Raw genomic sequence first — 63,158 nt, forward strand, 5'->3', positions numbered from 1 at the left:
TACAAACTAACGATGGGGTCTGTGAAGATGGAAACAAGGAGGGATTTAAGTTAAACAAAAAAAAAGGAGAAATTTAAATGAGGAGAAAATGAGGAATGGTGAAAACTCTGAGACAAAGGGCAAAAGGCAAGAGAGTGATTCTGGTCACTTTGTGAAGTCACTGAATGAAGAAGCAACAGTTTAAACCTCCAGAGAGGAAATTAATTTAACTATTTTTTAAAAAGAGACAAAAAAAAGCATCAACTCTGTAACAAGCATTTCTTAAAAAGAAAAAAAAAAGTGAAGAAAAAACAATGGCCAGCGATTCGACAGGACAACACCAGAGTTAGGTCCCACAGAGGTCTGAGTTCTCTCTGAACTCTTAAATGTCTGTTCTCCTGTGTGGATTAAGAGCAATGGTGTAACTTACAATGTGCGTGCTAGTAAATGGACATTATGTATGACATCAGAAGGAGAGCTCAACACCCAACCAGGCTTCAGGCGTTCTGTTAGCAGCAGATTTGGTCACTGCAGTTTGCACATCTTAGATTGAGAGGCTGTTTTGTTTTTTCCTTTTTTCTCGTATTTAATTCTTTTGGCATGGTGTTGTAAATGAAGGATGCAGATATTTGCTGACACAGTGCTGGCTGTCTTCAGGTTAACGGCTCGGTTGGAGAGCTAGAGAAAGTTTCGCCTGCTCACTGCTAGGACAGATAAGACGCGGAGGTGCGAGAGAGGATCTAGACGTGGTACAGACGCCACAGCAAGAGGGTCCAGAGCTAAGGCTTGAGTTAAGACAGTCGGGGAGTGGCATTAGTGTTTGGTGTATGAGAGTGCATGTGTGTGTGTATGAGCATCCAGTGTAGGTGTGAGGGTGTGTAAATCACAGCAGTGCTTTGACCAGGTACAGCTTCTCCCCATGTTCGCTGGTGAAGATGGGAGCTTTCTTGTAATGCTCCACAAGTTCATCCATGGAGTTAAACCTGCGCTGGCCAATACAGTACACTCCGTCTGACAGCTGCACTTTAAAGTGCTTATTCTTACCCACCGCCTTCAGAGACACGGAGAAGTCACTGGGCTGAAAAACAAAAATGCAGACAGTTGTTACGGTTAGAAATGTGAGAGAATGACTGGGGGAAAAATGTGGAAATAAATTCAAAAGCAGACTGTGTTACAACCAGCAGGTGGCAGCATACGCCTAAACTTAAAGAGCTTGAACTACATTCATCCAACTGCAACATGTGAAATTCTGGTGTTCCGTGAGGAAAATAAATAAATAAAATGAATAATCCCATATACCATCCAACCCCACGTAGAAAGGTGTTTTAATGCATGTCATTGCTCTTCTTAGATGTTCAGTCCGTGCAGAGTTTTACTCTTAACGCTTCAATTTCCACTGCTGTAAGTGGGACGTTTTTTCTGAGGTTACCTAAAATCCGAATTTAAAGTGTGACCGCATGCAAGCTGTATTTATGACATCAAAAACGTACTGAAGAAATCTGAAACCCTGCGCCAAGACACAACCTAATCTTTTTTAGATGCACTTAAAATAAAAAAAAGAAGAAATTCACTTCATAACAGCTGACATCAGATGGCTGCAGTGCAATGACAGAGGTGATCTACAGCAACAAATAATATACAATTCAATTTAACAGTCACCGTGAATTGTCCTTTTCATTAAAAAGAAAAACTTTTTTTAATCTAATAAACTCTGTCCTGCATGGAATCTCCTTTATTCCTCATAACACAAAGATGCATTTCAAAGCGGTTGGTTTGTAACCATTTTCAGCCAGTAATGAAGCCACAAAGGCTTTTGCTCCAAACCAGATTTATGCCTTCCTTAATCAGCAGCTTTTCAGCCATGCTTGCATAACTGAAGATATTTCAAGACAAGCTTGTTAACAATATTATGTGGTGTAGGTACTTTATTAGGTTATACAATGTCACTGGACCACAAAAAATGGTGGTTATGGAGAGAGCACTGTGCAGGCTATGCCAGCATACACTCACTGGCAAATTCATGTTCAGGTGCTCGTCAATAAAAATATCTAATCAGCCAATCATATGGCAGCAATTTAATGCATTCAGGCATGTAGACGTGGTCAAGATGACTTCCTGAAGTTCAAATTGAAAACCAGAATGGGAAAGGAAGGTGACTAAACATTAGGGGTGGGGGAAAAAAATCGATACTGTGTAGTATCGTGATATTTTGTTTGCTAATAACGTATCGATACAGGGACAGCAGAAATCGATCTTTTGTTACAAAAAAGGTTTTTGTGCTCTGACTTCAGAGCATGTTGATCCTTTTTCTGAGCAAGAATCCTGACATTCCTTCACTGTCCAAATGTGTTTAACTTTTTTTTTGGCAGCAATAAACATGACAGTTTACTTATTTTAATTTAAGACATGTTCTATTTTAATTAAGTTTAAAACTTTTTTATTTAATGTAAAATTATATTTTGTTTTATTTTACTTTCAAATTCTTCAGTTGCTGAAGGGGCTGCATAGTTTTCATAAATTGCATAGTTCAGAATAGCTATAATTGTACCAGATGGTTGCATTCAGTTAAGTTGGACTAGACTGTAATACAAACTGTTCAGTTTGTCAACAATAATACTGACTGAAAAGAGAAAGACTGAGTGTGAGACTTTGATATTAGATAAAATGAATATTGATAAAGTTTACCTTTATGTACAGAATCTGAATATCACAAAATATTTTAAAAAATTGCAATAATATCGTATCGTGCGTTAAGTATTGTGATAATATCGTATCGTGGGATGTATGGTGATTCCCACCTCTAGTAAACATGTGACTGAACTGGCACTGTCATTGGCACCAGACAGGCTGGTCTGAGTATTTCAGAAACTGATGTTCTACTGGGATTTACTACATAGCCACCTCTGATGTTTACAGAGAATGGACTGAAAAGGAGAAAATATCTGCTAAGTGGCAGTTCTCTGTGTGAAAACGTCTTGTTGATTTCAGAGGTTAGAGGAGAAGTGCCAGACTGCTTGGAGCTGACAGGAAGAGAACATTAACTTGAATAACTACTTGTTAAAACTTAGGTGCGCAGAAGAGCATCTCTGTATCCACAGCACGTTGAACCTTGAAAGAGATGTACTACAGCAGCTGAAGACCACACAACTTTTGTATGTGGATGAAGAGTTTCGCATCATATGCAGCTAGCAAATCTGCAGCAGCTGTGTGATGCCATCACTTCAACATGGACCAAAATCTCTGAAGAATATTTCAACACCTTGTTGAATCTGTGCCAAGAAGATTTAAGATAGTTCTGAAGACAAAAGGGGGTCTAACGTGGTGTAACTAATGAAATGGCACATACTGGAGTGTAATTATTACGAGCTTCAGCAGCAACGCATCACTGAAAAAACTTGAGGATTTGACCAGAAGCCTTTTGTTGTTATTAGTGTAAGCAACAGCAAAGGGTATATTCTGTACAGATTTAACACAGTTCTACAAATTAAGCTTCTAAGTAGTTAAAAAGATGGATGAAGAAAAAAAAGAACACAACAATCCTTGCTAGAAGTAATTTTCACTGAGAGTGTAATTACTGTAGCAGTTTCTGGTTAAATATTTCTCCGACCAGCTGCTTCTGCTCTAAGCATGTGAATGTGAAAAATCATGTGATTGCTTATCAGGTTGCGTCTAATGTTTGTGTTAAATAGGACTGATTACTAAAAAGGTCAAGATTTCATATACATCATGTCTTTAAGCTTTTAAAATACTTAAACGCAGGTCCTGACATGGAGAAACATGCGGACTATATTTCCAAACTGCTCTTTTTTTTCTACCAGGATTCATCCTCAGTTTCTCCCAGTATCCAAAATACTACTCTATCATGACTTCACCCAAGTGACTCACCGATGACTCGCTGTCTCGTATGAGGAAGTCACCCTCTTCGCCTTTCTCGTTGAGTATGCACTCAGCCTGGTGTCTGGTGATGTTGCCGTAGTACCAGTCCCTGCCAGCGAACCTCCCTGAGCGTGCCGGTGCCAGGAGGCGGTTCTGTGGGGAGCTCGACGTAGAGGAGGGCGGGCCAGGCCGCTCGTCCAGCATCGCCACATAGTTTTTAGGTACCAGGCCCACCATGCCACGTGAGTTTTTACACCTCCACCACTCTGGGTCGTTCTCGGGCTTCTCCACCACTTCCATGACTTCTCCCTTCTCAAAGTTTAGCTCCTCCTCTGTCACAGAGCTGAAGGGGTAGAGAGTCTGAACCAGGTGAAGAACTCCCCCACGGCCACCTGTGCGCCCGTTTGCCAACAAAGTTCCTTGAGAAGCTTCGAGGTATCCCTGCGAGGAATCGCCCTCCCCTCTATCATCTGACCCTCCGAGCTCCTCTTGGACGTAATTGGAGGGAAACCAGCCTACCCGCCCCGCCTGATTGCCCCGCCACCAGCCGTCACTGCACTTCTCCATCACGATCACTCTGGAGCCTTTCACCAGGGTCAGCTCATCATCCCTCTCTGCTGTGTAGGCAAACTTAACTGTAGCAGGGATATTGAGGTCATAGATTCTCTCTGCTGCTCCTACCCCAACTCCTCCACCCCCACTGCCATTGGAGGGGTACTCTGTGTCTGAGCTTGGTGTTGGGGAAGCATCTCGGGCACTCGTCTTCCTCTTAGTTTTTCCTAAACCTGTGCACATAAACAGAAGAGTAACGTTACACAGATGGTAGCAAACACACAATTTTTTCCCCACATTTCTACCAGATTAGTCATATCATAATTTGGTCTCCGCAATACCCCACTTTTCTTACCAGGTCAACACCAATTGTGTCTGTCTGGTGCTAGTTAACAAATCTCATATGTCCCCATAGCTTGTCTTATACATGTCAGTTCAAATAACTGGATAGATCGCTCGTTCTACTCTGCATGTACTTTCCTGGTCAGACTTGTTCCAAATTGTTGACTATGCCACTTTCCAGTAAAGAGTCAACATGGCAGACTTCTCTCACTTGCGTCATACTTTCACTTCATTTGTACAAACGGTCCTCTCACATACACCTAGTTGGTTTAGTGTGTTTAACCATGTCTGCCCAGCTTAATAACCTAGTTAATCTGCAAAGGTGCAGAATCCATTCTGCATCCAAACTTGCATTTAGAGATAAAGATGTGATCATTTTTAGGATGAAAAGGCTTTTGTGAAGCATTGAATAGTTTAGTTTTAAAATTTTGCTGTTACAAATTCTAATAAAGAGCACAAAGGGCACCCAATGATAAGTGGGAAATGTTATAAACAGCTGAAAAGTAGGAACTTTTTCAAATAGTCATGGACATTACTTTACTACCAACATCTAATGTTCCAGGTTGTTGGAGAAAGTCTATGCCCCACAGCTCTCTGATATATTTCTACACTACCCTTATTAAGAGAGCCTTCAGCAGCTGCACGTGTGCTTCTACATGAAGCTGCACTCATCGCAGAGCAGGAGGATGCAGGGGACTAACAAACTGGGTCTGCCAGTACTCTCTATGGCGAGTGGCAGAGAGGAGCAGTACATTCAGCTGATCAAACAATAGATAAAGATGCATAGCAGTGCATGGAGGGGAGAAAAAAAGAAGAAAAAAAAATTGCTACATTCAAGCTTTCAGTCATTGTGATCTTTTTATATGAATAGTGCTGTGAAAGCTTGAAAGTCCGTTTATTCCATTCTCTGTAGAGATGATTCCATACTCAGGTCCAGGCTCTGAGGAGGCTTGGTACATTTTTACTCCACCAACAGCATGTTTGGGATCACTGTCATGCTGAAAAATGAAGTTGTTGCCAATCAGAAACATTATAGATGATATTGCACGGGGATCAAAATCTGATGGTACTTTTCTATTTTGACAAGATCCCGAAAACCACTGGCTGAAATGCAGCCTCAAACCATGACAGAGTCATGCCTGTAAAAACTCTGTTGTACATCTCTCCTGAACTCCTCTGTATACACGGATGATCATTTACACCAAAAATTTCAGATTCTTTCCAGTTCTTGTGAAATTTTGCAGTAGCAGTTTCAATTTATCTCAGTCTTTTATAGTTCCCAGCTGTCATTTCTTTTGTCCTGCACTTGTCCAGTTAAAAAAATAAATAAGTACACTCTGGAGATATGCCTAGTTTTGTGCTAAAGCTCTTTCAATTCAATTTTATTCGTACAGTGTCAAATCACAGAACAGTTGCCTCAAGGCACTTTGTAAAACTGCCGTCTTTGGCATTTTTCATATATTCAACTAAAGAAATGGGAATACATTATGTGTTTTTGTGACAGGGTGCTATTAACAGACCGCCTAAGGTAAAAATTAGTTCTTTGCTATACTATTATGACACAACAATGGTTCATCCCTTGAGGCAGGTGCCTTTTTCTGCTTCAGTGACTCATAGGTGAATGTTAAGTTGCTTAACCAAAACAGCAGCAAACTGCAAAACAGCAACAAAAAAAACATTCCTGTGAAAATGGTCAGGTACTAGGATTGGACTGAAAACGAACTAAAAAGCAGCCACTGTCCAAAAAACATTGAAAGACCTTCAGAAAGCCTGGAGACGCATTCCTCAAGACTACATTTAAAGTAGAATAAAATCTGGTTGCTTGGAAGCCACATAAAGAAATGAGGGGAGCTCAGGATTTTTGCACAGTAATGTAAACACTGCTGGAATGACGGCAGCCGTTGTTGTTAACATGTGGGTATGGTGATTTTTTCAAAGAGTGGCTACAAAAATGTATTTTTACAGAGCAGAGCAGCACCTTGGAAACAGCTGTTTTGACTGCTGCTTAACATGGGCCGTACTTCTGTTATTTAAAACTCCTTCAGCTATATGATAATACAAACATGGGTAAATGAGAACGGCTTTTCTGGGATTTCTCCTGTCGTAAAATAAAGTGTATATGAAATTAGATAGTAGCAGATGAGCCAACAGATGCAACTAACTGACAAAAAGGCTGATAATAAATTGCACCGAATCACAAAATTTGCAAAAATCTGTATTAAATCAGTCGTCAAGTCTTTCACTGAATTACAGTTTAGTAGTTCTGACGTTCATACATATGGGCCCCATATTGTACCAACACTAAACATATAGAGATATTTCTGTTGTTGTGGGGAAATGGCATCAAAAATGAACCAAAACTGCTGGAAGGATGAAGCTTCTTGATCATCTCACATTTTGTGGGTCTTCAGACTCACTGGAGGGATGTTCATAAGCAATCAAAAACTGAATTTTGCATAATATGTTCCCTTAATCTTGTAAGAAATAACTAAACACTAATCAGTTCTTGTATATGAGCAGTAATGAAAGTTGCAATAACCTGAAGTAGATAACTGGAAGTAAGCAATAGTCAGAATGGCCTCGGCTGCTAGGGGAAAGGAGGCAGTTACAGTCACAAGAAAACTAATTGAGGCTGCAAGTTGTACTCATGGGCTGTTTGAAGCATTACAAGTGCAAAAAATACTTTAGATACAGGATATGCTATGAGAAACCTCAGAGGTAAAGGGCAGAGTGATACTCGCGATATTAGAATTAAGAAAGAGCTACTCCTCCACTCACACCGAGCACCCCCGCTACTCATAAGGATTGAAATGAAAGCTCATTATCTGCTTGGTATTCTGACGACATCATCTACAGGCCGTGCGCACATCTATTTAAATCAAAAGGCTGAAAATAGTTGGTGCTGACAGGGAATGAAAACTGGAGCAGCCACCATGGGCTTGATAATGACAGGCATATCTAGGATCAAAGTCAACTCCTGTCTTACCTGTCTCTGACTTTTTCATTCATGTACTTTCAAAGAGAAGTATTTAAAAACGCGCGTGCATTTCAGTGAGACCTCAAGTTAAAGTCTCTGAGCTGAACATAACCAAGGAGATCTCCTCTTTTCTCAAATTCATGTTAAAATAATAATGATATGCCACACGGCTGACAACATTTATACCATTTACTTGACAGTTGAGGCTTGTGTCATATGCTCATGTGTGCCACTAATGAGTGAAGTGAGCATCTTGACAGCTAATCACCCATTTGTGCCACAGAGCAAGCTGAAATGTCACTGCTGAATAGAACATTTACATTGTTTTGAAAATTGCAGGGTTCACACAGAGTACCATGAAACTTGTTGGCAGAGAGAGGGAGGAGAGAAGAAGTGGAGTGAAGAGAGACAAGGGGTCCCTTGGCAGCTGTTCCACACACACACATACACAAAACATGCAGGAGACCAGGCACATCAGAGGCCACAGCTGACAAAAATGCAAAGAAGAGGGATGAGATAGGAATAACAAACAGATCATGTTTATGGATGGCATATATCTGATAGCTGTGTGTGTGTATGAGTGTATGGGGGAATATTCTGTATCCAGTGACTGCAATCCAACTACTAGACTCTTGGGCCCATTTCAGGTGAACCTTTACGGATAATTAAACACACAGACATACACACACCACCGAAGTAAAGACACCTGACTGCATGGGGGTGGGTGTGTGTGTGGGTGTGTGTGTGTGTGTGGGGGGGGGGTTACTTGTCAAAGAGGCTAAATCATCCTTTGGCAAGTTAACACTGATACGCGCTATAAAGTGGGAAATGAATTCTACAGTGTTTCTCCCTCGTTCAAGTACATATATGGACCGAAGCCAAAAACGGCTCAGCTGTTCAGTCTGTACCTCACTAGTGTAGCGCCCAGTCAAAGATGCCAGGGTTAATTTCTTTCCTAGCGGAAATGTTGCTTTTATGTTAAAAGCTGTGGTGGCAATCGACTAGAGTCTCATTCAAACATGCACTGCACCACCGTATTTCTATAGGCATCAAATGGTCTTTAACCTGACAGATCTCTAGTATAATCCCTGAGTAATCACTAACTGTGCCCATTTAAGAACACCAGCAACAATTGTCTAATTCAGAGCAAACGAGTGGGCATCATGTGTCCTCCCTCCTGTATGTTCTAACCAGGCAGCTTCTCCAACTAAACCAGAGTACTTCCAGTACCAAGAACCTGCCCGACTATACCCTGCTGAGCACCATGTGTGAGAAAGCCCAGTTGTGAACAATGTCTATCGACACTGTATAGATTTTTCTCTGTGTGTTTTGTAATAACAGCTCAGTGAACTAAAAAGTTGATTCTGGCAATGCTTGTTGCCACACACCAAGAACTCTTGAGCACATGCGTGAAAAACCGATCATGGTCAGGGGTCTCTATTAAGTCATTAGGAACATTAATGTACAAGTGACCTATAACTGAATGATGCACTCAGGTGCACATTTTTCCCCCCTAGTCATTTCCACTTCAAGGCACTGGCCTACTGGTTTGAGCAGCAGCAGGCTTTATTCTCTCCTCCCACACATTCACTCCCAAAGTTCACCTACCTCTTCATCTTCTGAAAGAAGACTCTATTTTCAAGCCCAGAGGACTTCAACTCAGAGGGAAGTGAGTTGATGAAAGCCTCAGTGTCTGCATGTTGCAGCATATTGCTTCACTCTATAACTTAGAGTTGAGGACAGTTGAGGGGAAAGTTACTGTAATAAATAAGTCCACAAAATCCAACATTGCCCAGCAGCAAGTCTGTGCAACAATCAAAAAGCAATACCTGGTCCTGGAGGAAAGTATTGGCACTGACTCATCGAGTGGTATGATATAGGAGTAGTTGAAGTGAATCACATGTGAGCAATGCGTGTGTGTGTGTTTTTTTATAGCAGCGTTGCTCTGTTGATATGAGTACCATGGGAAGCAGCTATGGACACCAGTATACCACTAGTGAGCCATGAGCCAAAACATATTCAGTATAGTTGCTGGTAATCTGACTCTGTTGTAGGGATGTGCAATATGACAAAAAATCTCATATCCCGATATAAGACATTTATTGTCCTGACAACGATATAAATCACAAAAATGTAACATTTTCTGTGAATTCTGTGAATCTCGGGCAACTCGACTTGCGTGAAGTGTTTCCAGCTGGGTGTCCTTTACCTGGAGTCCATGAATGAAACTATACATTTTTAGACATAAGTTGTAACGGCCACCATTTTCTTTCAACGTTTGAGTCTAAGGTTTATTGTTTAGCACCTGACGGCTCTTTTTTGCTTCTCATCCGTAAACTCTCTGCATACTCTTTCACGTGATTCGGTTTATTTTGAAAAGTCTCAAAAGGATCTTGAGCTTTATTGTGAAAGGTTTACGTGGGAAAACAAACAAGCGGACAGCGGAGCCACGTGATGGTTTTACCATCATTGTTGCTAACGACAACACGTAAAAACAGGCTCTTGTCCATCCGTAGTGTGGTTATATTAAATATAAGAGAAAGAGAGAACTTTAAGAAATTAATATAGCCACTACAGTGACAATCAAAACGATGAAAAAACATTGCTTAGTTTATTTCACAACACCACAAAACAAACGGTAGCGTAATAGGAAACGATAGACATTTTTATATCGTCATTCGATATATATCATTATATCGAACAGCCCTACTCTGTTGTGTTAAAAAAGATGGGTGAACAGAAGTTGCTAGAACCCAAGACCTAGAGGACTAATAAAGTGTGCTTGAAATGGCTGCACATTCTTTTGAAGCTTGTATAGTTTAAGCAGGACACAGGTCTATTTAACGTAGCACTGACAATGACCATGTTTATTAAAAAGTGAAGTGAAATGGGCCATGGGTATGCCGCTTTTTAACCTGAGACAGGAAGAAGTAGGGCTGCTCAATTAATCGAATTTTAATCACGATTACGATCTGGGCTTTCAACGATCATTAAAAATGACTGAGCCGATTATTAGCCCCTCCCTAATTTATCCGCGACACCTTAAAGGCCGGTCCGTGAAAATATTGTCGGGCATAAACCGTCCGTGGCGCAAAAAAGGTTGGAGACCGCTGATTAAGAGGACCCGAGGGAAGCCCGGAAAGCTAAGCAGAAGTTATTTGGAGAGTGACTGCCGTTGGTTGAAAAGAGAGTTTAAAAAAAAAAAAACTTCAGTGGTGTTGCACACTATTTTATATTATTTTTTAAAGTCATTGTTAACCCTTTAAAGCCGGTCAGAGCAGCACGCTCCGTTTTGCGTAACTATTTTTAAATCCCTGTAGAACCTGAACCGTGTAAGCTAGCGCAATAATTTGTTTTGCATATGAAACCGGAGGAGTTGTACTTACATCTGATGCCATCAGCTTGTCCTCGGTCACGGTTTCCTTCCACATATAGCTTTGCAAAAATTGCATAAAAAGCGCTTGCAGGAACAAAAACATAATATTCCAGAAACACGCTTTGCCGATCCATCAGCTGTTCGTAACACTTCCCACAGTGAAATGATGCACATGCTGTTTTCTTTGCAAATTTGCATCATAGGATTGTTTTTTGTTTTTCCTGCAGTATATAAAAATTGCTGTATCTCCAAAATAAAACTATGAAGACACTCAAAATAAATTTCCTGTGGTGGGAAACTATTTTTTGCAACTTTATTGTATTTAAAGTTTTGAGGGATAAGCCTCTTAAATTTCTCCAAGTAGAAATATATGTAAACAAAACAAAAGCGATTTTCAATTTTTTTTGTAGTTTATTGCACTTTTTTGCAATTTATGTAATTACTATGGACTTAATGCATACATATTATTAAAATATGGGCTATAACAGTTGTATTGATGTATAGCAACTTGAAATGCTCCCACAAATGGCACTACAGCATGTAAAAAAATAATATAAGCTCTGGTGGACTCGGTTCTATAGTAGGTCTTAAAGGGTTAAATAAATATCGTCAAATAATCGTGATCTCAATTTCAGTGAAAATAATCGTGATTATCATTTTTGCCATAATCGAGCAGCCTAGGAAGAAGTGTTTTGCACAGCTCCATATTCACCCACGCACCATCACTCACTGATCGCAGCAGTACAAACAAACAAACAAACAGACAACAACAATAACAACAACAAAAAAAACAGGTGGACGGAAATCAAATTTTTCAATATGTTGCACATTGAGTACTGGCCCAGTTTCAGGATTAAGTAGGACTTTAGCTGAATTCTTTCAGTCATTACTGTTTTTATTTCCTGGGAGAGCAAAGTGGGGCACAAGGCAGCACGCAGCCATTTAGAGTTCAATTTTGCCTCGAGTGATGTTGATGATACAGCCACATTAAAGCACAGAAAATGAAAAGGAAAAGCTGAAGATAACAATAATTATAGACTACCAACATGCTGCATAAACACAATGGACTGACTGAAGAGATGAAAAATAGAAGAAAAAGGCCAGGCTGCTGAGAGGATGAAATAATCAAGCTCCCAGCCAATCAGATTCTCCATTTCAGTGTGTAAGTTCCATTAGCGGCTGACCTCACCTATTGCTCATCACTTCATCATGACAGCGTACTCGCCTATTGAATTTTCTCTGGCTTTTAACACTAAAGAGCTACTAGCTGGAAGCACGCTACTTAGACTGAAATGGAACTAGGCCATAATGATGTAGTCGATATGTAACTTAGTCAGGGGACAGAGGTAATCCATCATTCTCGCACAACCATTAGGCGGTTGATTTCTCCACTAATTAAACCACTGATCATAGAAAAGCAGAGACCTACAGTGACGGAGAAAAGAGCTGATGGGAACAATACTGAGGTGGGGGAGTGAGTGAGGGGATGCTATTGTCTCTGTACACAGTGAACTCTTATGAGGGTGACAGTGGCAGGCTGTGCCACGCTAGCCCACATGAGGCTACAGAGTTTCCCCGAGGGCTGGTAGCCACAGAGCTGAGAGTAATCAGAGCATTAGGCTAGACTCCTTTTAGCTCTTTCTCTATTCTCCACTTCACTGTCCTCCCCTCAAATCAAAATATGGGTGCCTTTCAGGGCCACACAGTTACTATTTTTATTCCAGTTGCGCATCTTGATCATCCCCCCGTTAAAATTTAACAGCAGGCATTTCTATTTTTTCCCCTTCTCACCATATCAGTCTCTTCTTCACAAAAAAAGGTATGTCATACTAAAAGTGTCAAAACAGATGAATTTCAGTGTTGCTCTGCCTCCGGCTCTTTTCCTGCTACAAAAAAAACAAGAGCAGGCTTATTTCTTGATGTCGGCTGTTTACCAGGACACACCACAAATCTGTAAGCGATCGGCCATCTCATTTGTGAAGGCTATTTTTCTCGGTGGTCACCTCTGTGGCATTTGTACTCCGGGGGGCAACTTCTCTCCAATCATTTTGTCACCCTACTCCTAAAGTCCAAAAGAAATATGTAAAAATAACTTAGATATCAAGTATTCGACTAGCGCGTGTTCTAACAGGACCCCATTGTGAGACTATTTGTCTTGCTACGAGTTATAATAAATTAAACAAATACCAGGATGCCTGACAGCCATCACAGATCATATTTTGGAGCCGTAGCTGAAAGCTCAGAAATAGATTCCACTGTGCAGCCGCACTAAGGAGCTCACCGTTAATTTAGGAATGTCTCAAAATACCAACATGCGCTACTGTACAAAAAGTTAAAGTCAATGCTCTCCGGCACGTGTGAAAGCCCTGTGTGCCACATATTCAGTCTATGCCACTTTAAGCTGCTGTATTATGCATGAGGTCACATGTAAACTCTACTATATCTCTGTTGATGTCTTGATTGCAAGACAGGCAAGCACATAAAAGAATTACACTTATTTTTCTTTTAAAAGTCTGTCAAACTTGATGCTAACAGACAAACTTTGCTGTCTTTCATCCATATTGTTTTTATAATTGGCTATTACAAAGAAAACCTCTATTTTTGATCAGGGTGCTTAAATGGTGAATGTTAAATGTATTTAATTCATTTAGCCATACTATATTCTCTGCAATCCCTGTCACAGGCTGACAGCTATGGCAACATGTAATTTCTAATATATTCAAGTCACGAATGGGGACTGAGAGACAAGAGTGCTGACAGCTGAGAGCAATGGGCAACTCAACAAGATCCCTGCAGGGCACAGTAACAGCTCCCAGCAAGGGGGTAGACATGGTGAAGAAATCATTTTACTTTTTTTGAGAGAGAGAATTCAAGCAAACACAAGTGCACACACACAGACATCTGTTTAACACCGCATCTTATCTCCTCCACCACGGCGCACAGAGTATTGAAAAGAGGATGCAGAGATTTTCTGCTTTTACTGAGAATAATCTCCTGGCAGTAGCAACTTGTACACACAAGGCAACCTTTGACTTCTAAGCAGCGTGTGACTGAATTCCTCTTACCCAGAGTGTCTTTGATGTTCTTCACAAGTGAGCCCTTCTTCAGGCTGTTCTTGCGCTCGACGTAGTTTGATGGCACATATCCCGTTTGATTGGAGGCGTTGCGGACACGCCACCAGGTCTTCGAGTCGTCCAGGAGGAAGAGACGCTCATTTTTACGGATGTCAAGTTCCTGGTCCTGCTGGGCCGTGTAGTCCCACTTGGCTACAACAATCACCTCCTCTGTCATCTTTCATGGAGTCCTCCTGTGGGGGGGGGGGGGGGGGGGGGGGGGGGGGAGAGAAACCTGGAGTGAGCCAAGGACTAAAACTCTTTGCGAACTGCCATACAAATGGTGTACATCAGTATACACATTCACTTATGTGCTATTAGTAAGCACATAAGTTAATTATTATAAGGAAATACTGCTTCTGACTCATCACCTGACTCCAGCCATTAGGCAAGTTATATTTAATCTATGAATCACAACCATAAAGTTGTTATTTTGTTACTTATTAACCAGATTTGCTGTCCAACATTATTAACAATGACAATTACTAACAAAAGACTGCAAAAACATCTTTTACAAAATGTCAAAATATGTATTTTTCCCCCTAATGCAAAGGATAATTTAGAGGTGAGTTTATGTGAGGCTCTGCACTGCTGTGACACATAAGAAGTCATTACAAAAATAATCCATACTCATCCCTGCACAAAGTTATTAAACCGCTTATCCCAGCTCACACTGGGCATTATTCTGCATACACCCTGTACGGGGGTTCCAGTCTATCAGAAGGCTAGATTACGTAAGCAAGCTAAATATGACAATCTCATGTTTGTGAGTCATATTTAATCAAAATTTAAATAGATAATTCATTGGATGGAGACTAGAACAACTCTTCAAACTGCTAATGAAATTCTTACTGGCAAACTTTTTCTTTTTCAGGACAACGGTGCTAAAAACATCAACCCCTCAAAATAAATAAATAATAATTCTCAAAGGACTTCTTTGGTAGAAAACAACAAACACACAAAATCAATTTGTGTGCTCATTTTGAATTCACCCTCCTCAGCACGCACACACATCCACATTACTTTGCCTATTAGATTTTTCTGACAGACAGTGAGCAATTACATGCTCTACTTCACCAAGCTTTAGGTAAGGTCATTCGACGTGAGGCATTGACAAGGAATCACTTATGATGCAACCAAATTTGGGGGAAATCTGCACAGAGATATAAGGAATGTTTGATGGAATTTTTTACTCCAGTTTGTGAAAATCCACTCTGTGATAAAAGCCACCTCATGGTATGAGAACCATCTTAACAATCCAGTTTATATTTAGCTCTCTGCCAAGTAAGGAGTCTACAAGTGGAAGCTCGATTACTTCAAGACATGACTGACGAGAAATTAGTGGAGATTATAAGGAGCCTTTTGAAGATACGGATAAGTTAAATAATTGACAGTTGAAAGGGGTGTTATAAAGCTTTTTTGTCATCTATTGCCAAGCAACTTAATCAAATAAAACTGCCTGTTTGATATCTACAGTCTAATCTAATGTAAGGCTATCAGGGAGCTATTGTGAGGCACCGAATTACAGCAGTAACAAAGGTCAGGGTTCAAAACAGACAAGCACAAGCATGGGGAGCATATGTATGCATGTACATGGATTTGACACAAGGGAAACAATCAGCAGCACAGATTTATAATGCAGGGGGATTGTATATTCCCTTACGCCTATAATCATTTACATTTTAGTCTTTAATGAGAGGGCATAGCACAGATAAAGAACAACCACAAAAGAGATTTATGACTCATGAGAAGAGGAGCTGCACAAATTAGACCGTATAAAAAGATTCCATTACTGGTGGAACGATTGATATCTTCTGGGTAGGCTACATTTTATGAAATGCAAATGGAAGCACTCTAAAGCTCCGGCTGTTTTTTCAACCGGAGAGATTCAATTCTGCTTCAATTAGGCCACGACCGCAGAGACAGTGCAGCCGATACAGAATACATTCTTACAGTTACAGCCGAAAGCAGGGTTGTGTGTCACTGCACGACAGCATCTAATAGCCGCTTTCTGTCTCTGCAACAGAACAATAAAAACTGAAATGCAACAGTTTGAGCAGATGAAATCTGCACTCATGAATGTGTCTCTGCTTGTTGTCACTAAGGCTGTCAAACTGGATTTCTTCACGGGCTTGAGCACGGACAACAGAAGAAAGGAAAGGAGGAAGGTTGTGCAACGCTGTCATAGCTTAAGTTCACCCTAAGTTAAATTACTCAACTTTCCAGGAGGTGACAACTTTTAGTGCACTACAAAGAATTCAGTAGGAAAAAAAGAGACAGAAGGGACAGTTTGATTTTCAGGAAAAGCAGCAGCTGTGCTTCTTTGGAGAGGGCAGGAAACTGAAGTGAAAAGGCAGATTTATGACAAGATGAGGGACAGTGACGTCAACTCTTCTAGGAGACAGGAGGTATGTGAACGTGCTGTGGCCTTTATCTGCCCCAGGCTACAGCTTCTAGGCCGAGCTACTTCGGTTGCATGATTACACTAAACCCGAGGAAGTCTGATTGGTTATATGCTGTACAGTTGTCGCTTTTAAGATATTGTAAAGCACATAAGAAGTGTTCAACAGCAATAAATCTGGCCACACTTCTACACAAGAGTGGTTGTTACACTCACTCAGACCTTTGAGCTGAAAGTTGTTTTCACGCTTGTAGCGCAACTAAATTTGAACAAATCAAGTAAAAAGCAATTACACTGATTCCTAGATCTGAGCTCATTCGTGGTTATACTTTTGACAAACAAATTAACAGCTGCGAACATGCAACCAGCTCCTTCCCTCAACCGATTTGCTGTCATCACAAAATGTCAGTGTCACATATAATCCATTGTATAGACTCTAGAGCGTAACAGCAGGTCTTGCTGCACTTAACTGAACTTTATGTGCTTACTTTTTTCCACCCCACTGGTGTCACCCCAGCGAGTACTCATTAAGGAACAACTGATGATTATTAGATGAGACTGCAGTGACAAACAGGTAGAAAAAAAAAAAGCCACAGTACCGTCATGTTATGGGGGAGTGCAAAATGAGTCAGCCTTATGTATCTGTTGATATCAGCTTACTACAGAGAGTATTTGAGCAAAAACATAAGCGAATAGTAAGGCTAACCAAAATAATAAAACGAATCCAAACTAAGACAGTCTTAAATATCAGTATAAACTCCGTAACAATGACACACTGGCCTGATTAAAACATTAAAGACCCATTTGAAACTGTTAATCACATTCTTCATTAATCAAACCACATTTTAAATTGTAGGTATAACGTTGCACAGACATGATGCAATAGTGTGGAGATTGGGACTAAAGTTAGCCGTACTAACAGCTACAGCCTTCCTGCCTTGCAAGCTACCATCCAGATGTCTGTGCAGACACTGCTTAGGTCCTGGGGGGTTTTTTTTGAAGTTGTTGGAAAATACAAAACATACAAAGCACAACTGCTGAACAGCAGCAAAACAAAGTGGTTACACATTGCACCAGAGTAACTAAATAATATGTGACCATTTTCCCCCACCATCCTATCATGAGCACTGCACCACCTATCAACCATTAGGCCAATTTCTGTCTCTTTGCCATCCTTGCATCAGGCAGAGTGATGGCAATGCTGCTTCAAATAAAATCTGTCATCCTCCGTCAGCTATCACGTATGACACAGTGGCAGCTGTATCACAGCTCACTGTGATACCCACATCGCTCTTGCTGTTGCAATGAAATCCATCAAGGCAGTTAATACAGAAATCAGTCTGAATGCCTTTTTTGATACAGTGAACTGAGCTTAAAAACAGGATCTGCTAAAGAAAGAAAATTAGAAATAATTGCCATTTAATAGGATCAAATGACTTCCTTGGTATTATTAACAAACAAGACAGGTGGCTAAACAAAAAGGTCTCTCTCTGCATGAACGCACACAAATATACAGGAAAAGAAAATAAACCAATTTAGGCGAGTGTGAATTTGAAAGGGGGGGGGGGGGGGGGGGGGGGAGCCACACATTTGAGTGCTTCTCTCATAACCCCCCGTTATTCAGCTAAGAGAGTTATGAGAGAAAAGATGAGCAGCAGACTGCTGAGCTGGGCTTCACCAGCACTTCACAACTCCCTTCTAAGGGGGTGTTAGAGGCCCTTTCAAATGTGCACAAAGAGAGGGTGAAAGTAAAAGTGGATTATGAAAAAAGAGAGGATGTTTAAAGGGTGAAGAAGAAAAAAAAAAACATGTCTGGCAGAGCTTTCCGTGTTCAGCATTCAGGTCAAAGCTAGCCAAAATTCAGCCAATGGGAGAACACTTCCACCTCCCCCCTCCACTCCACACTGTTTGCAATAGTTGCTTCTCACAGGAAGGAGGACCGCTTTACTCCCTGCTGGCGATCAGTGTCGGAAGCATTTGGAGTGCACTGAACAGACTGAAACATGAGGAAGCCAGATTCACTGCTACAGCCACTCTGGACAAGGCTCTGCAATTTAACGAGGCCTAATGGTCCTCTTCACAGAACGATTCGTCTCCAGCAACATAACCATGCCAGAGCAGCATTCAATGCCTTTCACATACAGTCAGTGTTGACAATATTTTCCACATGTATGCCTGCTGCCGTCTCATTTACCCCAGTTTTGCAGGCTGAAAAAGTGTGGCAGCTACGTTGTTAAACAGCAATATGTTACATCCTCTCGATAGGCTTTCAGTGCATCACCCACTCACACACAAAGTACATTTTCTGTCTCTCACAGCCCTTCAACAGAGGGTGTGGTATATGACACGAGCTCATCTGCCTCCGTATTGAGGTTGGCGAGTGCTCTTCAGTTTCAGGAAAATAAATGGGCGCTATACACATGGATGCCATCAAAATAATAAAAAGAAGAAGAAGAAGAAAAAAAAAGCACCAAACTCAAACCACTCGAGGACAGCTCGAATACAACACCAAAAGCGCTTCTTGCTGTCTTCTCAAAATAGAACTGAGAAGAAGGCACACTCAGACCACACAAATAGAACCCGGCCTGCTATCACAACACCATATGACTGAACATCTGAAGACAGAGGAGGCTTTATCAAATTCAACTTTTCCAAAGCTGCAAAGCACAATCTAAACCAGAGAACAAACACAGCCAACTCTAGTAATAACATCCCTAAAAATCCAGCCCCGTTTTCTGATGATTCCATTGAGTCTGAGCAGCAGACCCCAAAAGAAACATAAACAGAAGTATCCAAAAGTAAAGCCAAATAAATGTTCGAGTATGAGGTTTTAAAGTGATACTACACTATCCAGCACTGTGCTTTTAAGTTTGGGATTTGTGGATGAGATTAAACAAAATCACAGGCAGGCTTAAGCATCCTACTATCATTGCGTACTTCAATTCTTATATTGGGGCATTTAGCATTCAGTACCTTTTTAGCATCTTTTAAAGTTTTTTTTCCCCTCTATAAGATCAGTTTATGTACTACATAGCCTGTGATTAAAGTTCCAAATCCTCTGTGCCTGTAGAGTGAATCTATTTAAACTATAATTACAAATACACACAGCCCCAAAATACTAAAATTATGCTTTTTTGTTGCTGCGTTGCCCAAACAAAATATGATTACATGCACACAAGCCACAAGTTAATATGCTGAGCTTGTGCAATTCAGGTGCACGCAGTCACCTGAAAACAGAGTTTAGAAAGTTTTCTGTTTAACCCTCTGAAAGCAATATACTAAAATTCCTGCTGCTCTAGCAGAAAAGCATCCGACTGTTCCCATGAGCCGAGCTGGAGCGCGAGCATTCAGCACACAGATGGCAATAGTCTTCACAAAAGCGCCAAATTATATCCAGCATGTCAACTCGTATTAAAAGCTTTGGGTGTTTGTATTAATGAGAGTATTAACTGCTTCTCATGGGGGGAAAAAAAAAAAAAAAAAATCACTTGACATAAGGCCAAACAAACAAGCAGGGACTTGCTTTTGGGGCCTGCTTGTTTAAAAGCACTGTAAGTGTTAGTAAGGGTTTTTGATACCTTTTGCGTATACACAGAATGTGCCATTGTAGCGAGTACAACCAAACCAGAAAACAAAAACAAACAAAAAAAAAACAAAAAACAAAACAAAACCAAAAACCATGTCATGGAAGTTTTAGGGTGTGTATTAAAGCACCAAAAGACTAATTGAAAAACGAAAAAAAAATAGATACATTGAAATTTGTAGTTGCCATAGCATACTGTGCATTTTTATACAATCAATAAGAAGTGTCACAACACAACCATAAATCTTAAGCTGCCTAAAAACCAATGAAAGAAACTTCCTTCTTTAACAGGACCTTCCTCTCTATAAGCAATTTTTCACATGTCACTTTTATTTTCTGTCATGACTTCAGTTTCTCTCCTATACAGAGCCAAAATTGTTGAATCGATCTCCATGACAATAATCATGGGTGGTCCATTTTTCACTCGCAGGGCTTTAAAATAGAAAAAAGAAAAATAAGGTGGAACCAGAAGAGTGTTTCCAAATGCCTTATGAAGACACCATTAAAGAACAAGGTTGGTGTTAACATATTTTATGATAACTTATGTATTTCATGTTAAAAATTACATAAAAATGCATATTTAACACTTAATCTCAACAGTGAATCTGTTCTGAATGTGAAGTGTTATTTAATCTGTTGATGTTAAGATACAACTGTACAATATCCACTAATCAACAAATCAGTGATTACTACAGCAGGACGTGATGTGCCTTACCAATCCCTGCATCACACATGATCTCTGCAGACAAATGGCAGGTGGTGTTTTTCCTACTTAAGTGTTTCCTATTTAAACTTTTTTTAATGATTGCATTATGCGAGTTGCTGTTTTAATTAGCATTTTCTTAATTTAGCAACACAGCAGTGAAATCAGGTTAATTTTAGATCATTATTCCATCGTAATGATTGCAATGAATGATGATAAACAACACTGAATCCCTACTGCATCGAGTTCCTGCTAAATTCCCTATTTTCTCTCCTCTTCACGCTTAAATAGCAGACTTGGGTTGTTTTCTCTACTCCTTGACGCCTACTTTAACTCCCTTCGATAACAGTGCAGAGCTTGTTCACTTTGCACACCTCTCTGCACTCCAAACACATGACACTGCTCTACTGTGCACCTTGTTTTCTGTAAATTTCATAACCCAAACCTCTGTGCACAACCTCTCCCCGCTCCATGGCATCACCTATTAGCATTGTTTTCTTGTATCTGTTTTATCCAGTTTTGCAGCCCTGGTTCACATAAAAATAGAGACTTTCTATTCCTTAACAGTGTGATACTATAGTATTCATCTCCCTTGACAGAAAAACAAAAGGCAAGCATTGTAAAGCACAGTGGGGCGAGTGTAGTGAGCACAGCTTTGATGTACAATGGCAATGTTTTCTCTCGATTGGAGTGGAGACAGAAAGCACCTGAGGTGATGCTGTGTTTGTGTCTGTGACAAAGCTCGAGAGAGAGAGCGATAAAGAGAGGGGAAAAAAAAATGTGTGAAAAGGGTCACTTCCAAGCCAAACACCAAAGATGGTGCACTGGCTTTAAGCTACAGACATGTTTAATTAAGTGCACCAGACTATTTTTCTAATCCCTCACCATAAACCATGCCTCCAAGGATCTGCGCTCTGCACGTCAAGACTAAAGTGGTGCCCAAACACTAAGCTTTTTCGAAAAACAAGCCTTTATATTGGTTAATTGTATTGCAGTCTGGAAAGGGCTTTGGACTATGCTGATACAGGTATGCAGGACACATGATGACCACTTGCTACCTGCAACTACTATTATTATTCCCTGCCCTGTCTCATACCATCACAATTTTACTCAATCTCACGCCACACTGACCTACATCATACTAGAGAGTTGCTACGACTGATTTGACTGGGTTGCATATTTGTGTTTTCAAATGCATCTCCGTCAAGTAATGTCTAGAAAAGCTCAGGGATGGAGTCCCTGTGTGAAAACTGCTTAATCCTGTGTTCATGTCTGCTGCATTATGTGTGTGGATTGCAGTAGACCAAAGCAGAGGACAGATGGTTGACTTGGGCAACAGTGGGAAGGAAGAATGCTCAGTGCATCATGACAAGCCCACAGTATCCTAAGCCTAGCAGCGTAACTAAAGAAGGCTTCAGGGTCACCCGATCTAGTCGTAACTATAAGCTTTATCAAAGTCTTAAGTGTGATCCTAAAAGTAGAGCGTGTCTTTTTCCTGAATCCAAACTGGGAGCAGTTCAGGGGCCTGAAAGCTGAAGACTCTTTCTCCCATTCTACTTTTAAATACCCTAAGAACCAGAAGTAAACCAGCACTGAAGTCCTCTATTGGGGCAATAAGGTACTATGAGGTCTTTAAATTAAGATCTATATAAGATCGATATAAGTGCTATATATATACATATATACATATGTATATACATATACATATGTATATATATATATATATACACACTAGGGGTGCAACGATATTCGTATCGATATTGAACCGTTCGATACAGTGCTTTCGGTTCGGTACGCATATGTATCGAACAATACAACATTTGTAATTTATTTTATCAACTTTCCTTCTGACGATGCTGTCTGTGTTGAGCGCTCAGTGAATCTGCGTTCGACTACTCCGCCTAGGCTGCACTGTCGAGCGCAGATCCACTGAGCGCTCAATACAGACAGCATAGTCAGGAGGAAGAGCGCAGGGCAAGCTAGCGAGACAGAAGTTAAGCTCTCCTTGCAAGATGGACCTCCCCCACCCTCATTCAGATCTGGCGTTTGGAATTATTTTGGTTTTCATGTGACGTATGACCCTGAAGGTAAGCGAGTCATGGACTAAAGTAAAACAGTATGTTGGATGTGCCATGCAATGCTTAATTACATTGGTGTGAACTAGTGTGTTAGCGCAGTTAGCTCGTTAACGTGTTGGCCGTCTAGCCCCATGCACGGAGCGATCGGCGGTAGCTCGTTAACGGAGATTTGCCGTGTTGTGGCGTTAAGGTCATTTCAACGAGATTAACCTGAAAGCACTAGTGGGAACACAACGAATATGACTGCACATTTACGCCGACATCATCCTAGTGCAAAGACAAAAACAACAAGCATGCTACTAACTTTAGCCGAGTCATTTAGACAGCTGTTAGCACATGATTCTCCTTATGCTGCTGAGAATATAGCCCAGAAGAAGCGGATAGTATAGCTTTTATTTTGGAAAGAGCCATTTCTCTGTAATAAACTCTCTTTTCCAAAGATGAGTGATTCCTCAATCAGATACAGGGCTTGCAATATCGCTAGCCCGACGTCCCGGAGCTAGCGATTTTTTTCAGTCGGGCTACCAAAATCTAGCTCTTCCCTGCCCGTCGGGCTATTGTAGGAAAAACATATGTCAATGCTTTTGCATTCTTTCAGAAATGTAGCTGGGTAATTATGTCATTGGCATCGGTGAGCCACTGTCAATATGTGACATATTGAAGTCGCGTTTGAATTTGCGCTTGTTTTTTTGCTTTCACTTTGCAATCGTGCGAACTGTGTATAGAGAGCGACAGCACTGATCTGTGAGTGATGATAATTTGTGCACCAATTCCTCTGACATAGTCTTATTAATCGTTAGCTTACTATGCAAACATGACAAGTGAAATCTCCCGCAGCAAGCTTAAACATGTGAGAGGTTGATCGCGCAGAGAATCGCTGAGCTTATGTGAGTGCGTGTGTAAAAGCATTTCAGTTCTGCTGAGCCAAATAAGACAGGTCAGGGTGAAGAAGTGACAGCCAAAGAAAAGCTTACCACAAAACGGAGAAGTTATGACAAATCAGACTATAAGGCAAAAAGAAAGTGCAGCTTTATGGTTTCATGGACAAAAGAATTTCTGTGGCTGCAATATGACGAGCTAAATAACCAGGGCTGCACATAAGTGGTCCGCAGGTGCGCATTCACTGTCAAAATAAAAAACACGCACAAGGGTTAGGGTTAAATTTAAAAACTGTACTTTTGAGTTAAAATATATATTTATAATTTTAATAAATGACAAATTAAAAATGCATGAACATTTTTTTGTATCGAAAAAATATCGAACCGTGACACCAAAGTATCGAACCGAACCGAACCGTGAATTTTGTGTATCGTTGCACCCCTAATATATACACATATATATATATATACATACATATATATATACACACACGTGTGTGTGTGTGTGTGTGTGTGTGTGTGTGTGTGTGTGTGTGTGTGTGTATATATATATATATATATATATACACACACATATACACACACACACATATATACACACACACATACATATATACACACACATACATACATACATACATATATACATATACACACACACACTTTATAGAGATGTTAAATGTGTGGATGTTAATGAAGTGGACTTAAAATATATCCTTTTGTTCAGAAATTTGCCACAAAATAAAAACCACTTGTTTTGTTTTTTTGTAGGAACTCCTGGTTTCATAATAAAAAGTTATAAGGATATATATATAGGATTGCTGGGTTTGCACATCATTAGGGTCCCCTGAGTGGTAGGGTGGAGTTTTGCCCGCTCGCACTTCTTCATGATGCATTCCGTAAAGGCATAATTGGATTGGGATCTCGGGGGTTTGAATGCTGGGTTATCACCTTGGGCTCTATGCCATATTCATCAAGAAAGAATATTCCCGACAATAATGGTCTTTTTTTTTTTTTTTACTTTTCTATTGGGGGAGGGGGGGGGGGGATATTAGCCGTTTAGGGGAGGCAGCACCCTTGCACTTGCGGTGTGTGTTTTGTCTGTAACTACGTTTATGTCCACATGAATGTCAAGTCCCAAGGTTTCCCAGAGAACACCGTAACAATGATTAATCTTTCTCCCTTCACCTGTCAGCAATCAGTGTATCAAAATGCAAGCTGTGGCATCTTCATAAATGAATAAATGGGGTTATGAAAAAACGCACCAGATACAGATCAGATACAACTCCCTCGTTACAGCTGTCCAAATCATTTCTATGAAATTGGCTGGACCCCTCAATTTTTTTCTTCTTAATATGAACTGTTCTTCCAGAGGATACTTAATTATAAGGCAAACCGTCATTAACTATAGTTATTTTAATGACATCACATACAAAAACCTATGACGTCCACATTGCTAACTATGGCAAAAAAATATTGATAATTCAGAATAATAATACAGAATTAATTTTATTAAATATTTATTGTTTATTCACTTTACTTTTACCTTCTACTTTTATATAGGATATTATCTGGTCCCAGCCCTAAATACAGAATTTAACAACCACAGAATATCACAGATATGCTGGAAAATGGTCAAAAACCCTGTCTGATTATGTGTTCATTAAAGTAACTTGGAAATGATATACACATACTCTGCAAAAACAATACTTTCCCCAAGAGTTAAATCACCATCAACATTCTTCACTTTGAACTGCATCACAAAGTTCCCATACTACAGGAAATAAAGACTGGTTTCTTATCTTTTTGAAATTGCTGCGTCCCATTCATGACTCACAAAAATGTTGGATAGTTTAAAACGACCTGATCGGCAATGTTGATGTAAAGTAAGGTATCAGAAAACAAATCACAGAACAATAGCTCACAACTAAGCAAGTAACTGCTACTATTACTCACAATACAACACCCTCCAGGAAGTTATTATAATAAAGCATGTTTGACCACTGCAAGCTCAGGTTCAACAAGCCCTTACTTCTAATGCACTCCTTTACCTTAACTAGAAAATAAGACGTCTATTTTACTGCAAAATGCAGGTTCCTGTCAGAGCAACATTAGATCTCGAGTACACTTTATAGCAGTAGCACAAACATGTCATGTGTGTGCGTCTGTCGGTCAGTACAAAGCAAAGTGCTAATAAAAACCTAATACTTCAATGGATTAGTACAAAATTTGGTTGTTTCCCAGTATGAGTGGAAGTTTAAACTCATGACACAATGCTCTAGGACAGGTGCACCACTAGATGTATTATTTTAAAAAACAAACAAACAAAAAACAGGAACATAAATGATCAAAGAAGCAAAAATGGGAAAATGAAAGCTTTTTTACTAATATTTTGTACTCTCAAATAGCTAACTTGACAAGTGTACAGTGACCATAAGCAGTTTTAATACATTAACATGGAAGATAAACAATTCAAAATGACTAGGGTAAGATTGCATGCCGTGCACTAACAACAGTCCAGCGTTGTATGAGGAAATAACCACCCAATGAACCAATGCACTCATTTCATGTTAATACTCAACACTCTCAGAATATGTTGTGAAAGACTACGTTGGAAAGTGAGGAAACAAGAACACTGAGCAAAGTCTTCTGAAACTATTCTACACCCATCCTTTTTTGTGTAACACGAACCACTGCTGATTATTAACCATCCCAAGTTTTACCTTCTCTCTGTGCCTTCAACTCCATTTGGTTTTCCATTCTACTCCTCCCTCGGCTATGGACCTGAATTATTCTCTTTGATCAGATCCTACAGTGAAGCTCCCAAGAGAGAACAGACTGATGTAGTAACAGCAATGCAAAAAGAGTGGTGCAATTCAATGCAGACCTGTTGAACAACTTCTACACCCCTGTGCATATGTGGATAATTTACAGCATTTATTCTTTATTCAAAGTCATCCTTTGACAGTGGCTTGTTTTTAAAATATTATGTGCCCAAATCATTAAGCAGATCTCCTAACTAATATCACTGTAAACGACCGTGTCATCAGACTTTGAGTGCATACATTTGTTTCCTTTACTCAGGGGGCTTGTTTCTTTTCCTCCAACCTCACAACAATCAAAAACAATCCAGCAAAAAGGTCTCAGAGTCAACACACCATAAAGCCTCTCTTTCTCCAGAAAGCATGGGAGAATAAATGGAATTTACAGCATGTGGTGAAATTATTTTAGGCTTCTGAAATTGTGATTGTGGCATTAGTATCAGAATCTGGGATATTTTTGTTTTGTCTTCCTTTTTTAAATTTGAGCCTTAATATTTGCTTAATGATCAGCATATAAAAACAAAAACAAAGATTTTGCATACTCCATCTACATTCCCATGCGTCTGCTCTGTGCACTAATGCTCACCGCATTTGAAGAAAACATTTTCCAGGACAGTTTACCATGTTGTTCATTTTCCCTGCCCAAGGATGATGTTCCATGATCTATATTTATCTACATTTTCCAAGACACTTGGGAACTCTTTAACAAGCTTCAAAAGAAAGTTGTTAAAGCTTCTCTTTCTTTCACATGTTTATTTGTCTGTATTACATAACTGTTTTGGCGGCATACCCATGGAAAACACCAGAACAGTTTGGTAAAAATGAAAGTGTCAATACCTCAAAGCTACAAAGCCTTTTAATATACAGACAAGGTCCAGTTCAGTTCTTAGCAGCCATGTTTTAAAATCAGCCAACTAAGTTACAGTGGTACTGTATATTCTCTGTGATTTGAGGGTAGATAAAGCTGGAAATGTGCCATTTCATGCCATCAGTGTGTTCTCCTTGCTGGCCACTTCTTTTTGCTGATATCGTAAACAATTTAAATACATCACACTATCTGAGCTCTCCTGCTCATATTACATGGTTTTCTGCACCACAGGCATCCATAGCTTGACATTTTACACTACACTTCAGTGCCGATTTAGTGTGGCCTGAGCACCGGATGGCATTTCTGCTTCTACGACATGCAGATGATATAATTTCTTCCACATAAAACAGTGAAGCACCGTACACACATCTGCCGGCAGCTCTTTCTGCCCTCCCAAGGTCGCGTTCTAACAACTGCAGCTCTGCCAACCCAAAAAACAGCAGACTGGGTGAATAGATGTCCTGTAGCAAGTGTATATGACTGTGTCCATGTGAAAGCGACAAAGAGACACTCAACAGCGGAAAAACAGAATGTGTGCAGTATTTAATTCTCCGGAGACCCCTGTGGCATTCTGAACCTTACATCTCATAAATAAAGAAGGATTTCCTTCAGCTGTAGCCATGCGTGTGAGAGAGGCTAAGAGAGAGCGAGAGCACAAATGTATTAGGGGATGCCTATCATATTGCTACCAGCAACTGAATCAACTCCCAAGCACGCAGCAGTATATTTGAAGACAAATACAAGACAACAACATATCTTTAAAGCCTAGATTTTAACAAGTACATGATCTGGTGATTTCAGATGGTAACCTTCCTTAAAAGCAAAAATATCAAACTTGAGTTATTCCAAAGCATTAGTCTGTCCTTGAACAGATTTCATGGGCTCCAAGTTATGTCTTGGTGAGCCAAATTGTCACACAGACGGTAGCTGTGACTACTTTTGACTGAAGTTCAGAGAGGCTGTCTCTGCAGCTCTTACATCACACAGAACTGTGATACAAGCCTGGGAAAATACAAGTCAAATAAAGTTAGTAGGCCACTAGACAACCGTTGTAATCGAATTACTGCATAGATCATAAATATTCAGTAGCAGCAGCACGATCGGTCTATTAAATATTTCATACAAATCAAGATAAAACTGGGTCATTTGACTAATGGCGTTGATTAATCAATTTATTCGATTAATGGTGCAGTCCATGTTCTGAGGCACATCAGGCTGCAAAACACTGCTCAGCAATTTGTAATAATTGAGGTTTTCAGGCAAGGCTAAGGTTGGTGTCTAACATTTAATGAAAACATCTCTAATGCTAATGGAACTAAAGGGCTGCCAGTTTGGGCTATATAACATTAACCAACTTGTAGCTAAAACCTGCAGCTGCATATAGATGTTGTGTGTTATTTCTTGTTTTCTTCACCATGTAACTGTGACAACAATGTTTAGCTCCTGTATTGTATAAGCTGTGGAGCGGGTGGCACGTTTTCACAAGAGTTGAATTCCATCCATATAATCCCTCCCATAATGCATGCCCCAGCAAATGCACACTGTCTGCTCTTACTTTCTTATTCTTTTCTGTAGTGTGGGGATTCCCCTTAATCTCAAGGATTTCTGAATCATCTTGTGGGAAATTACTTAGAATCACATACCCGATTCTCTGCAGACTAAAGTCACAAGCTATCGACAAACTTCCTCTCAAAGTCATACTGATGAGAATTCAATAAAACCCTTTAAGATAAGCAGCTGGGCAGTGGGGCAAGCTACACTGCATGCCCTTGGTGCACAGATGGCTACGAGTGCATTATTTTAAATCTAATAAATTGTGAAACAGGCTGGTTTTGCTGATCTAGGTTTGCATCTATGCTTATCTTAAACACGTGTAAACTGGAAAAACTGCAGTCCAGAACACAGAACAGTCTCAGATCAGTTAGGCTCATCTCAAGTCCCTGAACTTCCACAGTTTGTCCTCCATTACACAGTTCAGAGCTGAAGATGCTGAACTTGTGTATCTGTATTGCAAGGGCCAAGAGTCAGAAATTTCTGAGAAAAATATTGACTATTCAGGATTACAAAGTTATACAAACTCAGAAGATCTCACAATACCACAAATTTACAAACGAGAGAGAAAAACTTTGCAATATAACATTTTTGGGGGTTCAGGGAGACACACGGTCTCACTATACACGGCTGGCACACACACACACACACACACACACCACTGCTTCCTGTGTATGTTATTGGTAAATGATACCGAATAAAATTTGTAATTATATTTTGCTGAAGAGAACTACATGTGATTTTACCTCGGAATCACAATATCATAAACATTTGGAGTTTAATACGTAAGAAAAATGATGTAAACTAGGCTCTTCAGAACAAAAAACAAAACAAAAAAAAGGTCACACAGTGATGTGGATAAGGCAAGGGCTTTTTAATGCATTAAGATCTAAATTGGAGAGATGCAGTGATAGCTGGTTCCATCATCCATACGTATGGATGTATGTGTGTAAAGCAGTCCCTCTGTGGTATGAGGAGGTTGATGCAACCTTGCAAAGTAAAATCAGTGGGGTTTTTTGTTGTTGTTTTGACACAGTTAGGAACATTTGCACTCAGAGGTAGTGTGTGCCCCTTATTATCAGAAATATTCAGCTGATAAACTCTGAAAGATGAATGAAAGCTTAACTGACTCACAAAACTAAGGCAAAGCAAACAGCTAGATTGTTTGCACTGGTAGGGCAGTGGATCTTTTGGGAATGTTGGGTCAATTTTCAGTCAGAAAAAAAATAAAAACAATTTCCTATTATCCAATTCAAATCATCCCATTTGTAAGAGGAAATATTTTCCATTTCATTTTCAGCCTACAACTGAAAACACAGTCATGTTTTTAGCTGAATATAAGGCTACAGCCTGCAGCCTATTACCTCTGGAAGATTGGAAACAGGGGAAAGCAGCTCGTATATGTATCAGCAAAAATAACAAAATCTGACTACCAGCAACTCCAAGATTAACAGTATTAACAATGAACAATGCATATCAATGTTCAATCTGTTAGAATTAACTCTATGGTTTAATGAGAGAATTACTTCTTAAACTTGGTTTAAGCCATAAACCAGTGACTTCCCCAAGTCTTCACTGGCTTGAAAGAACATTTTTTTCCTAAATTGTCAAAACATTGAAGGTCATAAGTATTTTTTTTTCCAAATCAGATTGCTCCCATTTTTCAAATTAATCTTAGGTTTTGATGAGTTTAGCCAATTAGCGAAATTACTGGACACGTCATTCCAACCTGTAACAGTGAGAGGCGTGTAATTTAGCAATCAAAGAACGCAGCAGCTGCAGTGGCAAATCTGAATGGCAGGTCAAGATGCATTCACACTGAGGTTAGAGCAAGGGCAGATCGAGTGAAGAGCTTATATGTTAGTCCCGGCTGAAGTTCATTACTGGCAGGAATAAAGAACAGCTGGTAAAACATCATTTGGCATTTGAGGTAGTACATGTGTGCATGTTCCTCAGGCCAACATTAGAGTTATCAATGCTTGAGTAATTTTGAGTAAACAAGAGGGTAAAATCAATAATAAAGAAAAGTAAACATCGTCCCAAATGTTCCATAGGGCTATTGTTATCTTTTTTTTTTTTAAATATTATTTAGCTTGTTTAATTTTATATTTAACATTAAAAAAACAAAACAAATCCAAGTGACAAGATTACCTCATAAAAACATAGCCGATGTCTCTCCATTGCAGAATGTGCGCCCTATGCGGAATAACTCATCCATTCAGAAAAACTAATCACAAATATGAATCATAATGTTTACTAGAGTGCGAGTGCCTTTCACAGCGTCCATAGGAATGGTGAGAGCTTGTTAATGAGGCTGAACCGCAGAGGGATGGGAGTAACGTGGGCTGCGATGCTCGGAGGGGAACTTGGATTTTTCTGTGAAATACAGATAAGCAAAGCCCTCATGCTCTGTCTGCACGCCGCCTGTTTCTGCATCAGTACAGCCAAAGGGGAAAACGTTCACTTAATTAAATCAATTAGAGCATGAAGGGCCTGTCGAAGCCTCCGCAGAAAAACAACAGGATGGAATAAACTCACAAAAAGTTCAAGTTTTTCCATGAGCCATATAAATTTCTCTTCATTTCACAACTTTTAGATGTCGAAAGTCATGCAAATGGTCTGAATAAGATGGTGCTGTGGCCTTTAATTAGTCTTAAATTCTTTCTAATCTGAGACATAAGGGGTAAAGGGCGCATCAGTATTTGATCACTAATTTTTTTGGTGTACTTATAGTTATTTTCACTTTTGATCAATCTAATGAAATTTTAGAGATGCACAAATATTGATCTAAAACATAAAATGTGACTTTTTATTTATGTCATTATTTGCACTCAAAGTAAGATGTCAAACTTTTGTCCAAAGTTTTAAACTCTTACAGTAAAGTGTTGGGTTTCACCCTCGCTCAGATTCTCTCTCCACAGCCCAAGTAGCAATTTTCTGCTATGCAATCTGAACCCCATACCTGCTTAAGGAACATGTGGGACAGCAGTGGACTCTTGATTACTGTTTAATGAGCAGTTCACCGGAAGGTTTATAAATTTAAGGTCATATTTCTCCACAGAGTGAAGCGAAGCTGAAATCATAGTCTGCATGGGTAATCTCCCTGAAGACCTCAGAAGCTTTACATCTCCCAACCCTCAAATCTCCATCTATATCCATCATTTCAGTAAGAAAACCTGCCAACGTATTGCCTCAAACTCGATAGCTGTCTGCAGAAATATGCCGTCTTCTCTTCTGTTTTTAAAATACAATATAATGTCCCTAACTTGCACTCAAACTTGCAACTCAGGTCTTAACCTCAAACTGCAGATTAAAAAGTGTGCAGTTTTGACTCTGTGGATAAGAGTATGCAAGACTGAGAAACTGTGCAATCGTACTCTAACCAGCTTTACTCTTTCACAGCCTCCCCTCCCTCCAGCACTCACCCCTGCCACCTCCCTTTCATCACAGAGCAGGATTAGGCCTGATGCCCAGTGGTGACACAAGGACACTGAAGCCAACATACTGTTAGATCAGTTGTTGGGCATGAATTAGGAACTCGAACCGGGTGGAAGGAGATGGAGCTGGGAGGTGATGACAGAAATGAAGGACAAGAAGGAGAGACTAGACAAACTCAAGGAACAAAAGAGGAACACAGGAAAGACAACAGAAAGTCTAAACTACTGAGTAAAGTCATCAAAAAAAAAAAAAAAAAAAAAAAAAAAAAAAAAAGGAAGCCAAAAGCGACAGCCTGGGGTGTGGTGTCCACTAGACACTAAATGTTTAGATGCTGATGTTTCAACAGGTGATGTTTCTCATGGCTTTGTTAGCCTATCATAAAGTAATATAAATAAAGTTGTAGTGCTACAGGCATGAAAGTCTGATGTTGTAGTTATAAAGTAAACTCTGGGCAAAACTTAAAACAACATAAAGCAAAAAACAGACTTCAGAGAATACTATACACTGGTAAATCTCATTAATCTGACCCATCTTCATTACAGTAAAGACTTTAAGTCTTATTTATATAGACTAGGACCCAATGCATCAAATGTACTCAGTTAACAATTTAACAGAAAAAACAACATGAAAGGTGTTTGTTGGTTTTGGAGAGGTCTGTGTGAGCGTTTAAGTCACACAAACTCTCTTGTGCTCTGTGATGTTTATGGACCTGGGCTGGTGGTGAAATGTGGAAAAAGCCTGATGTTCCAACACCATCCTCTGTGCAGAAAGAAGTAGTCTGTTTGTCACTCCAAAGGGCTTTTTGTTTTGTTGTGGGTTTTTATTTTTTATTTTTATTTTTATCCTCTACAGGTATTATTGCCGTTTATGGCATTTTGAGAAAACAGTGAGCTTTTTTCTTTTTAGTGAGCTGAGACCTTCAGCTATAGCAGACACTTCTCTTACAGGTAGGTACTAAGTTTGAGCGATTAGACGAATATATCAACGATAGGCCGAGCCTTTCACCAATCGTTTTTACAAGAGCAATTTATTCATCTGTCTATCCATCCATCCATCCATCCATCCATCCATCTGCCCATGAGTAAGTTTGCTAATAATGTTGGTAGAAGCTAAGAGAAGCAGTCAACGGAAAAAAAATAAATAAATAATAGCGCTATTTTAACAGCACCCTCTTCCAGCTGCGAACAAATGCACCCTTCTCAGAGTGCGCCCAAATGCAGCGATTCATTTACTCAAACTCATAAAAGAAAGAAGGAAAGGCAGTACACAAAAAAAAAGTAAGTTAAAAATCAAATCATCTCTTCTAGCAGACATTTTAAAAAGACAATCTGACGTAAAGTATTTGGCGCATCTCAAATAAATAAATAAACGAATAATCCAAAAAAGTAGCTATATTATTGCTGAAACAAACAAGAAAAGAAGGTCAAATATTCCCTCCAAACAAAACGTATAAATTCTAAACATGCAAATCAGTGTGTGCATGATTACATTGCTCCACCTATCAAAAAGTCACCTTCGCAATTATATTGCCTATCGTCGGTTAGTGGACTTACTATTCAGTTGGAAAATTTTTACATATTGCCCAACCTTAGTAGGTACACACCTACCTGTTAACAAAGAATCATTCTATCTTGATGATGAGATACAAATGTTACTAGATCTGTTAGAATAAAGCCTCGTGCCTAGGTTATACTGTTACAGACACTTACAGCGGCCGATCACTCATTCTGTTATACTTTTTTGAAGTCAAGGCCTGTGTGACTGGAGTCTTAAATTGCCAATGGGATTGCAGCAGACATGTTCAGATGCCATCAGATTAACAGAAAGAGGAATGAATGTCTACATTTTGGCTTCCAAAGAGAAGAAATAATAACCACGATAGACCAATACATTTTAAACATTCAGTTTAGCTATAAAACTCAAAGTTGAAACTCCCACATTTTTTTCCAGGTGCAGCTAAGATTACTAAAGAAGAGTTTTAATCAGTAAGATACATATACATTTTACTTGGTGTAGATGTATTTTGTGTCAAAGTTTATAAAGTGGAACCTGTTAAAGGAACTTTAACAGTTGCCTTTATCTCTGAATTGCTTAGGATCTCTCACATGGTTCACCCACAACTGCATGCAACATTAACCGTCAAGTGCAGGATCTCTATTGTTTGCTGGGCCTACCACAGCCATAAACAGTATAAAACAGACACAGCTTCCATGTTGGTGAAATAAAGCCAATGCGGAAGTCCCTAACAATCTGCATCTATCTGGAAGACACCAGATGGTGATAGCTCCAGTTACAAAGAGATTTATGGTTCTATAAAAGTCTATGGGAAAGGGTTTTTCATCCCTGACCTCTGTAAAAGCTTCTCTACAGAGTTTATGGGCTCAGTCACTAATTTGAGGTTATACTGAATAAATATTAAGTCGGTCTTGAAAAGAAAAACTACTTTTCAACTGCTGCCTTAGTGACAAACGATCACCTCCGTGGATCTGTCCGTGTATTTGATTTGGCAGATTTTTATGCCGGATGCCCTTCCCGATGACACCCCCAAGGGATTTGTGTCTCCTCCCGGCATCAAACCAGGGATCTTTTGCTTGTTAGGCAAATGTGCAAATCACTACACTGTGAAAAATCATGTTAAAAAAATCATTGCACAGAATAAGCAACACCTCGGACAAGATGTAGCACACTAAGATAAGGAAGGGGAAATTCTTATGATTCTTATGATGATCACTTTATACACTAACAATATTTGTGCATAACTTAACTTTCCATTTTTCAATATTTGTTCAAATAAACCACATTGCGCTAAAGTGACCGGCTGACACTTCCATCCCAGAGCCATGTTGATAATAACATTGAAAAAACAGAAGAGAAGAAAAAAAAAAAAAACATTGATGGGCTGCAGTGACGTGGTATGAAGGAAATAACACCAACTTTAAAAACAAACAAAACCTAAATGAAGAAAGATTATATTTCACCAACAAGACCACACACACACACACACACACACACACACCCACACACCACACCACCATGGTAACCTTCCTGATCCAGTTTAAACAGCAGCATGAATCAACTTTCTTCTCTTACATTACAGAGTCACAGAAGTCATAACTGCATGTACTGTCAGTTTAATGGACAACTATTCCCCAGATTACCGATGATTACAATGACAATGAGATGGCCTTCATCTTGCTTCCATCATGATTCTCTTCAGAAGCATTGCTCTGTCTTCTCACAGCATTTATTAATTCCTTCTTCACTCCTAGTAAGCCTTTTCCCTGAGGGACACGAAATTTTATGCTTTCCACATGAAAAAAAAAAAAATTTTTTCCATGGATGTTTCCCCCTGCTGTAGGCTCCTGAAAATATTGCTGGAAATAAATTTCTATTAGGGCTGGGCCATATCATACCGTTCACGGTAATACCGGTATAATGTTGGGGAATGATAAGAAAATGAAATATCGCGATAGAATATGGGTAAAACGCGCATGCGCAGTGCCTTTGTTTTCATACACAGATGGCGGGAAAAGGATGGCGGCGATGGAGAATGAGAAGGGCGAAAGCAGATCGTTGAATGAAACAGATAAACCAGAATTGGTTTGTAAAAATGCTGCAACTTCAGTGGTGTGGAACTGGTTTAGCTTTCGTCCGTCAGATACACAACAAAGCACTATTTTTGGTAGCGCATGCTAGCGGGCCGTCGTTATTACAGTGTTTTTTGGAAAATACGGCACACTTAAATTCAATCCTAAGATTTTTCTGAAAATCGACAGTACCCCTTATAATCCCGTGTGCCTTATGTACGAATTCTGGTTGTGTTTACTGACCTTGAAACGATTTTATGTGGTACACGGTGCTCAAAAATCTGTCAAATGTTTTAGTACTACTTTGCTAAGCTATGAAGCCGTACTGCTTGATGGATTGTCGGAGCATTACGGCTATCGTAGTCAGGAGACTCACGGAGTGACACATACTATGCTTCAATATAATATTACCGTATTGTGTGTGTATAACCCCTTTTTTAAGTTTTGTGGATATTATGCATGGTTATGGTGAGGACATGTCGGCCAATTTCCACTGGAAATGCCTTTTGGTTAAACTGTCAGCAAGGAAAGTTATATCGTTATAGCAAATTTTCAAATTTATTTCGTGATAAATATTTTTGGTCATATCGCTCTGCTCTAATTTCTATTATTTTGTTTGGGAGGTCTACACAGAAACCTGCGTCTTACACTTTCTTCACAACGTTCCATACAATGTGAAGAAAGTGTAAATAAAATTACCCTCACTCTCCAAGAGACAGTCCATGTAATATAGGTCATAAAATAAAAGGGGATGATGCAATAGGTTTTAGAACCCTTTTCTCACAGCAGGCATAAAAATAAAGATATTTCGCCTGCACTCGAAATCTTAAATCATTTAACTACCACTTATGTTATTAGACTATAAATGATTCATTGCTACATTACAGACAATTTAAGATCGCATATGATCGACTCAGCGCCTTCTCTTAAAAAAAAAGAGAGAGAAAAAAAAGAAGACCACTTCAAGTACAAATCACATAAATCAGCAAAATGAGAAAGAAGCAAAGCATCACTTGCTCGGAACAAAGTCATTTTCCACTGGCTTCCACTCAAAACAACAGAGGAACAAAATATTGTGTGGGCACAGCGCGGCAGTATGCAAGGGATTTTTTTTTTTTTAAAGGCCCATTAGGCATATACAAGAAAGACAAGCAGAGTAATTAGTCACAGCTCATAAAAGTGCAATCAAATACACAGAAGAAAGAGGATTTGGATTAGTATCTCGTATGTAAGAAGAAAAAAAATGCAGCTCAAATGACAAACGTGCACATGTTCCAAGTTTGATAGTGGAAGTTAAGACATGCAGACGAAAAATAGCAATTTGTCACTAAATGCAAGGGCGATCTACATGCTTGTATATATATCAACATCACATATACTAAGAAATATTCATATTATATTATTTTCTCTAAATCGGCACCAAACGTTTATACAATACCACCTCATCTGACGTACAGAATATTTTGTTCAACACTTGCTACGAGCTGCCTTCATATCAACTTCAAGTGACAAAGCTCATGCAAGGTGGAAACAAACAAAGTCATATATTAACACCAGTGTTTGTTCTTTCTATCAGATTGGATATGAGGTTAATCATTACCTGTTGTCCAGGTTGCTTCATTCACTTAGACATATTATGGTAGGAAAAACCATGCATGTTTTAATACCCCAATACTGAATCACACACTGGTTAAAAAAAATGCTTCAGTTCATCTCAAGCATTTAACACTTGGCAGACTATTATAGGGGAAGTTCCCACAGATTGACTCTTAAAATGTTTGACTTTATTAAATGATGATGGCTGCCTGAACGCACCATTGGTTTCAGTCTCTGCAGCACATGGAGCCAATTTAATGTGTGTCATTTTGAAAAGGGCTCTTCTACAAGTCCAGCTTATAATGAAACATGTCAATTATAAATTCTTGAAAGGAGAGGTAATGAAAGACTGCTTTAAATGATGCGATTGGAGCAACCAGCCAAAAAAAGAAAAGAAAGAAAAAAAAAGTCCCAAATAATTGGTTTACAAAGACTTTAAAGAGGAAAAAAGCAGCATCTGCAAAATTGACTTAATCAACTTTACATTAAAATGACAGAATTGCTTAACATGTGCACACACTTGGTAATTCCTTCAAAATGTACCTATAAAACATAAAAAATGCCTTAGATCGAAACCTCATTTAAAAGCATGCATGCAACAGGATACAGCAGGGTTGCAACAATTATCTGACTTTTTATCATTACTTATTATCATTACTTTTTCAGTTATAACTGTTTATAAGTCGTAAAATTGGAGGGGGAAAAAAGGCATGGCGTGAGTTATTTTAATACCGCTTTTTTTGTCTGCCAATCAAAAATACAATAATATTCAGCTTACAATCATAGAGGATCAAGAAATGCAGCAAATATGCACTGTGAGGTGGAATCAGACCCAAATTACCCGATCACCCTAATTCCCATAACTAATAGTTTCAGGTCAAATTTAGGGTTTAACTGAACCACCACATAATCTACAACACTCATACTAAATGTTACTTGAGTGTGAAGTCAGCCCGAAAAGCTCACCTTTCCAGTGAGTACATGCAGTTACTGCACTTCTCGGTATCATTAGCAGTCTTTCTAGTTTTAGTCATGTTTCTGATATGCTGGAAATGCAAAGCACTGAAACTCGCGTTCTCTCTTTGCTTTGTGATGTAATGGAAGTTTATGCAATTCACACTTTATCGCTCCATTATTGCACATGCCTACACGGCATACCTGTTCATTTCTGAGTGAACCTTGTCCTAGACTCAGAGCTAACATGGTGCTCTTGTCAGAGGGTGTGTCGGCAGAATAGGTGTGCCACGCAAGTGTACCTGCATGTTGAAAAAAAGAAAAAAGAGAAACTGTGCTTTCTTATAACCTCAGTCCTTGCATTTGCATGCAAGTGCAAATTTCCCCCCGTCTTCTAGAATAAAAGGGACTTTACTTATGGACAATAACTGCCACAGCAAGACAGACAATGCATGCTATTCTCTGCTGCTATTGATGAGGACGACGCACGGTGTAGTTACCATGAAAAGCCACTAGACATTCAACATTGACAATCTCGGCATGTGGCACCAGTCGCCAGTCTATGGTGTTTTGGCAAATGTGGTTCATTGTGTAAGCCACTGCGTTTTTAAATAGGCCTGCTGACAAACGCAGCTCATTGTAAATGTAAAAAGAATGACAGGAAATTGTGTGTGGGGTTTTATTAATCAGAGATATAAATGCGAGAAATTACTCAAACAAGAGCAGATGCCTGAGAAAACAGTCTAAAGGACCTGCCTGAGGATTGCTTGAGTAGCTTGCGCTTATAGGCCTTTAAGAAGTGGCCCCGCAAAAAAAATGCTAAACGGTAAAGTTGATAAATTGGAAACCATTTGTTCTGACTCTAAAAATTAAAAAAGAAAAATATCACTGTTTGTGTGGCTCGTTAACAGCAACCACTCAAACGCAAGGAAAAACCGAGGCTGTAGCACACAGCGTCCAGTGAAACCACCTCTGAGTGGACAAAGACCCAGCGTCAAACCTACAAAGTGGCACGAGCAAGCTGCCGTTTTTCTTTACCCCAACTTTTACCTCAGCTTGTAATTACATTTTTCCCGGGCAAATATAACTGAAAACGGTCGTTTAAGCAGCACTGAAATGGCCAAAACAACCAGTCCAACTGCACCAACTTAACACAGTTCATTTGCGGTTACAAGGCTTACCTTAGTGTTCACTCCAGTGAGAATGGGCAAACAGCGACACGCTCAACAACAAACCCCGAACCAGAACCCGCCAATCAAATTGTAAGTTAGGGAGCCCGCGCGAAAGCCGCGAAAATAACCTCCTACATCCACATAACCACCGGTTTCTCTATTTTTCTTTCTTTTAAAACAAGAACCGAGCATGAAGTGTCCGACCTATTATAGCTTGTTTTTTTCCGTCGCAGGCTGACTGCCTCCACCTCAAGCACTCGTTTCAAGCTCAGTCTACGGGGCTGCCAACTTCCGCTCTTTGCTTTCAAAATAAAATACCTCTGGGCGTAGAGACGTTGCAGTCAAACAAGACTGAATTTGAAGTCCGGAGGAGATGGTGACAGAAATGTAACTTCCAGGTGGGAAAAATGGGCTTTTATTAAATGTCTTTAGATTTTTAAAGTTTTCTTTTAAGTTTTTAAATCATATATGTCTTATGTTTCGGTTTATGGCTTCTTCTTTTTTTTATCTCAAAGTAACCAATAGTTTTATTTAATAAGTTGATTCAGATGATTCGTCAGGATGTCTGCCCTTTTAAAGGTGTCTGGAGGCTTCACAAAAACTTGTTTCCAGAGGAATTCTGGTTCTTCTCCTTCAGCCGACTGCTCCTTTTAGAGCGTCACCACATCAGATGCTCTGACTCCATCTCACCCTATCACTGACAACCTCCTCTGTCACACAACCACCTTCACTACATCCACAAATCGTCTCTGTCATCTTCCTCTTTTCATATACAGTAGCCTTTGTTCAATCTACCACCTATCCCTCCTCTGTACATGTCCAAACTCTCTCAGCATTGCCTCTCTAACTCTCTTTCCAAACTTGTCCATGGACTTACCTGGTGAGTCACAATGAAAATTTTAACATTTCCAAACCACACATAACAGCAGGTCTCACTACCCTCCCAAGGTGGCTGTGGCTTAGGAGGTAGAGTAGCGCCAGAGTATTCTTGGATAAGATACTGAACCCTGAATTTCTCCTGATGTTCATCAGAGTGTGAATGCTAGATAAAAAAGCAATTAGATGGAGAGAAAAAAGCGCTTGTATGTGTGTGAATGAGACATGTTGTGAAATGTACTAATAAAAACCTGTCCATTTATTTTTTATTGTAAACCTTCCTTGTTTGCATGTTCACCTTTCCACCTGTCTTTGACTTTTTACGACGACTTATGAATATATCATGTCAACCCCCAAATTATTTATTAATTGAACATGAAACAGCTAAATATGAAAAGAAATGCAAGAAGGATGCAAATAAAGATTATGAATTTGAAAATATTTTATTGTCTATTTTAATTTTTATTCAATCTGCTGTTATTCATTTTTGCGCCTACAATTTTCAAGGACATTTCGCTCCTCTGTGTGAGCTAAGATGCATAATGCTTTTATTTTGAAGACAAATTCCTTAACTTCCGGTTTGATTTCGTTGAGCGCACTCAGCTTGATCGCCGGTCCCCTTGGTGACGTCACCCACACCGGGACTCGTACAGGACAACGCCGAGAGAAAGGGAGAAAATGTGGGGTACTGTGTCGCCCCTTGGCGACCACACTGGGAAATCTGATGTATTTTATTTTATTTTTTTAACATGAAAAGTGATTTTTTTTTTCAAAGCCTGCAAGTAATTATCTTGAGTAAACTCATAAACAAAAACTTTGTATTGATGAGTTCATCAAAAAGTCCCTCCTCGCCCGTCAACTATGTGATTAATCATTAATCATCATTCGTCGTATTACACTTAAATAAACTTCATTGTTCACACACTAAATTTAGACTTTGTGCGGTTGCTTTCTCACCTGTGTATTCCTTCTCACTGTTTTCATCACTCAGATGGTGTGCTATTTACTACTGTGCCATATACTAATCATCCTACACACTTGTAACTGTTAAAAATAACACGAGGCGGAAAAAAAGTTGCATTTAGCTCATGTTAGAATTAAAAACAGTCACACACCTTGACACTTCAGAGGTCCAATGAGCAAGTCTGATATTTACCAGTACTTGGGTTGAGTAATCAAAGAGCAATCAGATTAAAGGCACCCCCCCCCCCCATGTTTTATTTTGTTTCTCAGACACACCTAACCTACAGTGTATGACCTCATGAGTGCTGACAAGGCCACATTTTCATGAGTAAACCTTGAGCACGAGTAACTGGTTGCATAATAACAGGTTGGTTTTTACATCCAATCAAAACAAGTCAGTCCTAAGATGGTAATAAAAGAAAGCTGCACTGAATCTTAAAGTGATGCTGATCTAATTTAAAAATGGAGTCCCTACTGAAGTGTCCAAAGTGTCCCGTATTTCCTTGCTCAGTATCCCACGGTGATTTGCTGTTATAGGCACCATTCGAAATCAAATAATGTCTTAAATCTAATTTTGTTATGAGAATTAGAGCTGTGGCCAAAAGCCAGAATTAAGTCAATATCTCTACTGACTTCTTCTCAGCTATATACTTCATGTCAATTTTATGACAGATTGTCTGTCATGCAAGAAAAAATAAAATAGTATCGCCATTTTGCATGCTGTAAAAGTGCAGTCTCACATTAAGACTACATCCTGTGTGTCTGACTACTACACATTTGTAATTTATGACTGGATTTGGATCCTACTCAAAACACAGTTTTCATAGCCAAAACCTTCTGTTCCCACTAATCTCTTATATGCAATATCCATCTGTTTTAACAGTTCAGTTGGCCCAAATCCACAGATGCTGATTCATTTATGCGTACCTCGTTCCACTGCACCTTCACACGTCCCTATTAATTCCTGCAATGTAAAGCGAAGCAGTTACCTGTAAACGCCTTTTGACACTCATCTCAGCAGGCCCAAGCGACACTTTTTGTATTTATTTCAAGTGAGAGTGAAAATAACACTGCACATGTACAGAGAGGCTCTTGAAGCATTGGATTTCCTGTCACAAGGGGGCAGAACATCCTTGAAAGAAATGCATATCCACTAATGATATGCCAAAAGCTTTAATGTGCCCTAAATGCTGCAGCAGATCAGATACAGTCCACCAAAAGTATCAGGATGGCCGCCTGCATCGTTCCCCTTCTGCAGCACAAAAGCTAAAATGCTTTTTGTCCCTTCTAATCCACCAAACTCTGCACCACCAATACAAAGTCCCATTCGCATGCATATTGTAAGAAACAGTACTAAAAAGATAAAGTATGTGACTTGGATCATGGACGCTGTCCCCGTAATCATGTGCAAATGCCTAACATACTAACCTTCATCACCATAGCGTCAGGATGCGACAAATAAATAACCATCTGCTGACCTTTTCACCCACACTCCACTCCTCCACCCCTCATCCACAACCACCCTGTCTTATTCATCACACACATTTTTTTTCTACCTCAACAAACTAATTTAATTCGAAGACAGCTGGATGAATAACTGCAAGCATGTGCTTATTTTTAAACATACACGTTAAAAGTTAAATCCGTTTTAATGCTGCAGACTCACGGGTAATTGGAAAGAGCTGATGTGCGTGTTCACACTGCTACACTTGGTATTATTAGATTTCCCAGTTGGACATCATTCAACATAAAGTTCATTATATAACTTTCAAAAACAACATTACATGTCTAAGGGGGGAGGAGGCAACGTTTAATGTTGCTGAAGAAGTGCAAAATGATTGGAATGGTTTGTCTTTCATACCCCACTCCTCCTAATCCCGAGGCAAACTTGATTTATTAATCGGGACTGAGTCACACATGTCACCACTCTATCTGCTCCTGCTATAACCAGGATGTCTTCCATTTTAGAGACACGCCCCTCATATTCTCACCAGTGACACTGTATCGTTGACTACTGAGGGGCCTGCAGCTGAGCAGAGCTATAGTTACCATGCTGATGAAACTGGATGTTTATTTTGGCAGAAAGGCGCCCCGTGTTTAAGTACACCTGACCGGAGGTGGTGATGTACGTGATGAACCAGCGGCTCCTGTGCTATGTTTGCAATTCACTGACCTCGAGGCCAAGTGAGACTTTTAGTCTTATGAAATATAGATTGCATATGATGGAAATGAGCATCTTTGCTCCTTCAAGGAGAGGATGTATTCATCAAAATGCAGAAATGTATTAGCTTGGTGTCATAGATGTAGATATGGTGCTTTTCCCCGTGCTGTTAAAATATCCACAGTGGAAAAGGCTGGTTTGAAGAGGGTATGAAAGCTGGTTAGTGGATTGCAGAGAGTTACAGATAGTTAATGGCTGGATATTAAAATTAGCTCTCACACGTGTTTCTGGAATAAAAAGCAGAATCAGAATAGTTTAATAATCCCCTGTGGTTGCACAGCCAGCACTATTCATCACCATTCTACAACCATGCTTAACAGCTGGTATGAGGTGTTTCTGCTGATATGCTGTGTTCGGGTTTTCTCTAAATGCAGTGCTGTGTGATATACCCAAACAGTTCCACTCTGGTCTCATGTATCCTAAGGACATTGTTCCAGAAGTCTTTTTTGTTTTATTCAGGTGCAACTTTGCAAACCTAATCCGTGCTGTCATGTTCTTGTTAAAGAGAAAAGAGGCTTCCATCCAGACAAGTCGTGCAGTACTTGTTGAGTGCGTTTCTAACTGCACTCTCATGAACTTTCACATTTAGCATGCTAACAGAGTCAGAGATGTAGCTCTTGAGTTAACTGCAGTTTCTCTGAGCACTGCACAATGTGACCTTGAGTTGAATTTGTTGGGACGTCCAATCCTGGAAAGTTTGGCAACTGTCTTGAATGTTTTCCATTTGTGAACAATCTTTCCCTCCGCAGGATGACAGCCCTCTCTGGCAGAAGGAAGCCTTTCTGTCAGAAAAGCTTTTAAGTCTTCCAAAACAAACTCCTTGCATTCTGAAAAAAGAAATGTTGTGAAGGGAAACATCTACCACTACCACATGAGATGTTTTGTATCTGGTATTGGAAAGCTATATACATCACAGTGACATGGCTGATCAGCTGGAATGATGGTGTTAGAGCCACATTAATATGATTCCTTAGGGGAAAAAACACAAATACAAAAATGTTTACATACACACCAAACCAGCTCCCATCTGCAGTTTCTTATTTATCATACAGACATGAAAGAGGTACCAGTTCTGTCATCTCCCAGGAACAACAAGGCTGACTGTTGTAGTAATCACAAGTTACATTTACACTGTATAAACTTCTACACCTGGATAAGTTCATTCTTACACAAACATTGATTTTTGACCAGCATTTTGCAGAATTAAATGTTTAACTGCACCTCTGATGTGTCATGGTGTCAGGTTTGTTTCGCTTACCTGGTGTATCTCTCGGATGAATTCATTTCCTGTCTTTGTTTGCTTCCCACCTTTTGTGTTTGCTCCATCCATCCTGGGTTCCTTGAATTGATTTTTTGCTTTCTTTCATTGATTCCTTTTCCTGTTGTTGGATTTTAAAAAATGGCTTGTGTTAGATTACCTGCCCATTGTTTTCAACAGCGTCCTGTTTTCTTTTTGTTTGTCTCCTGGGTCAAGTGCTGTCAAATGTTTGCTGCTTTTTTTTTTAGACAGAACATTTTTAAAAGCTCCAATGATTATTTGAAGACTGCAGAAATGTAACTGTAGTCAAGCAAGGAAAAGCAAACAAAAAGAAATGAATATTCATGTCATAATACCTAACTGTAGACGTTGGCAATACAAAAAAAGAAAAAAAGAAAATAAAGAAAAACAGCTGGAGGAACATAATACGGTTGATTCCCAGGTTAGTAAGATTACTGAGAATCAAAAGAACATGTTACAGAGTTTCTCAGAAGATGAGCAGAGGTTCGCCTGGTATCTGCTAAAAACAGTGACTCGTGTTCTCATAAAATTGCTATCGCCTTGTCATCTAGAGTACATAACATCATCCAAAGTTACAGTGAAACTAGAGTAATCTCAGTGTCATCACAGGCCCAAGACTGAAAATCAGCATGGATGCCTGTGATGACACTGCATGATTCTGTCATGGACCACTGCCCAGATGTTTGTTGTGGGACTGTTATTAGATTTTAAGATTTTATTATTAAAATATTACATTTTACATTTTAAAATGAAATGAAATGAAACATTTGATGTTTGGCCTTATAAGATTTGCAAATGATTGAATTTGGTTTTGCTTGCATGTTACGTAATGGCCCGACTTTTTTGGAGTTGCTTGTAGAAGGGTTTCATCAAAATACAATGAATTAGAACTGTTCAGTTGAAGTATTGTTTTAATTTGATCGTGTTAACACAATTACACAAAAGAACACTCAATTTTGTTTGTTTGCTTCCTTTTTTAAAATATTCATCTCATTTAAAACAATTGACCTCAAACGGCCTACAAACAAAACAGGGTTATACAACATCCAGTGGATCCCTTTCAGTCATTCTACAACGCCTCAAACATAAACTACTGTGTAAGAAAAATACTACAAAGACCCAGATAACAAAGCAATGGTAAAAGAATCAACCTGTGTTTAGATTATTTGTAGCACAAAAAAAATAAACATTGAAATGGACACAGACGGTTGTTTTTTTTTTTTTAATTTAAAGATGAGAGAATAAAGGTGGGGAAAAGCTAAAGGATCAGAAATAATCCATGACTGATTGTTGTTTGCTTCTTTGGCTTCTTTGGATCATTTGTAAAGTTTCCGTGTTGGATTGTTCGAAGCCTGGGATAACAACAACTGCTGTTCAACTACTAGAATTTCAAACTCAATACCCAGTAAAATACTCAACACTCAATATTATTTTCAATATGGCTGTCAGGCAGGACGGAAAGAGGAAGAGCACAGAGAGGATTCATGGATCCAGTGAAGGTGGACATGCAGAGGGTTGGTGTGACAGAGGTGGATGCTAGAGACAGGGTGAGATGGAGGCAGATCAGTTGTGGCAACCCCTAAAGCAGAGGTGGGCAATCTCAGTCCACGAGGGCCGGTGTCTCTGCAGGTTTTAGATCTCACCTTGGCCTCTGGAGAACTTCAGGACATGTTGAGGAGCGAATTTAGCCATTTAAATCATCAGCTGTGTTGGTTCGAGGACACATCTAAAACCTGCAGGGACACCGGCCCTCGTGGACTGAGATTGCCCACCCCTGCCCTAAAGGGAGGTCAAGAAGGAAAAAAAAAAAGGAGAGGAGCCTACATTTCTTGTTTAAATCACATAAGCAATAGTTAGTTGTTGTTTTCAGGTATCTGAGTCAGCAGATCCTTGAAACAAACTATATTTAATTCAGGTAATGTTCCTTGTTTGTAACAGTTAATAAGATCACAACCAATAATGGTAAATGTCAACTTTTAATTCTACTTCTGATTTGTCTCAGCTGATATCAATTTAGGCTTTAATAAAAGACAAACCATATAACAGAGTCCTTTAACAATTTGATATAACACCAGATTTAATTGTGCTCTCAGGAGTCAGAATTACAAAAAATAATCATTTTGTGAAATCTTTTATCAGTTGCCAAAATAGAATCAGTTGAAGCAAAAAGATGCCAAAAGTTATTTGTTATCATAAAAACTAATTTTTTTAAAAAGGACATCCATGATTCAGCTGACTCTGTGTTAGGAATGATCCCAGAAATAAGATTTGTGGAAACTAGAGATGCTATTATCTTGGGATGTTCTGATTTCTGATTTCTATCTAAGTGTGACTGGCAGGTTGTCTTTCTAAGAACTATAGCTGACAGCATATACAAGCAAACATCATCGGTCCTTCAGTGCAAAATGTAAAATTTTATTTAATAATGCTGGATTCCGGTTCCTGGGCGGTCAATCCGTGCATCTCTAATAGAAGCATCTAAACTGTATAATTCCCTTAGCATGATCTATCACGGCGAAATTCAGTTTTCAATCATTAATGCATTTGCTTAAGTCCTAAACAAGACGTAAACTCTGTGCTGTTTACTACCACATTTCTTCAATAATTTAGCATTAGGAAGGTTCCCAGACTGCTGTGCCGCACAGGATAATGTGCATAATTTGTTTAAAGAAAACCGTGAAATTTCTCAAAAACTGTCTGCATTCTGTGTTTTGTAGACTTTTGAAAGGCATCCTTTCAGAGACAAGAAAATTACACAGAGGACATTCACATGACTGGACTGGCACCACTAGGTCATTAGAAGCAGCTGATCTCACTTCACTGAAATAGAATAGAATAGAATTCAACTTTATTGTCATTGCACATGCACAGGTACAGGGCAACGAAATGCAGTTTGCATCCATCCAGAAGTGCTTTAGTGATATAGATATATTACAATATATATTAGCAATAATATAGATATGTGAGTATATTACAGAAATGGGTCTATTATGGTATGTTATAATGTACACGGTATGAAGTATGTTGTGAATATTCTATAACTATAAGTATGTACAGGCTGTAGTGAGTACAAGCTATGTACAGGATATGAACAGGATATAAATATGAAAAACTATACAGAATATGAAATAAATAACTTTACAGAATCTGGGATATACAGCTATACAGAAATGGGAACTATGCAAGTTGTAAACAGTTGTAGGATTAAAGATTATCGAATGTACAGAATGATTATTTACACAGAGCTATACAGTAGTGCAGTTAAGATAAGTGAGGGTGTAGATAGTTTCTACAGAGGCTATATAAAGTGCTAGTGGTTGTGAGTGGTGGTTCAGTCCATGTTATTATTGTGTTTGAGGGTACAGTTGTCCATTGTGGGGGTGTGTATGTTCAGTCCATGAGTTTAACGTGGGTCAGATGTCAGGAGGCAGAGTTCAGGAGTCTGACAGCTGTGGGGAAGAAGCTGTTCCGGTACCTGGTGGTCTTAGTCCGGAGGCTCCTGTGGCGCCTCCCAGAGGGCAGGAGGGTGAAGAGTCCATGTGATGGGTGACTGGGGTCTTTGATGATTTTCCCAGCCCTTTTCAGACACCGCTTCCTGTAGATGTCTTTTATGGCAGGAAGTGGTGCTCCGGCGATGCGCTGGGCAGTTTTCACGACCCTCTGCAACGCCTTCCGGTCCGAGGCAGAGCAGTTCCCGTACCAGACTGTTATACAGTTGGTCAGGATGCTCTCGATGGTGCAGCGATAGAAGTTCACCAGGATGTCTGAGGACAGGTGGTTCTTCCTCAGAGTCCTCAAGAAGAAGAGGCGCTGGTGAGCCTTCTTGACCAGCTTGGAGCAGTTGGTCGTCCAGGTGAGATCCTCGGAGATGTGGACTCCCAGGAACTTGAAGCTGCTCACACGCTCCACAGCCGTCCCCTTAATGTGGATGGGTGGATGTGGGTCAGCATTCCTCCTGTAGTCCACGATGAGCTCCTTGGTCTTCTCGGTGTTAAGCAGCAGGTTGTTTCTGTCGCACCACTCAGCCAGACGATCCACCTCCTCCCTGTAGGCGGCCTCATCGTTGTCACTGATGAGGCCAATCACCGTGGTGTCATCTGCAAACTTAATGATGGTGTTGGAACCATCAGCAGGTCTGCAGTCGTGGGTGAAGAGGGAGTAGAGGAAAGGGCTCATCACACAGCCTTGTGGTACACCGGTGTTCATTGTGATGGTAGATGAGCAGCGGTTATCCAGCCGGACATGTTGGGGGCGGTTGGTCAGGAAGTCCAGTAACCATTTGCAGATGAGGGAACTGATACCCAGGTCTGTCAGTTTCCTGATGAGTTGTGAGGGGTGGATTGTATTGAATGCTGAACTGAAGTCTATAAACAGCATTCTGGCGTAGGTGTTGTTGTTGTCCAGGTGTGAGAGGACAGAGTGCATTGCGATGGAGACTGCATCCTCTGTGCTCCTGTTCCGGCGGTATGCGAATTGGTGGGGGTCCAGGGTGGGGGGGAGACAGGATTTGAAGTGTGCTAGGACCAGTCGCTCTAAGCACTTAGTGATGATGGGGGTGAGTGCTACTGGGCGGTAATCATTGAGGCAAGATGGGTTGGAGTTTTTGGGTATCGGGACGATGGAGGTGGATTTGAAGCAGGCCGGTACCACAGCGTGGGCCAAGGACAGATTGAATATGTCTGTGAGCACTCCTGCAAGCTCCCCAGAACACGCTCTGAGAACACGCCCGGGGATGCCATCAGGGCCTGCAGCCTTGTGGACATTGATCCTGCTCAGCACCGCTCCTACATCGGTGGGGGAGAGAGTCATAGGTTGGTGGTCTGGCGTCATGTCTGCTTTGGTTGTGGTTGTGGGGTTCCCTCGCTCAAAACGAGCATAAAAGTTGTTGAGCTCGTTGAGGAAGGAGACATCAGAGGATGCGGGGGAGGGTTTGGTGGTCCTGTAGTCTGTGATGGATGAAAGCACCCAGAGAAGAAAAATCATCAAATTGTAGTTTCAATTATTTAATTTTTAAATATTAGGAACCTTAAAATATATTGAAGATTGAAGAGAAATCAAGTTAAAGTGAGAATGTGCTGTCTTTTCACCATTCACAGCTGAGCAGGTCAGTCAATGAGTCTGTGTCCTAATCAAATATCTCAAATAAAAACAGAAAACAGCTCAAGCAGAAATCATTTATTTGGATGGTTTTCCCTCATCATGAAAAAATACTCAACTAAAACATAACAAACAAACAAAAAAAGTACTCTTGTTGTTCCCTTCACCCACTGGAGAGTCACAAAAGACCAATATTAGATAGCACAATACAAAAACTGCTGTCTTCACTGCGCTGACTGATAACAGGAGTGTGAACCGTGAAATCCCCAAGATGCAAAGTAAAAAAAACAAATACAATAAAATAAAATACAATAAAATAAAATAATAAAACACTTTAGATGGACATTTAAAACTGTAGACTGAGACACAGTGCTGCATAATTATATCTTTACAGGTTGAACAACCTGCATCAAGCGGTATGCATGATTACAACGATACATGCAGAGTACACTTATAGATGATATTATTTGGCAAAGTGCTTTGATGAACTCACAGTTGAGGTCATTAACTGTTACTGTAGTGCATAATATCATTGACACATTTATTTCATTTGTTTTGCAGATTTCAAGTGAGGACCTGCTTTAAACCTACGGCCCAAAATCTGCTCCAAAACCAGTGCCATGCTAGTTACTGTGATTGCTGCAAGGGCCTGCTTGCGTTTTTTTTTTTTCCATTACCAAAATGTATGCCTTGGTTTTACTCGTAGCTGTGCATCAGTCATTGATGGGGTACAGTGAAATTTCTGGACTGGCTAATGCCGGCCAAAACTACTGCTAAACTGAAAAAGTTGTCCAAACAGCACAAACAGCCACCTTTTTGTTATTCTACAAAGATGTTTTCCTCAGGAAGTCATAAATAATACCAGCAGCTATTGAAGTCTGTCGTGGTCCCAAGGTTTTAAGCTGTTGTAGTTTTGAGGAATGATTTATATTTGAGCTTTACCAAATTTTTTGTTAATGGTGTCATTTTCTATTTCCTTATGCTTCTACGTTTTGTTACCTGTTCACCTTTAGATTTCGTTTCCCTTTCCTGTCTGTTCTATCCTAGTCTTGTATCTGTGTTGTAATCCTTCAGTCTGTTCTCTGTATTTTTGTCTTTCTTGTTCCCCAGTTTAGTTGTTTGAAGTTAATCTTTTATTCTCATTCATTTGTGGCTCTCTTCCTGTTTTATTTTGGTTGTTTTTAACCCTCTGGTTCTCTGTCAAGCTTCACTTCCTCTTGTGTTAGTTGCCCTCAGCTGTGTGCTCACCTGCTTTCTTTCCACTCATTATATTGTGAGTATATATATTGGCTGTATCCCAATTCAGGGTTTGCAGCCTTAAAGTACGCAGCCTCAACGGTCCTCAAGGGCCGCTTACTTAAAGACCGCTAAGGCCGGAAGTGCGAGGCTTGTGAAATGGGATGGTCTAGCCTCCGTTGTGCTGCCCAGGTTGCCTAGCAACCATGATACTAACAGCTGGAAACGTGTCATACAGCTTTGTTTGACAGAAATGAAGGAGAAAATCTTTTGTTCATTTGTTTGTTTGTTTCTACATGAGCTTTGATCATTCTCTGATTAAGGTCAGCTATTGAACGGCGTATATTTTAAAGTAAAGGCTTTAAAACCAGCACAAACGTCACTAATGTCACATAACTTTGCCGACATGTGGCCAACAGTAATGTTTTAACGTTCTTCGTTATTAAACATTTGCACATAAATAAGTCACATAATATTCAGTACTTAGTTTACTATGTTACTCTTCGGGCGCCCCTCATCCGCTGTTTTTTTTTTCAGCAAAATTATCCACACCCACCGCCGCGCTATGCATTCTGGGATATGTTGGGCCACGAAGTCTACACCGCCACGTCCTTAAAATTCAGGGAAATGAAGGACGCATTTGAGGGCCGCATTTCGAGCAGCCTTCGAATTGGGACAGCCTTAGTCGCGTCGCTGTGACGTAATCGGCCTTAAAATGCGGCCTTTAAGGCTGCAGACCCTGAATTGGGATACAGCCATTGTCTGTGTCTCTCCTTGTCCTTTGTTACGCTGCCTCTCATAGTTACCCAGCAACTATCTTGGATTTTGCTTTCTGTTAAGAAGCAGGATTGAAGCTGATGTTGATTTAGTTCATTCCTGGTTCCCAAGTCTAGCATCTGGGTTCACATTCTGCCTGTCACACAGCTAACAAAGTGTCCATATTGGACACGCAAAAGGCTTCAGATGTGGAAGATTCTAATCTGGAGAAATATTCTCACCGTGCAGCTACGTGAAGTACTCTGTGTCTGTAAAAGCACCTGCAGGGACCAAAATGATGCCCACTCACTGGCGATGAATGCCTCTGTGCTCTATGCTATTGCTGCAGTTTAACGGTAACCAGAGACCTGGTTTAAGACAGGCTAATGTGTCCCCACATGCACGTCTGTCAGCTATTGTCTAGAAAAGCTCAGGGCTGTAGTGCATGTGTCGAAATGGCTCATGACAGTGTTGCAGGGAGCCAGTACCCGGGTGAACAGCTTAAAATATAATTCAGCCATCACTGTTTTTATTTACAGCTGTGCATTTTTACTGAGTGGTCAAGATGCCGTCTTTGAAAAAGATCTGTCATCATGTTGTTGAAACATCTCTATCGGAACAATGAGATTACTTATAGCCTAAGAAAGAAAAATACCCAGGGACAGTCACACCAACAGCTTGTAAAATAAAAATCAACAGCAGAACCAAGTGGGAACTTTTAGGCACAGCTGGCCCTCAGCTGCTGCCACCACACCACCAATCCCAATCTTCTTTTTGTTTCCCACCTACACATTGGATCTATATTGAAGGCAGGGAGGGCTTGGCATTGCATGCCAGAGTGCCAACATATCAGCTGCCTGCAAGAGATAGAATTAGTAAGAAAAATGCAGAGACAGGGGTCCAGCTTTTTACTCAGTGAGTCTGCAGCAATCTCATTGAGTAACATGACAGAAACACAGAAATCTTTGTCCATGAAATTTGTTGGAGAAAGTCTGAAATATAGGGTAACAGAAGTAAAGTAAGAGTTAAAGCACACAGAGCAGAGTCTGATTGGTGGGAGAGAAAATCACCAAGCTGAGCAATAAAGACAGAATTAAGTCTGACAGCGTGGGAAAATTGAAGTGACACCCAAGAATGCAGGCAGATGAGTGAATACAGATCTTCCTTATTGAATATATAATTTTCAAACTTTATCTGATTGAAGTGCAGACTTTCAGCCTTAATGCAAAGGGCTTTTGCAAAAAACACAATATATGCATCCTTTTAGAAATTATAGGCGTTTTATACAAGTATTAGTGATTTACAGTGCAAATAGATAACAATAAGTGCAAGAGTGACTCAAGAGTTTCTCATGGCAAACAACTGGATATTCTTCAATGGCCAAGTTAATCACCTGATCTTAATCCAACTGGACATGCCTTTCAGTGATTAGATGCAACATGAATGCAGAAACCCCCACAAGTGGCAACAAGTGAGGAATTACAGAATTTTATATTGTGAGTCTTTGATTTCAGATTCGGAAGGAATTTTCCACCATGTGATGAAAATAATTGTTTATATTTAGAGATGTAATTATGTTAGTTAGTTCGTTTACTTCGGAGTCTCTGAAAATGTTTGTAATTCGTAAAGAGCCGAGGCAAAAGTTTTGATTGTTTGTACAGAGGAAAAACTACAAAAATTGTGTCTTTGTTGAAAAAATGATGGGTCTAATTGTATTCATGCTTTCCTTACAAAATGTTTGATATCAAATGCACATAGGCAAGAGACATGTGCCCCAAACATGTCACAGGAACATCTAGCAAATTACAGAGGAAAGCAGATGATCATAGAAATTTGTCCATGTCATTTCATACAGTAGAAGTATGAAACAAAGAGAAAACATCAGCATCTAAATAAGGTGTCAGGTCGCTGCTAGGTTTGAAACTATGAGGTGCCGTAAGGGACATTATTACTGAAACGCTCTCACACACACACACAACTGAAACGCTCTCACACACACACAACTGAAACGCTCTCACACACACACAACTGAAACGCTCTCACACACACTACTGAAACGCTCTCACACACACTACTGAAATTTTAGCTCTCACACACACACTACTGAAATTCACTCACGCACTCCACTGAAACCAGAGGCATTTCCACTGAACAGGAAGTTGTTTCCTGACAAGGAAACTGATGGAAAAAGTGGTATATTTCAAAACACTACAAGAATGTCTACTCGGCAACCTGCTAGTACAGCAGTCCCCAACCTTTTTTGCGCCATGTAAACGATATAAAAATAGAAAAACGATAAATACCATGAAAACCATAAATTTCAAACTCAAGCCTCAACTCTCGCGACCCGGTACCAAACGACTCACAGACCGGTACTGGTCCAGGACCTGGGGGTTGGGGACGGCTTGTAGCCTAAGTGAAGCAGCCGCATTACTTAACAATATTTTAGCTTCCTTGAATCAAGGAATGGATTCGAGGTGCAACAGGGAATTCGGCAAGTATGTCTTGTTTCCCCTAAGCTTTTTATATTGGCAACTCAGTTGTTAACACTATTAATCAAAAATTCTAACGACATACAAGGAATATCAATTTTTAAAGACTTCAAAATAAGTCAATTCACAGATGATACATCTATTTTTTTGAAAGATAAATACATGGTAGAGAAAACTAAAGCTTCTCGTTTATCTCTCAGTATCAAAAAATGTGAACTTCTCCCGATTCATACAAGCTCTGACTCCTCAATAACTTTGGTTAGAGTTGAATCTAAAGTTAAATATATAGGGCTGATAATATCTAAAAAACCCAATTAGCAGAAAAGACACCAATATTTCTAACTGTATCATGGAGATGAAGAAATATATTGTTAAGTAATGCAGCTGTCTCACTAAGGTCCAGAATCGATTCGTTCCACGATTCAATTCAATTCGATTTGATTCTGGGAAATTTTGACAGTCAGAAATATTATAATTCAGATCAGTACATTTACATATTTTTGTATCTAAAAAAAGGAAGCTGACACACACAAGACTTTATCACAGGTGTGAGCATCACAGCAGATGCCTTTGTGTCAAAGTAGCTGAAGATAAAACACAGAAAAACATGAAGGTGATTTTTCCTGGCCTGGGATTTTATAAAAAATATTCTGCAGTAGGCCTATCAAAAACAAAAGAAAACCATTAATCAACATATGAACATATGAACTCTGAAGTTGCAGAGGTTTTATTAGAGACACGGCTAACGTTTTGCATTTTGCATGATTTTAAAAAGTTTAAATTTGTTCAGTATTGAACGGCAGAAATTAGGTTTTCTTTGTAGGAAAACGAAAAGAGAAGACAGTGGCCGACTGCGCTGTAAACAACGGTAGACTTGTGCGTAACAAGCAAGCGAATAATGCAGAAGACAGATTTTTAGATGGGAAACTGTTCTTGAAGTACAGAGAGAGAGAGAGAGAGAGAGAGAGAGAGAGCTGTGCATGACTTGTGGTTTTATCGTGGTGGAAGCAAAACAGTAAATGTCAGAGGGAATTCATGACGATGTTTATGTGAAGCACAGTTTGGATCTTCTTTTGCTGCTGGTTCAGTCAATATTGTTTGGAGAGAGATAAAACTACAGCTTTAGAATCGGCGCAAAAACGGCGTGAAAACAAAGCGCGGACCTGCCGACAGATCAGATTCAGCGAGCTGTCGGCTTTCAGCCCCGACCGTGTCCGTGCTGTCGGGTGAGAAAGGCGACACTGATTCTGATCCGCGGGTCCACGCTGTGTGTTTACGTCTGTTGTTTGGTAAGTGTGGAAATTTTGTGAGGTTTCACCTGAGATTCTGGCATTTCGGGCAAAATAAATTTATATTAAAAAATCGATTGAGGATTTTAATGATTTCACGTTATCCAAACCAGAATCAATTTTAATCGATAAATCGATTATAAAAACCCACCCCTAACTAGCAGGTTGCTGAGTATACATCTGTGTAGTGGTTTGTTTGAAATCTAACACTTTTTCCTTCAGTTTCCTTGTCAAGAATTAACTTCCTGTTCAACTGAAATGCCTTGGTTTTTCAGTAGTGTGTGTGAGAGCGTTTCAGTTGTGTGTGACAGCGTTTCAGTAATGTCCCTTACGGCAGCGGTCCCCAACCCCCGGGCCTCGGACCGGTACGTGAGTCGTTTGGTACCGGCCGCGAGAGTTGAGGCTCAGGTCTGAAATTTATGGTTTTCATGGTTTTTATTGATTTTCAGCGTTATTTTGTTATCGTTTTTATCGTTAACTTTTTTCCTGGGTCTTTTCACATGTGTTATGAATAAATCTTCTTTTTCGGTACCGGTACTAGTTTTATTTTGTTGTATTTATCCGCGACACCTTAAAGGCCGGTCCGTGAAAATATTGTCGGGCATAAACCGGTCCGTGGCGCAAAAACGGTTGGGGGCCGCTGCCTTACGGCACCTCATGTCACGGCTGCCGAGGCAAGCCGTGTGGAGTTGGGAGAAGGACCCAAGATGCAGGCAGTGGATGAGATGCTGGTGAGGTTTATTTACAGAGATGTAGTGGCAAACAAGCAGTGGGGCATAACAAATAACTGAAGACACCTAAACTGGGAGAACTAAAAAATAACAGACCTGGGAGCATACGACAACGGGATGAGAAGCAGAGAGCCGCAGACGAGGAACGGGACACCGAGTAATACAGACAAACCAGCAACAGGCAGGAGAACACACAGGGGTTAAATACACACACCAGTAATCAGGGGATGAGAGACAGGAGGGCAACACAGCTGGGAGGAATCGCAGCTGACGGGACAGGGGAAATGTAAACTGAACACACTCACATCAGACAGAGACCTTCACAATAAAGCAGGAAACTCAAACACGGGGAACCAACCAAGACACAGAACTAAACAGACAGCTTCACAAACAGACGGGTTGACACCATAGACAGACAGAGACACAGACGCAGACTCAAAGGCAGACCGAAGATAACACATAGAACTCAAACAATAATAATCATCATCATAATAAACTAGAAAATTATAATAAACTAAAAGCGCTGGGTCACCGACCCAGGACCATGACACCTCATATGAAACATCCCACCAATCCCAACAGAGATTTACCCGTCTGGGAACATAACTCCAGGCTAAATGACTGAGGATTTGCCCCGTCATATATATAGAAGCATGTCAGTACAATGGCACAGAATGAAGAAAGAGAGAAAACATGTGCAGAAGGTTTTTAATCAGCGTTTCAAACTGAGTGTCTGATGACAAGGAAAACTACTATAGTTTCCTAGCTTAAATCATAAAATTGTAATATATATATATATATATATATATATATATATCCATCCATCCATCCATCCATCCATCCGCTTATCCTTTTCAGGGTCGCGGGGGGCGCTGGAGCCTATCCCAGCTGTCATAGGGCGAGAGGCAGGGTACACCCTGGACAGGTCGCCAGTCTGTCGCAGGGCTAACACATAGAGACAGACAACCATTCACACTCACATTCACTCGCACATTCACACCTAGTGGCAATTTGGATTATCCAATTAACCTATCCCCACAATATATATATATATATATATATATATATATATATATTGTGATGGCATGCCACACATGGTAAGCTCCACACCTCATCACCCGTTGATTCACTTTAGTTTAATTTACAGTCACTACTTTAAAATATTCTATTTATTGTTCAATATCGTTTCTTTATTAAATGTATTCATTTTTCCATCACACCTTCCAATGTTTATATGGCGTGCACACATATTAACCTTGCAAGGTCAAAGCTCTGTTTTGTTATATTAATACATCTTTCTTTGTTTGAGTTACCTGGGGGTTGGTGTCTCCTCCTGTCTGGCAAAAGGTGTGGCAAAGGGCTGGGAGACCTGAAGTACTGCTGACAGCCTAATTGGATTGCACCACATGCTTCATTGCCTGGGGGGTGTTTCATGTTTGTTTAAATGTTTTGTATTAGTTGGTTATATGGCAGCCATCTTGTTTTCCCCCGTGTGTGTCATTTGGTTTAGCTAAACCAGTATTTAAGTCCCCCTGTGTGTCATTTCAGCAGGTCAGTTTACCATATGTTTGTTTGAGGTTTTGTTAATTATTATCTTGAGTTTAGTCTGTTGAGTTGACCTCTTTTATTGGTCTGCCTGTTTAAGTTTTGGCTTTGTTAAATATATTTTCATATTTTTGGGTCAAAACCCGTTTTTTTGAATTAAAACCACCGGTGTCCTTTATGCTTTACTGCTTGGTCCCTGACAATTGGTGGCAGCGGTGGGATCATCCAGTATTGGACACAGGTCTTTTTTCTTTTTCTTTTTTTCTTTCTTCTGTTTTTCCCCATGAGGAGGAAGAATGCATCGTGGTGGCAAGAATGAAAAGAAAAAGGGATCTGCTCAGCAAACCTGCAAAGAGGAGGAAAATGGAGCCTCAGGAGTCACTGAAGTTGTGGAGAGAGTTGAAAAGGAGCCTACTTTGTCTGATCTAGTCAATATGCTACATGCTCACATGGAACAACAGGACATCCGGGATGCAAAACAGAGTGAGTTAAATGCACGACAAGAACAGCGATTTAAAGCCTTTCAACATCAGTTTAGACTTTTGCAGTCAGAAATCCAAGTCAGAACATCACCATCAGATTCTGCAGAAGCTCGCTCTGAATCATTAGTTTGATATTCATCCTTCTTCCTCTGTTCAGCAGGCCCAGGCTGAACCAGTTATGACTAATTCCAATCCAGCCATTTCACCAGCATTTCAGTTTCCCCTACAAATAGAGGGCAGATTGGAAAGATTAACTGAAGCTGATGATATTGAACATTTCCTGATCACATTTGAACGTATGGCTACAGCTTATCGATGGCAGAAGTCAGATTGGGTTTTTCATTTGATACCCTTGCTTACTGGTAAAGCTAGAGGTGCCTATGTTCACATGGACATTGATGATTCATTAGACTATGATAAAGTGAAATCAGCTATTCTGTCAAAATATGACATTAACCCTGAAACATAGAGGCAAAGATTCAGATCCCTGGACATTCAACCAGATCAAAGCCCTCGTGAGCTATATGCGAGACTGAAGGAGCTTTATGGGAAATGGATCCAGCCAAAGGGTAAAACTATTCATGACATTGGTGAAACTATAATCTTGGAGCAGTTTCTCAGAATGTTATCTCCTGAGCTTCAGGTTTGGATCAGAGAACACAACCCTGGTTCAGCAATGGAAGCGGCTCGGTTAGCTGATGTTTTTTGTTGCTGCCAGAAAGAAGGGGCAAGCATGGAGCCATAATGCATGGAAGGTATCGAGGGACACCCGGAAGATACCTCAGCAAAACCATCTGGATTCAGCAAATACAAGCACCAGTAAGAGCTCTCAGTCTACCACTAGACCACCAAAGGCCTCTGGTAAGAAGCTCATTTGTTATCTTTGTGGATTAGAGGGCCATACAAAACCTATGTGCCCAAGAAATTCTGCTAAAATGGTGCAAATGTGTTTTGCTCCTCGTTCTAATGCTGATCCTGAGCAGGAGAGTGACAAATCCATCAAAATGAGCCAGATTGAAGTAAATGGGGTTCTACTCAATGCCCTTCTTGACTCTGGCAGTTCTCGGTCTCTTATTCACTCAGATTTTGCCCCACCTAATATTGTTCGCACCAGTGATACAATTTCAATCTGTTGTGTCCATGGAGATGAGAAAAGATATCCGACAGCTGACATCTACATTAAAGTTCAGGACCAGATGTATCTGCTGAATGTGGGTGATGTGAACAGTTTGCCTTACTCTGCCGTGTTAGGGCGTGACCTTCCTGTGCTTTTTGATTTGTTGGAGTCTGAGCAGACTGAGGAGTGCAATGTAGCTGTTACCAGAGCTCAGGCTAAGCAAGTCAGTACCCACTCTGAGACCCTGAGTGCCCTGCCTTTTTTTTAATGAGGAGTTTGAGACAACTGTGGTGAAGACCCGCAGACAAAGAAGGCAGGAGAAATTCAAATTTTCACCTGTGGATACACTAACAGACGCTGAGCCAACACCGTCACCCCTAGGGTTTAATATTCCAACTGAAATTGCTGAACTCCAAAAATCTGATCAATCTTTAATATCTCTTTTCCGGAAGGCCAAAGAAAAGGAACCTGGAGTGGAGCAGGTTAACAGTGAGTACATCTTGCAAAATGACATTCTCTATCGTCAGCAGGGGTCTGTGCTGCAGCTGGTGGTTCCCCAGAAGGTTAGAAACGCCATTCTCACCTTAGGGCATTCTATTCCGTGGGCTGGCCACCTTGGTAAACACAAGACCACAGCTCGCATCAAACATCATTTCTACTGGCCTGGTCTTAGCAAAGATGTGGCTCAGTTTTGTAAAAGTTGCCCACAGTGTCAGATAACATCTGCTAAAATCCCCCATAGAGCTCCACTCCAACCTCTCCCTGTCATCGGCACTCCTTTTGAGCGTCTTGGAATGGATATTGTAGGGCCTGTTGAGAGGAGCAAAGCAGGAAATCGTTACATGCTTGTTGTAACAGATTATGCCACAAAATATCCTGAGGTGTTCCCTTTAAAATCTATAAAGGCCAAGCCCATTGCATTTTGTTTAGTGCAGTTCTTTGCAAGAGTTGGGTTTCCACGAGAAATACTAACTGATCAAGGCACTAACTTCATGTCTACTCTGTTAAAGCAAGTTTATCAGTTGTTGGGCATCCGGAGTCTGAGAACTTCACCATACCACCCTCAAACTGATGGGCTGACAGAACGGTTTAACCAGACATTGAAACAGATGCTCAGGAAGTTTGTCAACGACAGTGGTAACGATTGGGATCAATGGCTGCCATATCTACTCTTTGCTTATAGAGAAGTCCCCCAAGCCTCCACAGGTTTTTCACCTTTTGAGCTGTTGTATGGTTATGAGGTTTGTGGCCCTCTAACTCTGTTAAAGGAGATTTGGGAGGGAGACAAGGTGGAGGGGGGATCCAAGAACATTTTGTCTTATGTCATTCAGATGAGAGAACGGTTGGAGAAAATGGGTGAACTTGCTCAATCACATATGGTGGAGGCCCAGCAGCAGCAGAAGTCTTGGTATGATAAATCTGCTTGTCAGCGTGCGTTTGAGCCAGGACAAAAGGTGCTCGTGCTCCTCCCCAGTGACAACAACAAATTGTTGGCAAAGTGGCAGGGGCCATTTGAAGTCATGAGGAAGCTGGGACCCACCACATATGAGGTGTCCACCCCAGGGCAGTTGCGCTCCAGCAAGGTCTTGCATATAAACCTTCTGAAGGAGTGGGTGGAGCGTATTGAACACAAGGCGGATGCAATGCTCATACGGCGAGTGCCTGAAGAAGATGAAGCAGATGAGCAATATCTACCACCTGCTGGCTCTCTAGATTATGATCTCAGCCATCTCCCAGAGGACAAGCAGCAGCAGGTGAGAGAAATGTGTAAATCAGCAGTCTTTCAAGAGAATCCAGGGAGAACTGACATTGTCGAACATGATATTGTGGTACGAGAAGGTGCCTCTGTGAGACGATTAAGTTACAGGATCCCAGAACGTCTGCTGCCTTCATTGAAGAAGGAAATCGATTTGATGCTATCTCTAGGGATCATTGAAAGATCTAAGAGTGAATGGTGCAACCCTGTGGTCTTGGTACCCAAAAAGGATGAGAGTATGAGGTTCTGCATTGATTTCAGGTACCTGAACTCCATATCCATGTTTGACTCCTACCCGACACCAAGAATTGATGATCTACTTGAACGTCTGGGAAAAGCAAGGTACCTGACCACAATAGATCTGTGTAAGGGTTACTGGCAGGTCCCACTCACTCAACGGTCCAGAGAGTTCACAGCATTCAGAACACCATGGGGGCTTTTCCAATTTACAGTCTTCCCATTTGGACTACATGGAGCTCCAGCAACTTTCCAACGGCTGATGGATCAGGTATTACATGACTGCTCTGACTTTGCTGCTGCTTACTTGGATGATATTGTTATCCACAGCAACACCTGGGAGGAGCATGTGGAACACCTGCGAACTGTTCTGGACCACCTGCACTCAGCTGGGTTGACGGTGAATCCGTCAAAGTGTGTTTTCGCCGCTGCTGAGACAGAATACCTGGGCCATGTCATCGGCAAGGGGGTTATCAGGCCACAAGTCAGCAAAATCGAGGCCATGGAATCATCCCCCCTGCCCCAAACAAGGAAGCAGCTGAGATCCTTTTTGGGCATGGCAGGTTTCTACCGTCGTTTCATCCCTCAGTTCTCCAACAGGGCAGCTCTGCTCACAGACCTGACGGGATCACGTTCCCCCAATTACATCCAGTGGACAGAGGAGGCAGTGGCAGCGTTTCATGACATACAACAGTCACTAAGTAAGCAACCGGTTTTGTACAGTCCCAACTTTGATGAACCATTCATATTACAGACTGATGCTTCAGATCGGGGCCTGGGAGCTGTCCTCCTTCAGGAAACCATGGAAGGCCGCCATCCAGTGGCTTACATCAGCCGGAAACTGTTTCCACGGGAAGTTCGGTATTCCACAGTAGAGAAGGAGACCTTAGCGATCAAGTGGGCCCTGGACTCCTTCCGCTACTATCTACTGGGAAGAGACTTCACCTTGGAAACTGATCACAAAGCACTACAGTGGCTTGAGCAGATGAAGGACACAAATGGGCGAATTACCCGCTGGTACCTGGCCTTACAGCCATTCCGATTCACTGTCCACCACGTACCAGGCAAGGAGAACCTTACTGCTGACTATCTCTCTCGCTGTTCCAGCGAGAGCTCTGAAGAGGGGAGGTGTGTGATGGCATGCCACACATGGTAAGCTCCACACCTCATCACCTGTTGATTCACTTTAGTTTAATTTACAGTCACTACTTTAAAATATTCTATTTATTGTTCAA

General features: G+C 40.4%; 1 protein-coding gene across 2 annotated transcripts; it reads right to left on the minus strand.

Moving 5' to 3' along the window:
- Positions 1-263: 263 nt before the first annotated feature.
- LOC146616016 (cytoplasmic protein NCK2-like) lies at positions 264-40,105 on the minus strand. 2 transcript variants are annotated; one of them, XM_085374707.1, is made up of 5 exons: positions 39,856-40,105; positions 38,879-38,976; positions 14,168-14,409; positions 3,865-4,640; positions 264-1,057 (listed from the first exon to the last, which is right to left on the minus strand). In XM_085374707.1, the coding sequence occupies exons 3-5, from the start codon at positions 14,391-14,393 to the stop codon at positions 863-865; spliced, it is 1,197 nt and encodes a 398-aa protein (XP_085230833.1). In that variant the 5' UTR covers positions 14,394-14,409; positions 38,879-38,976; positions 39,856-40,105; the 3' UTR covers positions 264-862. The 2 variants fall into 2 exon arrangements, with proteins under 2 accessions (XP_085230833.1, XP_085230832.1); XM_085374706.1 differs by lacking the exon at positions 38,879-38,976.
- Positions 40,106-63,158: the final 23,053 nt, after the last annotated feature.

This window comes from Diplotaxodon limnothrissa, linkage group LG16 (genome assembly GCF_057381915.1).
Source record: "Diplotaxodon limnothrissa isolate DT_005_m linkage group LG16, D_limnothrissa_male_GT1.1, whole genome shotgun sequence".
Lineage (NCBI taxonomy): Eukaryota > Metazoa > Chordata > Actinopteri > Cichliformes > Cichlidae > Diplotaxodon > Diplotaxodon limnothrissa.

What these genes read in the sequence shown, in the direction of transcription:
- LOC146616016 (XM_085374706.1), bottom strand. Translation starts at nt 14,393, where the DNA reads ATGACAGAGGAGGTGATTGTTGTAGCCAAGTGGGACTACACGGCCCAG. An exon ending in GAACATCAAAGACACTCTGG is followed by an intron (nt 4,641 to 14,167) that starts GTAAGAGGAATT and finishes TTATGTGCACAG; the next exon opens with GTTTAGGAAAAACTAAGAGG. An exon ending in TACGAGACAGCGAGTCATCG is followed by an intron (nt 1,058 to 3,864) that starts GTGAGTCACTTG and finishes TTTGTTTTTCAG; the next exon opens with CCCAGTGACTTCTCCGTGTC.